The following is a 58976-nucleotide window of genomic DNA, read 5'->3' as shown; positions in this document are numbered from 1 at the left end:
TACTGGCAGCAGTGTGGCCAGCAAGTGGTTATAGTTGGAACTAGGGAAGTAATATATCATCATTTTTATCTGCCTTTTGTTTGGCCACAAAGCAAAAAAAAGTGCCTTTTAAGCAATTTCTTTAATGTTTAAAAATGTACACTTGAAATGGTTGAGCTTAAAAAAAACAAAACACAGCTGTGCTTCCTTGAATAAATTAAAACATAATAAATAATATTAACCCCAGGTGTAAACATGCAGGAGAATATGGGTTTACATACACAGGATACAAAGTACAACAGGCTTCATACTGTATAAATGCAAAACAACTATGAAGAAGATACCAGCGGGCGGTGTAAATAGGAAAACCTTTTCATTAGTAAGTACATAGAAACATATTCTGTGATATTAAACTGAATGATAGGCATCATGGACATGGGTGTTTGGGACATTATCTCATTTATTAAAGGGTCACACGTCTCTTGATTATTATCAGAAGTACTGTGACTATGCAGGTTTCAGATAAGGCTGTAAACTGGACAAACATAGGGGCAGATTTACTCGGCTGAAAATTCGCCAGCGACCGCTTTGCAGCCTTCGCTACACTTAGCCAAGCGAAAATTCGCTCAGACAACGCTAATTCACTGGAATGCAGATTGTCGTCATTGGCGCCGAATGCTGGCGACGTTTCGCTAGTGTTACTTGAGCAATTGAAAGTGAAGATGTGCTAGCGTTCATTTCTGCCTAACGCAAATTCGCTAGAGGTCTTGTGCTCAGGTTAATTTGCATAATTTAAACATTTAAAGTTAAATGGACGGATATGTTGCAGCAAATACATTACATTACACAAGTCCAGGGAACCTTAATAAAGTCAATAGAGTTGTTATAATGCCCTAAACATGAGCCCACTGTATAGTTTATGTTCTATATGTTTGGGGGAACCCGGTTACCCCCAAAAAAATGTAAGGACTTTTGCAGCCTATCACCCTGAAAAGAGGAAAAGACACCAGCGTTTTTTGGACTTAGAAGTTTTTTTCCATTAAAACATGACAAGTAGCAGAAGATCGAGGAAGATCTGTGCACTCCAATGCACTTCGCCTGGTCTGAGCTGGTGAAGGCAAGTCTGGTGAAAGAGGTAACGTTCAGTAAAATCCGCATTTCATTGAATTTGCAGAGTTACGTCCATTCGCCAGCGAATTGTTACCTGATGATAGGAGTGTGAATGACCGGTAACGTTTGTCTTTCGCTAGCGAAGTGACGCCTGAGCCCGATAGTAAATTGTCGATGTCCTTACGGGCTGTAACACCAACGAATTGACGCTAGCGTTAGCCTCTTCGTCCTCGAGTAAATCTGCCCCATAGGGTATAGCTAATTGCCCCATTACACATGGGTTTTGACTTGGCCCCTAGAGAAACCACACAGGTCGTAACATTTAGAAATACAAGGGGCATGTGGAGGTGATTAGGCAGCTTGTGGACCCAAAGCCTCAGCAATAGAGTTTTATATAAGGTTGATACTGCAAAGCAGCGCCTAATGCTTTCTCTAAAGTCTTATAAAAAATTCTGTTAGAGAGATACAACCCCCCCACCCACCGAAAAACTCTTCTGTACCATCCCCTAGCCATTTAAGAAAACCGCCCTTTGCATAAATGGTTAAACAGACAGAGCACCAATTTTTATTTAGCTTATTTATTTATAAAAAAAAACTTGATCTAATTGGATCATGAAAAAACTCGATAAAATCGAGCGAAAACTAATTCTAAGCAACATTTCAATCGGCCTTCATTTTTTTCCTTATTTGCCTTCATCTGACTCTTTCCAGCTTTCAAATGGGGGGGGGAGGGGTCACTGACCTCTAAAACAAGGCTACAAATGTATTGTTATTGCTACTTTTTATTACTCATTTATTCTATTCATATTCTAGTCTCTTATTCAAATCAATTAATGGTTGCTAGGGTACTTGGGACTGAAATGGCAAACTGGAGAGCTGCTGAATAAAAAGCTAAAAAACTCAAAACCCACAAATAATGAAAAATAAGAACCATTTACAAATTATCTCAGAATTTCACTTCAAAGGTCAACAACCCCTTTAATGATGTGGCAAAAGATGCACTCAGTAAATGAACCCCAACTGAAGTGAACTGTACAAAAAAGCAACAGAGTATAGTGACCCCATTATGCTGAAACCTTTTGGGCTGCCATAGTATCTCCTGGGTAAATATAAGATGGGTAAAACCCATCAAACCTTTTATTTGCTTTTTTTTTTCTTTCATTATCATTTGCTTTTTTTTATTAAAGGGCATGTAAATGCAAAAAAATAAAATCCCATTTTTACTTTCATTAATGAAAAAGAAACCTCCAATATTACTTTATACTTTATACTTCTTTTTTTTTAATTAATTTAATTAATTGAATTTTTTTTAATTAAAAAATGTGTAACATTTTTATAAGAAACCTGACTATGCAGTGAAATTCTCCCTTCATTTACTGCTGTGGATAGGAATTGTCAGACGGTCCCTAACTGCTGAGCAGGGAAACAATCATACTTATGAACAGCAGGGGGAGCCCCCGCCTTACTTCCCAGCCATGCAGAACTCAAGCAGCTTTGTTTATGACGATCCCTAAGCAGCCCAGACCACACTGAGCATGTGCACAGTCTTAGTCTTGCAAATATGTTTAACAAAGTTACAAAATGGTGACCCCCTGTAGCCAACTTTGAAAGCATAAATTATTTGTTTGATTAGGCTTGTGGTGCAGTAGATTCATGTTTATATTAAGTATACAAAATACAGCATTTCTAGCCTTATTCTATTTTAGACCTTTTGCCGCATAATGAAATACATTGAGCAGGGACACACTGAGTCCTGATGCACAGACAGATTTTTTTGTTAAAACCTTTTCTTTTCAATTGTGATTCACAATTATAATACATAAAACATAATGTATTCCTATTAGTGGCATCTGCAATATCCAATCATAGACTTTCATTCAAATGTACCCTCCTAGCCTTGCAAGAAAACATCCTAAATATTTATTTTCCTATATTTGTGTAAATACTTAATATTTGTTGTTATTTGAGACCAGAAGGTGGCGTTAAGAAACTATTTAAAAGTACACATGGTAATGTTTAAACATCATGAGAAAGGGAGTGGTGGTGCTTAACATCTCTTTGCTCTGCCAACCCAAATATAATAAAGACTTGGGTAGACTTGGAGGGGGGACTTCCACCCATTTGTGAAAGCCGAAGGCTTATTTGGGCGATGCTGATAGACTGAGGGAAATGCACAGTTCAACCCTGGGACAGAGAAGAAAAGTCCAGAACCAAACGGTTGCAATAGTCTGTGGTCAACATTGATATATTAATTAAACCCTTATTAAGTGGTCAAGTCAATAGCGCTTACGCAGACTTACAAACTTACATTTTAGAAGTAGATGCAAAGATGCATTAAATAAATGTATCTTCTAAAGCTCTAAATGAAAAAAGTAATATACATATACACCTGTGTTCTACAGGATGGCAGTAACAGTGGAAACTGAAAATTTCTTCAATTCTAAATACAATTCGTATTTATTGTATTAGAATGCAGAATTATAGAACAGAAGAATGTTATGTTATTACCCATAATGAACTCCTCCTTATCTGTGCTTCTTAAGACAGAATCAGAACTCTGAATACTGAACTAATTTTATCTCTTCATTGACTCCGCTTATTTCACAGTTATGCCCCTCAGGCTGCTGGGCCTAGAGTACTGCTGAGGTTACGTCAATTATAATTTTCGGATCTTGCCAAAAACAAACTCAAATTGAAGCTATTTATTGTCCGAAAATTATTTGAACTTAGGGAGATCTGTAGTTCTTTTTTTATTATAAAGCTATATGTTCATGGTTTTATCCTTGTCTCCCAGGTCCTTTATCTTTATTCAATTTAAAGAGAGTTAATGATTTCATAATTCCTTCTCCTCGGCTTTACAGATAAGGAGGAGTTCTACAGGAGACTGTTTAAGTCAATTTCTTCTCCTCTCACAATTGTTCAGAAGGAGATTGGATGAATTGTAAACTGAAATGAGTAATAAGCTGCCGTGTTGGTTCAACAAAGTAAAGAAAAATGTAATATGCTAAACACAGATGAATATTGCCCAACTAAGGGGAAATAAATGGAATACACACCCTGCTTATAAACACAGTACATGTTGCCTTTAAGGACTCTTTACTGGAATTCCAGCATAATGTGCTGTGTCAGTCATACCAAAATGCTCGTCATCATTCCTTAAGTGTAGGAGGAAATTTCTAGAGGTAGAAAAGAATGTTTAAGAGGGGGAAGTGATAAATACGTAAATCCGGGAGAGGAAGGTTGTGACCACGCCCTGACGAAACAGTTTCATCTCTACATCCAATAAAAAGTCTTTGGCTTTCTTGACCGGTCTTTGTAAATAGATGATGCCTGTGTAGGGGTTAAATTTTCTAGAGCTGAAATAGTTTTCTTCATTTCCCTTTTTGATATCCAGGACAATAGTATCGCCTGCGTACGTTGGGGACGGCCCAATGCGGAAAATCTGCGCCGGGACCACCACTCCAGCTGGAAAATTCAGCCGCAGGTAAGAGATCCGTACGGGAGTGTTTTGGCACTCTTGGTAATTGAAACATGATATTCTTTCACAAACCCTAATAAGAAAAAATGGGGTTATTGTCTGAATAGACACAATATAATGTAAGATTTATATCTCGATTTTTTTATCGAGATTTATAAAGTGTAAAGTGTTTTTTAAATTTGAGATTTATAAAGTGTAAAAACCACAAAAACCTCTAAAACAAAAACTTTTTAGGTAAAAGTTGTTGAGGTCCTAAAGAAGCCCGGCTGATCATATTGGACCTCTCTAAAAAGCTTCTCCAGGTAAAAGTTGTCTAGGTCCTATAGAATTCAGTGGGAGCCAGGCTGATCCTATTGGGCCACTCTAAAAATTCGAGATTTATAAAGTGTAAAAACCATGAAAATCTCTAATAGAAAAACTTCTCCAGGTAAAAGTTGTCGCGGTCCTATAGAAGTCAGTGGGAGCTACGCTGATCCTATTAGATCGCTCTAATAATCCTATTGGACTGCTCTAAAAATTCAAGATTTATAAAGTGAAAACCTTTACTACAAAAACTTTGCTAGGTAAAGTTGTCCAGGTCCTACAGAAGTCTGTGGGAGCTGTGCTGATCATACTGGACCGCTCTTAATTTTTTTTTTCCGCTAGAACGTGTCCGAAAAATTTATTTTTCAAGGTTTTCGAGGTATTTGTATTCTTTAGCGCATCATTTAACTTACTTTTCCGTTCATAATTTTTTATTCTGATATTGTAATTAATCTCATGACATTCGTAGCTAGGGTTTGTGCCCTAAATTGTGGATTAAAAAAACTCTAAAACCATGAAAATCCTACCCTTGATAAATAGGCCTCCTACGGTATGTTGTGACTTACGTGTTGGAAACCTTTCTGTAGTTCTCTGGGCAAGCGTAGGAGAGACATTTGTAGCTCCCTTGGACATTGTAGCACTCCTCTGACGATGAGCAGTTGTGCGTTCCTACTTCACATTCGTCAATATCTTCAGAACAAAGAAAAGGGTTAATCCTAAAATGCTGACTTTACTCTGCTATAAGTGAAAAGGTTTCAAATGCGCTGGCCAGAAATTTTTTTAAAACATCACTCTGAGACTTTCAATAAACCCCAATAACTCATAGTAAATCTCTGCAGATGGATGGGCAGAAACATAAGAGTTGTGTCAGTAATTAATGATTTAAGTACGGTAGGTGCAACTGACACCTCGTTGAAAGTAAATGTAGGTTTGACTAATGTGAGCAGTTGAACTCATTATGAATTGTCACATCTATCTGCTTTGATAAAACTAGCAATTATGCCTGACTGTCAGGAACAAGTTTATAAATAGGTAGAAGTTAAAATGCTTGGATTCCATTGGATTGTTGGATTGACTGTACCGTTTTTTATAATAAACCTGACTGTATGCAGTGAAATTCCCCCTTCGTTTTACTTGCTCTTACATCTTAGGAAACTTCAGAGGGTCCCTAACTGCTCTGCAGGGAAATGATCATACTTTCAAACAGCAGGAGGGAGCCCCACCTTACTTCGCAGAACTCAAGCAGCTTTGTTTGTTTCCCTGTAGAGCAGCCGGCGACCGTGTAGAGATTTGTATCCACAGACCCAGCGCACTCGGCAAATTCTGATTATTAATCAGTCTTGCTGTATCGGCTTCTATGGCAGAAATTATTTGACTTGTGCTGTCTTGATAATTTATGACGATCCCTAAGCTTAACCTCCCAACTGAAGCCCAGACCACACTGAGCATGTGCACAGTCTTGGTCTTGCAAAGATGTTTTACAAAGTTACAAGATGATGACCCCCTGCAGCCAACTTTAAAAACATTTGTTTAATTAGGCTTCTGTTGCAGTAAGTTTATGTTTATGTTTAGTATACAAAAAACAGCATTTATAGCTTAATAGACTTTTGCTTCCAATAATAATTGATTGTATGTTATTTGGGATCCAGTACATGGTATTGTTTTATTGTTACAGAGAAAAAGGAAATACTTTTTAAAAACATGGATTATTTGGATAAAGTAGAGTCTATGGCAGACAACCCTTTCGTAATTTGGAGCTTCCTAGTTAACAAGTTTCCAGATAACGGATACCACATCTACACAATGCCATTCAGTGGCGGAACTAGGGGAGCAGGGCCCGCACCCCCTCAGGGCCCCCCCGACAGTCCGTTCGCCGCTGAAAATGCAGCCAAATGCGGCGGTACGGAGGGGCGGGGCCCGGCTGTGCTTCACGCACCAGGGCCCGCCCCCCTCAATGAACGCTACTGATGCCATTAATAAAAAAATATTAAAGAGAACTGTAAGCAGAACCTATTTCGGGCACAATATAAATATGTGATCAAACCTGCAATACCACAATGGGCTCCTTACCTCTTAACCTCACAAGATCTACAATGGCTTTCCCTTGAACCTACTATTTTAAAATCTCTTTTAAATAAATGTATTTGTTTTCCAAGAACCATAGCAGCTCCTGAGATGAAGCCTCGTTCTGCACAAAGCCTGTTTTCTAATCTACTTCTCTATCCATACATTCATCTCTCTCATTTAGGGAGATACTTGCTTGAAGGATTGTCAATATCTATAAGGCCTTCTCCTAATGGTCACAGTACAGTGCAAGACTTCCATATCCATATAGTGCAATAAAGCTGTTGTGTGACTATTGCAGGATGAAGTTATTGTGATAACTGGGAGAACAAAGATGTCTGATGTATTCTGAACAAGGAAAATCAGACACTGACAATTGGTTTGTTGGAGGGATCTTTGAGGCAAGTGGGAGTCAAGTTAAAACAAAAAGTATATGTACAGTATATCATTGGGATATCTAGGCACAGGTATCTTCCCATGGCACTACATGGATATTAGCATCCCTTTGGTAATGGCTCTTCTCACCTTTGCATGTCCGTCCATTGGCTGTCAGGGTGTAGCCAGTATCTGGGCAGGCGCACTGGTAGCTTCCAGGGGTATTTACACAGGCAAACACACAAAGGCTTCCAAAGTTCTGGACACATTCATCAATATCTGAAAAATAGGAAAACAATATAGAGGCCTCCAGATATTTAGGAAATCATGCATTCACTGAAGTGGAGTGTTATGTTTTGTAGCCTGAAATGAGTATGGTGTAATAGTCCTTTATTAACATGTTGGGTTACTGCCCAGGTGCAAATTTGCCCAGTGTTTATAAATAAGCGATCACTGATTGTCAGGTCACTCACATAGAGTCCTCTCCAGATTTCCTTTTTATAAAAACTGGGCAGGCAGTTTTGACCCAGATGGCCCTTACGAAAACCAGACTGTCGATGTCAAAACTGAACAAGTGGCAACTCTAATGTGACCTCCTTTCCATTTGAACCCATGCAGAAGACAATGTCCTTGATTCTGCTTAAATACTTCTTGTTTTTCCATATGCACATCTATAGGTTTATTCAGTTTTGGTATAAAAAAATAATAATAATTCTGTCATGGTTGCCTCGATGATGGGTTCTCTCCCCCCACTATATCTAAAACCTACACCATTTGTGATTTAATTTATAACATCTTATAACCGCTGCACTTCACAGGACCACTATCATTCCACTCACTCCAACTCAAGGCTCATTGGAGATTTTGAAACAGCATTTGAGAAGTCAATGTCCACCACCAGCATCGAATCATCCTAGTCTAATGGAAATTCTTGAAAAACATCAATGTTACTCCTGGGCAGTTAAATCTACTTTTGTTGTTTTTTATTTCTTTATTTCAGCAGTTTTAGAATTCTGATCACTTTAGTTGCTTTTCCAAAGACTGGACCTACTATACCATCTGTCCTAATTTCTAGAAAAAAGTTAAGGAAAGTAAGCTTAGTACCTTCAAGGTTTACTGTAAAAATGTAAAAGTTCTTTAAAACCACACCAAAGAGAACACTCATGGAATTCTAATTATAAAGCTTCTCCAGTTCTTGATCATATCAGAAGGTTCTTTTGCATGCAAATGCTTGTACTTAAGTGGCTGCAAATGTTCTAATAACATTTAAACAGTTACCTTCACATGAGATTCCATCATCTGCAAGCTTATATCCCTCCTTGCAGTAACATTGATAGGAGCCATATACATTTGTGCACTCTTGGTTACATGGATTATTCTTGCACTCATTCACATCTGTGGAAGTAACAAGAGGGTTACTGTGAAGTAAACTTTGGAAAAACATATCGTGAAAAAAGTCATATTTTTAATATTTAAATCTGGAGAAAAGTGCATGGAAAGAAGAAGAAGAGCATGAGACGAATAAGAAAACATAGGGCTTGATGTATTGTGTTTACCATTATTATAGGGGTTATGTGTAAAAAGGCACCAAGTTTGCCCAGGTGCAGTAACCCAGAGCAACCAATCAGCAGGTAGAATTTACTGATTGGATGGCTTGCACATTGCATTGATTTCTATGGGCAGTGCAAAGCAGGCTAAATGACCTTCAACCAGTAGGAAAACTCATGTTCTGCAATTGTGCTTTTGCAGGCCCTTAAAAATCAACAAAGTGGAAGAACATTCGTTATTTTTTTTTTCTTGCAATCCAAGACCAATCTCCTTATCTAAGAATGTCAAAAAGGAAAGTCCAGGCTAGCGCCGGGTCAAGCCGACTAGGCGACCAGGCTGGCCACCGCGCTCCCCCTTGACTGACTGCACACGCATGTGCAGAGCGTGGGAAGGGGAAAGAGCATCAGAAGGGAGGGCAGGAGAGAGAGAGCAGAAGGGGAGGGGAGAGAGCACCAGAGGGGAGGGAGGCAGGGGAAAACAGCGAACATGGACTAGGGGTAGGCAGAAGGCAGGTACCTTCCCAGCGACCCCCTTTTGTTGCACCCTAGCAGCTGCCTCTTCTGCCTACCCCTAGGTCTGGCCCTGGCCCAGGTGCAGGACAAAAAAATGGAAGGAACCCCATGATGCGGTTACTGCTTATAAATAAGCCCTATGTATGTTATACCAAGGATGGTTTTTAAACTAATGGGAGTCCACGCATAAACGTACACACACAAAAACACACACACGTTGTTTCATTCTAAATGACATTTCTGGGGACCCATTTATCATGTTGTGTAAAACATTGGAGACAAACATGGTGATGATGACCAATGAGACCAATCAGATCTTTGCTTTTGTTTTCTAACTTGAAGGTGACTACTGAAATCTAATTGCTGATTATGGTCAACAGCACCAGTGATGTTTGTCTTTAATGTTTCACACAGCATGATAAATAGGCCTTTATGGCATACATAGGATCCCTTTTCAGCATTTTTAAGGAATGGAAACGTTAGGTGAATGTTTCAACATGTTTAGAAAGTAATCGTAAAGCTATGATTATGTTTATAAATTAATGTTTTGAATAAACTGCGAGCATAGTAAATAATGTACATCTACCCTGTCTGGTTCTCCCTGGCATTTTGTCATATTCGCAAACAAGTGTCATATGAACACTCCAGACCTTTTTTTTTTAGCAATGAGCCGTATTGAAAAAGAACTGGGGAGCAAAACACACATGCAAAAAGTTCCTGGGGTTGCCAAATAAGGCCTGTAATTGGTTATTTGGTCATCCCATATGTGGACTGGCAGCCTACAGAAGGCTCTGTTTGGCAGTACACCTGGTTTTGATGCAACTAAAACTTGCCTCCAAGCCTGGAATTAAAAAATAAGCACCTGTTTTGAGGCCACTGGGAGCAACATCCAAGGGTTTGGTGAGCAACATGTCGCTCATGAGCCACTGGTTGGGACCACTGCTCGACCATGCTGCATTTGTTCTTTGCTATACAGCTACATCTAGTATAATTCTTCGAAATAAATATTATATAAATACTTCCCAAGATATGAATAAAGAGCAAGCAACTAGCATTTATATCATAGTCCACTGACTATTGTGGTATTCAGATATATTACCAACATATCACCTGTCATATCACCGTAGTTACTTAATAATATTCAGCTCTGATTTGGCTAAGCCATCATCTTCACCCATGGAACTGTAACATTTGCTCCTTCACTAGTAACTCTATCCTTATGCATCCCTATACTATAAACTTCTTTTCTTAAAGTTTAGGAAAACACATTTTTGCAACTTCCTGATGGATTCCATTAGTCCGGTCTAAGGAGCACATATTAGCCCAGCATAAACATTTAATGAACATAGGGCACATATATATTTTGCTTCTGTTCCAGCCCACAGCTTCTTCAGGATGTTGGTCAAAAAAGCAAATACAAAAAAAGTATAAGTAAAAATAAAGATTTGCCTTTTTGCTGACAATGATGTTTTCAAGTCACTTTAACTCATTCTTGCCCAGAGTTTACTTATTTTTCAATGCTCTGACTTTTCCCCTCCTGACGAAAGACAAGAACTTTTCAGACGTCACTAAGACATCTGTTGGGATTAGGGGGAAGGTGATTCCACGCACAATACAGGAAATGGTTCTTTATGATAAGGCCAGTAAAAATGTGGAATTCACTTCCAAGGGAGCCAATGGTGTCAAATTCAGTAAAATAGCCTTTACGAAATATATTTTTGTAGGACATAAGGGAATACATAGTTACAGCCATCAGTATAATTACAGGAAAAGAGTGATCCAGAGAAAAATGTGATTCTCTCTTGTTTTTTTTTTGCTGATGATTGGAATGGAACTCTGGGTTTTTGTCTGCCCTCGTCTAGTGAAAAATGTCTAGCCATACACTGAAATATATATGCCAGATTTGACCACCCAAGTGGTGGGTGAAATTGGGCTGATCCATACTTTGGAGACTTGCGTCATTGATCATTTTTGTGTCATCTTTTCTAATCCCTTGATCATTTTTGTGTAGACCCATAAGCTGCAGACCACTACCACACCACACACCACCACAGTGCACTTGTCAATAGATGGGTTGTGTTTTCAACCTGACCTTTGAATATTTGAGGCAGCCCAGAGCATCTATTGATCAGCGAGAGCATCAGCAGCCAATGTGTGGGCAACTTCATGTACAAATCTGTGGCTTTTTTGGAATTCCCTGTATTTAAAGCTGGAGACATAGTACAAATGCCCTCTCGAACCTACCCTAAATAAAATAATTTAATTTAGCTGCTAAATAGGATAAGAAATTATATTTACCTTCGCAATGTTTTCCATCCTGACCCAACTGGAAACCAGCAAAGCAAGAACATTTATAGGAGCCAACGGTGTTCTCGCAAGTATGGTGACACAGACGTCCTGGATAAATCCAACATTCATTTATATCTGAAAAATAATCCCAAATAATAATACTGGATTTGTGTTAATCACCAACATGCATTTTTAAAAAGCCAACATATTCTGCATCGTTGTACAATAAATACATTATACAGGCAGGAATACATACATACAAAAAACACCAATAAACCTGCCCAAAAGAGCTTATAATCTAAAAACTGTCCATTGCAGAGCTCTCCGCTTTATGGGGCAAGATGGCGGTGCTCATGGCTGTGCAGTGACTACATTGTGAAGAGTTGTGATGTTATAGCGCTGTGTTTCGGCATGAACAAGTTAAATAAAAGGACTCCAGAGAACCAGGTTCAATCCCCAAATACAGGTCTTTCTTAGTAAAGCTCCTGGGTGCTCCTAAACTACTGTCTTGCCATGAGCCATTGGTTCCTGACCTCCAGCCTTGTTCCTGACCTCACTACTTGCTGCCTGACCTGATCTTTTTGCCTGGATGTGACTACAATCTCTCTTAACCACTCGGATACTGCAAATTGGACTTTTCTGCATACAGCTTTCTCCTTGATCCAGACTCAAGCCTACTAGAGCTGCTAGGCCCTGGCAAAAACATATTATTAGAGATTAGAAATGCCCTGCTTGTACTTCTGTATAGTTGCACACAGCAACACCCAGTTCATCCTGCCTTCCGTTCCGAATCAAATGCTGCAGCACCTATTGATGGAGGGGAACCCTGGACACACGTCACTCGCATGCCGAACACTTGAAAATTATGCCAAATAGACTTTAGAGCACAATTTTATGTTTATTCCCACTATTCCAGTACCATTGCAGTCGAAATATTTGTTGAAAAGTTATATAGAAATTAAGACTAAACTCAATTCATAATTTGTGATCATAATGAGTTCTGTTCTGAAAATGTATGTTTTTTTTTTTTACTTGTTCTCAAAAGGACAAAATGAGTGAGATGTCCCTTAGGCCAAAGGCAAGCCAGGTGTATTGCCTCCAGTGGAGAAATGCTTGCCATTGACTTGGATGGCAATTTTCTGTCCCTGTGTGTACAAATTGTTTTCATGCTGAAATATGTACTTGAATAGTGACAAGAGGTCGCTATTTAACTGTGTTGCGTTTCTTCAACGTCCGTTGTTGTGTATCGTTAGATTTATTTGCAATTAGAGCCGGGAAACACACTCATTCTTTCACTTAATCAGACCAAGCTTTTTACTTTCTTTCACAATAATACAAAGACTGGAGCTGACCTGAGAATGCTGATGGCTGTTTCATGAATTTAACCTACACCTTCAGGAAAGGAGCGAGACCATTTGCCATTCTGTTTATTTGCTCGCCATATGGTTGAAATTAGATTTTTTTTTTTGCAAGATCCTACAATCTTCCAAGAGCTTTAAATGAGTAATTTTAAACATATGTGGCTACAGTAAAACATTTCATATTGTCCTGAGTTAATATTGGACAAATATCTGCCTCGCGCAGCACAATCTCCTCTGATTGTCACTAAATAGCTTATTTTAGAGCTCACATTCCTTCTGAATAACCATTAAACAATAGTAAGACTTTGCAAGTCTAAGTTATAAGTAAGAGGCAGCACATTCAGTATACTATACAGCGTATATAGTGAATAATGTACCCCCTACTGGAAAATATAAGGAGGAATTCCATGCCACCAGCCTCCTGTCTTTATATGGTCATGGAACTTCTTGGTGACATAATATTCTTATATTGTACAAAAGAGGGTACGTTATTCAGTATATCAAGGCTAATTTAGCAATCCAACTGCAAGTGGGTGCACTAAGATGGAGAACACTCAAAACATACTCCTTGCACTTCCTTCAGAACCTGCCCTGTGCTCATAAAAAGCCCTATAGTGTTCCGACATCAGTACATATGACAGATTTGGCACAGGCCCATCTACAGTAATTTCATATTGATTTTTTAGTTAAGGATCTACTGAACCCAATTGAGAAGTCACTATATTAAGTGAGCAGAGGAACAAGTGAGCCTCATCCTATACCAGGAGTGTTTGATGATTGGTGGCTTTTAATACAATTAGGGGTGCATCAATGCTACTACCTAAGGCAGCAGATCCAATATCACCCCTCCCTCCAGCCATGCTTATCTCTCCTGTACTTGATTCAAAGCATTATGGGGTGAATTGCTACTGTACAGAGGGCAGTTGGTTACAGTAGAAGAGTGGAATATCTAGTTAAAAAACTAAAATTCTGGTCCTGGAGTCACCAAGGGCAGAGCCTCACCTTGCCTCATGGCAGAAGCACCCTGCAATATCATGAACATTTAAAAGGCCACGATACATAAATCATAAATATTGGCTCCACTACACTTGTTGCAAACATATAGAAAGTTAAAAGAAAAGGAAAGATGGGAATTAATCTGCACATACCAAGACAAGCCTTTCTGAACAAGTCATATCGGTATCCCATCTTGCAGTCGCAGCGGTGAGATCCCGGGAGATTGAAACAGGTTTGTTCCTGGGAGCAGTTGTGGGTACCGAGGTTACACTCGTTAATATCTGAAAGAATGTAGATGTCAGAATTATTACCAAAAATACATTTGTCAACAGAATAGATAATTACCCTTTTTTAACTTCTATTCTAATGCAAAGCCTATTGCTAAACACATAATACATCCTTTCTATGTGCTGATGTATACATAATTAGATTATTGATTAATTGTTCACAGTGATTCTCAAACATCAATAAAGACTCAGTTGCTGATATTGCCCTGGCCAGAAAACAACTCAGAGCCCAATTCCAGTTTCATCTGAACATTGGTATATCTTGCAGTTGGCATTGTGGATGCACTATGCTTAGCACTAATCCATGTTGTTCTATGTTTAAGGGAGGACTGATCAAGTTCCAAGAAACATTCGTGTTTTTGTTATGATTCCTTGCACAAGTACAAACATTTTTTGCAGTGTTTTTGAACTAGAACATTTCTCACATTTATTTCTGGTGTCAAGACAAACATTTTCTGTAGTTGTCCAACATTTCCATGGGCTTCTGTCTGATGAATTTAATAAACAACACTTTTTAAGCATGATATTTCTTATTTTATCTTTTAATCAAGTGACCCATTACTGTACTCTGGGTCAGCCAGAGGCCAGTTGGGCCTATTCAGTCCATGGCTGTGCACACAGAGACATATCCCTCAGCATTTTCTACCCCCTCCTTCTGAAGATCTTGTGACTCAAGAGATAAGATTATGACAGCACACCCTACGTCACTGGTCCCCAACCAGTAGCTTGCAAGCAACCAACCCCTGTGTCCTCAACGCAGAAGCTTATTTTTTAAATTCCTGGCTTTGAGGCAACATAAAATCCAGTTGTACTGCCAAACAGAACCTCCTGTAGGCTGACAATCAGCATAGGGGCTACCAACAGTCAATCACAGCCCTTATTTGGCACCCCCAGCGACTTTTTTCATACTTGTGTTGTTCCCCATCTCTTTTTTACATGTGCATGTGGCTCACAGGTAACAAAGGTTGGGGATCCCAGCCCTATGTTACATAAATTACACTTGCATCTGCTTGGAGATGAGATTGTTGATGATAAACTCTGTGCAGGTCTCAGGGCAGGAGGCTATCACTGCATCTGTGTGCCCAGGGCCAGATTTGTATTTCTGACGCCCCAGACCTTAAGCAGTCTGTCTGCTCCCCGTCCCCTGCCTGCCCCAAGTGCATATGTGCGCATGCGCACACACAGAAACTCCCTCGTCTGGGCGGCATGCCGCCCCTGGAATTGCACCGCCCTAGGGCCGGGCCTTTGTGGCCATGCCATAAATCCGGGCCTGAGTGTGCCATGAAATGCTGGGGGTCAGTGAAACAAAAGATAAAGGTAAAAAAGCAGCATTCTAGTAGAAGCCAGCAACAGCTAGTAGGAGAGAGGCCTGGACTGGCAATCTGTGGGTTTTGGCAAATAACAGACGGGCTGCTGTAAGATGCCATAGAGTAGACTGTCATTATATAGTGGGCCTCTGGGCAGAGGGAGCACCATTTGCTCTCCCAGCACTGGAACCCCTGTGGCCCACTATGCAGCAAGACCTAGTCCAAATTGGGCCCTGCAGTTGAAAAAAACAGCCCTGTCTCTCTACATATCTCTATTGGTTAAGTGTGAACTTTGTTTAAAACATGGCATGGGATACATAGCTGCATATGTTCAGCAGGGACTATTTCTTCATTAGTGTTGCCTGGAAGGGACCTCAGTCTGATTTCAGCCCATCGATTCTATAATTTGGATTTCCCTGGGTTGTTACATTCCCTCGGCTCATTGGAATAGGCTGCATTCCTGTGCTGAAAACAATTTAGGAAAACAAGTCTCATTTAGATTTACTTTGTATATGAGCCAAGTGGAGCAGGAAGGAGACTCAATCCATTAGTTTCAAGGCTCGGTGGAGATTACCCGAGCAGGAAAATAAATAGCCACTCACAAAATGTTCCGCAAAACCTGCAGTCATAATAAACATTCTCACCAATGCACATCGTTCCATTCTCATTTGATTGATATCCTTTGTTGCACTTTAATTGTTTTCTCTGGCAAACGAAGGAGCCCAAAGTATTCACACAAGTAAATCCTTGTTTGCAGGGAGGGGCCAGGGCCGAACATTCGTTTATATCTGAAAATGGAAAGAGAGTTGGAAAGTTGTTGAGCAATAGCCTTAGTGACAGCTATTGGATCTGTTTCCTACAATTTCATTGGGAAAAATGAGCTGAAATCCAGGAACGCCGTTACCCACAGTGTATTTGTATTACTGTATGAAACAATGCTTCATTCTTGCTGAGTCGCTGCTCCTATGAATTAATGGCATATCAACATTGAATAGACGTTACTTAACCCAGTATGAAAATGAAAACGCAATTATATGGGGTTTTTCAAAAGTGATATCAGCCCGTTCCTAAAAATTATTTCAATGTGTCAGTATCCCTTTAATGTTCTGAAACTGTTTTAGGAGATTTTAGGAATCATCCAAAAAAAACCCAGGTCCTATACCTGTTCACATTTACAAATTCAGCCACAAATGTGCTTGTTAGGAATGAGTTCTTTTTTATTAGGGTGGTGAAAGTCTACACAAAACCGTGCTAGAATTTCATGGTGTTTTGCACAGGAAAATCAGAAAAAATTCAGAAGAAATGCCAATGTCAGTACAGGTATGTGATCCGTTATCCGGAAACCCGTTATCCAGAAAGCTCCAAATGCCCATCTCCCATAGACTCCATTTTATCCAAATAATCCACATTTTTAAAAATGATTTCCCTTTTCCCTGTAATAATAAAACAGTAGCTTGTACTTGAGCCAAACGAAGATATAATTAATCCTTATTGGAAGCAAAGCCAGCCTATTGGGTTTATTTAATGTTTATGTGATTTTCTAGAAGACTTAAGGTATGAAGATCTGTAATTCGGAAACCCCCAGGTCCCAAGCATTCTGGATAACAGGTCCCAAATCTGTTTTAGAATTTTGCCTTGCTTTTTGTTGCATCAAAAAACATGCAGTTTTTACTGTATGCAAGGGAAAAATAACTGAATAAAAACGACAACAGAATGCAAATGCACATTTTTTTGCTGAAAAAAAAGTTTTGCCCCAGAAAAAATGTTATTTTAAATCAGGAGTCCCCTGCTGCCATTTATCTAGAATCTAGACAGATGTACTGTATCACTGCCTCTCCTTGAGACATGGCACATCAATATACAGATCTAAAACAAGTTGCTCCCCTGTGTAAACTACAAGCAGGACTGATCTACCAACATACCAGTACAAACTCCATCTACTGTTGTGTATCCACTCTCACATCTCCTTTCTTGGATACAAATGAATGAGCCAACAGTGTTAATACAGCGCTCCCCTGTGGCACACGTGTGTTTATTCATCACGCATTCATCAATATCTGCAAAATGAGATACAGCGCACTTACAACATATATACAAAGCAGGGTCATTTGTGTATAATGAATAGAAGAAGTTGTATATAACGGGTGCCATGTTTGCTCCAGGTCTGCAAATCAATCAGATATTTCATATACAAGCAGACCAGCAAATGCAACCTACTGACTAGTTGCAAGGGGTTATTATGCCAAGCAAACTATGCATGCGTTATTTCACAAAAGTTTTTAATAGATCATTTCCTCTTTTTTGATTTGGGGATTCATGAATCTTTCATGAAGGATTTGACCAAATCCTGAACTAAATCCAAATCCTAATTTGCATATGGTTTAATCCATCTTTAGGGTAAGGAAGGGTTAAAATGAGCCGCTGCTGTGTAATAAATATTTACGAGATTTTAAGGATTCCAATGAGGTTTGGCCAGGCACTTGGATTCTGCCAAATCTGAATACTGCTGAAAAATGCAGAATCCCAAACTGAATCCTGGATATAGAGCATCTCCTTTTATTTAACTTGTCTTAAAACCAGTTATCAGTGGCATAACTATAGAGGAAGCATACCCAGCGGTCACGGGAGGGGGGCCCAAACCGTAAGGTCTGCTTTCTCTATAGCTCAATAGAATACCCCTCTCTAGCCGCTCTCTACCTGCAGATGGGGAAGGTGGACTCAGGCAGGTGGGAGACTCCAGCATGGGGTCAGGGAGTGGGAGAGTGGGAAGGCAGGGCCAGGTAGGGATCATTGTGCGCTGGGCCTCTCCAAAGATATTTTTACGGTTGTGTCCAATGCACATTAATTACGCCACTGTCAGTTATGAATTAAGAAAAAAACAGAGGTTGCCTATTTGGAGTAACTAATGAAACAGGAAGGGGAGCAGAGGTTGCTGGTCACCATTGGTATTTCATGCAGATCCCAGATGTCCACTGATTAGGAAATCTAAGCCTTCCCCTAATCGATATGCATCAATATCATAACGTAGTGTATGAACATATATGAGTTGGAAAATATGAGCATGATGCACATGTGTCTATATGAACCTTTAATAAATTTGACAGCACCCCCAGTGCAACTTTCAGGTACTGCCTCTATTTTTTCAAAGAGACTATGGGGCAAATTCACTAAGTGCCGAAGCGCCTAACGATAGCGTGAATTCGCTAGCGTTGGGCATTTTCGTTACTTCGCAAATTCACTAACGGACGCTGGCGTAACTTCGCTAGTGTTACTTCGCACCCTTACGCCTGGTGAATTTGCGCGCGGACATAACTACGCAAATTCACTAATGCACGCATTGTTCTGAACGCTACCTTTTACGCTAGACTTCCTTCGCCACCTCAGACCAGGCGAAGCGCAATAGAGTAGATAGGGATTGCTTCAAAAAAAGTTAAAATTTTTTCTAACTCCCAAAAAACTTTGGGTGATAGGCTGAAAACGATCGAAAAATTTTTTGGGGCTCCTCTCCTTCCCCCCTACATTTCCTAACTCATGGCACCTTAACTATACAGTGGGCACATGTGTAGGGCAAAATAAAAATTTTATTTGATGTTTTGAAGGTTTCCCAGGCTTGTGTAGTGCTGCTACGAATACTTCCACCTTACGCTACCCCTGAGCGCAACTTCGGATTTTAGTGAATTTGCGCGGCGCTGGTGAAAATACGCCTGGCGAAGTGCGGTGAAGTGGACGCCAGTGCAACTATGAATCATTGTGAATGTCCCACTATATATGTTGAATAGATCCTCGCACACAATGGATGTAGTTGTTGTTTAAACATACCTGTGCATACTCCATTTACAACTGCAAACCCAGTCTCACATCTTTCCTCTTGGATACACACAAACGACCCAACAGTGTTAACACAGCGCTCTCCTTGGACACATGTGTGTGTGTTTAGAACACATTCATCAATATCTGCAATTAAAGCATGATACAAACCTGTTAATATATATAGAGACAGATACCCGAGTAACTTGGCAATAACCATCTGTAGGAACTCATTTTGGTTTAACCACACAATGTTTCATATCATGAGACTTTAGAAGTAAACACATATCACTGACCCTGCTGCATAACTGTATTTGGCTTTAAATTAAGACAAGAAATCTCTGATGAAGGCTGTCAGTGTTACGTTTGGGAGATCATAGGTCCTGACATTCCTTCAAAGCAAGGGGCACATCAGCATGGGTTTGAATGAAAATATTATCAGTCAGTTTACAGACAACAGTGCTGGAACAAGCCTCACACTCAAGAAAACTGATGCATAAATGTGACCAATGAATGCAGATACAACAGTTGAAAACTCTTTATGTTGCCTTGACTAGTGTAATACCCTGAACATACATGAATTGCAAACTAGCAGCAGGACTTACCTGCCTCGGGCAAAACCAAGAGCTCAGGTTTAGAGGGGACTTTAGCATCTGGCAGGATGAGCTGCTCGTCCCCGTTGCAGCACAAGATCATCATGTGATTGCAGGGATAGCCCAGATTGAGGTTGGATTCACATGAGCTGCCCTCCTTCCTCACCTTCAGTCCCCACGAACAGCAGTCACAGCACAGCTGCAGTGTAAAGTCATTAAAAATAACATTTAGGAGCAGGCATACAGGCTTTTAGTTCTAAGTCAGACTTATTAGGGCTCTGGTATTTAGAGCCTACAAGCAAAACAAGCATCTCTCGTGTCCTATTGCCCCTTTGCAGTGAGTTACAGAGACAGAAGGTGAGCAGAGTCTAGGGGGCAAATTCACTAAGCGCCGAAGCGCCGAACGCTAGCGTTAATTCGCTAGCGTTTGGCATTTTCGTTACTGCGCAAATTCACTAACGAACGCTGGCGTAGTTTTGCTAGTGTTACTTCGCCTGGCGAATTTTCGCTAGCGACGTAACTACACAAATTCACTAACTTGCGCAGTGTACTGAACGCTACCTTTTACGCTAGACTTCCTTCGCCACCTCAGACCTGGCGAAGCGCAATAGAGTAGATAGGGATTGTTTCAAAAAAAGTCAAAATTTTTTCTAAGTCCCAAAAAACGCTGGCGTGTTTTCTACATTATGGGTGATAGGCTGAAAAAGATTTTAGTGAATTTGCGGAGCGCTGGCGAAACTACGCCTGGCGAAGCACGGCGAAGTTGCGCCTGGCGCAACTTCGAATCTTAGTGAATTTGCCCCGTGGTGAGCAGAGCCTAAACAACATGGATGAGAATCCGCTGCCCTGCTGCTTCACATCTGCTCGGCAGACGTGGCAGATTTCAGTGCCGAAATGCAGATTACGCATTTTGTGCCGAAATTCACTGCACCTGCAGGGCAGCAGAGAAGAGGAACAGTGGGGCAGCAGATTCTTGGCTTGCGGATAAACCATGTTGAGTGGCCCTAGACTTAGGCAGAGGTTCCTAAATTATGGAGTTGGCTGCCCTTCAGGGTGCGAAAAGCAGAGAACTGAGAGGGAGCAAACTAAAGCATGTTGTTGTTCTGGCAGGTTATCAGGGCTAAAATGACGTGTTTGATAGTGAAAGGGTGGTCTCTGTCTACTTTGCTTATAAACCTGCAGCTGAGTGTGGTAAATATGCACTTAAAAGAAATATCCAATACCCATTGCAGGGCCCTTATATATGGTTGGAATTTTAGTGCATTCCACTCCACAGCAACATAATAGTTTATTGATCCAAGTCTCATGTATGGGTTTGTACCCACAGGAGTGCATCTTACCACTGAAGGGCTCTTACACTCTGGGGGAGACAGGCCAGTAGGCCCTACCCTGGGTACTTAGTGCAAGCTTGTGAGCAGTGAAACAGTATGGAAGACAACTACACTGGTTGCAGGACCTTCGTTATTAGGGCCACCTCAATGAAAGAGAGGGACTACTCAGTGCGTTGGTGCCAGAAAGGCACAGGCAACCAGAACATGATTAAAGGATGTAAGACAATACAACTGGCTGCTTATGTGATCATTATTTTCCCAGAATGCTTACTATGGAATGTGCTTTAAGACACCCTGCACATGTATATGCCAACTATGGCCTCTGGCGGCAGCGATCCATTTGGCTGACTCCCCTCAAAAATGGAAAACACCAAAAGAATGAAGGTGAAACCCAATTCTGTTGGTATTGTAACAAGTGTCTATGAATATTCTCAATTTTCCAGGTCATGGTATACAGTATCTGGTAGAATTAAGGCAAATGGACATTTAGAGTTTTTCTTGAAAACTTTAGACATCTGTGACTTTATTACCCTCCAGGGTTTAAATGCTGGGGGATTCCCTACCACTTCAGTTGAACGGAAGAAAACACTCGTATGAGTGGTGAAAAGTTTTCAAGAAAAACTCTCATGGGGTAATGTAATAAAAGGCACTAAGTTTGCCCAGGGGCAATAATCCTTAGCAACAGGGATGGTACCAGCAGGTAGCCTTTACTAGTCACCTGTTTGAATACAAGAATCTTATTAATTGTCATGGGTTACTGCTCCTGGGCAAATTTAGTGCCTTATATTACATAAGTGGGTATACGTCCAGTTGCGTTTGACTTAATTCTAATAGATACTATTGTAACAAGGTGGAAGCCTAACTTTGAGTTTTCTGCTAAACTGTGTTTCAGACAGGGTTATACCTGCGTTGGTATATAAACACACACTATGGTCTAGTGGTTATTACAGTATCTCACAGATCATTTGCTTGCTGGCCAGGCCCACAGTGATGCCAAACAACTAAAAGAAATTTATGCTAAGTAAAACCAACACTAAGGGGCTGATTCACTAAATTCGAGTGAAGGATTCGAAGTAAAAAAACTTCGAATTTCGAAGTTTTTTTTTTGGCTACTTCGACCATCGAATGGGCTACTTCGACCTTTGACTACGACTTCGAATCGAAGGATTCGAACTAAAAATCGTTCGACTATTCGACCATTCGATAGTCGAAGTACTGTCTCTTTAAAAAAAACTTCGACCCCCTAGTTCGGCAGATAAAAGCTACCGAAGTCAATGTTAGCCTATGGGGAAGGTCCCCATAGGCTTGCCTAAGTTTTTTTGATCAAAGGATATTCCTTCGATCGTTGGATTAAAATCCTTCTAATCGAACGATTCGAAGGATTTAATTGTTCGATCGAAGGAATAATCCTTTGATCGTTCGATCGAATTTTCTGCGCTAAATCCTTCGACTTCGATATTCGAAGTCGAAGGATTTCAATTCCTAGTCGAATATCGAGGGTTAATTAACCCTCGATATTCGACCCATAGTGAATCAGCCCCTAATAGTTCCTTAGGCAAAACAGACTTGCAAGTTCTTTAGAGAAGCAGCAAGTCTAGTCAAGGGCACATACGCTGCAGGTCTACCTTAAAATAAGATCTTTCACACATATCATTCTCTGCGGGCAAACATATTCCATCTTCTTTGGCTGCGATCATTCCTGCAATACAAGTATTTTCCTTGATGTAGGAAATGCAGCACTGCTTCTCTGCCAAACTGAAACACAAAATACACAACACATAAATAAGAAATATACTGAAAGTCACTTGCAGAGAGGCACGGGTGATATTGACATATTAGACCAATTGCATTTGCAAAATGTTTTATTTACCCACAATGCACTGTTCTTACATAGCCTCAGTTCCGGAACTGTGCACAATTACATGGAGCAACTAGGAGCTCCAACAGGTGTAACATACAAAGAGAGCCTGCATTTATATATAGTGAATAAAGTCCCCCCTCTTGTAAAATATAAGGATATTATAAGTTACAGAGGAGTTTCATAAGTTTTTTTGGAACTCCGAGGTAACTTATAATATCCTCATATTTTGCAACTGGATTACTTTATTTATTATAATACACAAGTTTCAATGAGTCATGTGACAGAAATGACATCAGAACTCACCGTTTATAACTGATGACATCAGAACTCACCGTTTATAAGGATATAATTTCCAAGATTCATTCATGTACTGTATATATATATATATATATATATATATATATATATATATATATATATATATATATATATATATATATATATATAAAACAAACAAGGGAAAGTTGTGCTCGCCACTATTTTTAAAACCATTAGGCGGGGGTGCAATGAGGGTGTGACCACAAAATATATATATATATATATATAAAGTCATTTTTGCTAGTTCTATGTATGCTGTATGTATTGTTCTAGAGTTGGCTCAGCTATACCCAACGCCATTTATTAGTATTAGACAGTTTATTGTACTAGAGAATACTGAAACACGAGCTTGAGGTTATACGTTTAATGGCTAGTTTAATAAGATCATGTTTTAGAGTTTCAGGACACGGAGGTCCTTCCCCTGGAGGCACTGCCAAATTATAATTAGTAGGGAACACAATATGCATGAATCATTCCTTCCCTTCTGCATCTACCGGTTGAGAGAAAAAGCAAATCATTCATAGATTTTACAGATGCTCATAGAAACACTTGTAATGTGAAAGAGTCACATATAATCTTCTTATGGTTATTAAGTCACAGGCACATTTATGATTCCTATTTTGGTGCTGTGTTATTGTAAGCAGGCAGAACATGAATTTCTTATAATTAATCATATACACTCATTCACTGAGCAGCCATGACTCACATCTAGCTCAGTTTAGGTGGGACAGTCCTTATCTGTTGATCCAGAAGGTCTGGGGTTATGGGATAGATCAAGGGCCATAAATGGACAAAATGAGCACAATTCCCTATGTTTTTACACCCAAATGCATGGTTTTACAGTGTCAGTGTGTGCCCTGCAATTTTTACCCACCGTTTAAAGCCATGAGGTATCTTTACCCTAATTCTATTTGTGTGCTATTCAGTTAATGGAATGAACAATTTTAAGGGAACTTTTAAGGGGACTTGATGGTTAGTTAAAAGCAGATGCTAAGTTCTGGTCTCCATTGTGCCAGGGGCTGTACTTTGCACCTCATTCACAGTTGTCTCTATGATTTAGGAATGCTAGGTGAAATAAAATAGATGGTAAATGCCTAGAAGCATGGTACAAATACTTCCTACATGATGGTTTTATGGCCACAAATTGTCTCCTGAATAAAGAGGAATGGCACTTCTTAACCTTTACTTTCTGCTCTGGCTTTTCAATTGGCCTTCATTTTTTTTTATTATAGTTTTTAACTTATTTGCCTTCTTCTTCTGTCTCTATCTAGTTTTCAGATGGGGTCTCCTATTCATTGATCACTCATGTTTCTGTTCAGGCCTCTCCTATTCATGTTCCAGTCTCTTACTCAAATCAATGCATGGTTGCTAGGGAGATTTGTACCCTATCAACCATATTGCTGAAACTGTAGAGCTGCTGAATAAAGAGCTAAATAACTCAATAACCATAAATAATAAAAAATGAAAACCAACTGCAAATTGTCTCAGAATATCACTCTCTACATAAAAGTTACATTGAAAGTGAAGAACTCGTTTAAGGGCAGTAAATTGAATGAGTAACTAGCAAATTAACCATGCTTGCACAAAAGAAATGGACAATTACAGATCTCTGTCTGTTTACTGTGGCTGCTTTTGCCCTATATATAATAAAAAGCCAATGGGAAGAGAGTAGCGAGGTCTCATACTTCAGCAGTTTCAATAGAGGACTGGACACATATCTTCTCTCCAGTCTTTCTACATTATTATAACTTCATGGTATATATGACATTTTGGACCTCAAGATCAAAACAGTAAGTATGATGAAGCCGTACTTAAGAAGAAACACTGGAGAGAATAGATGCACGTGATCCTACATTTGTTTGACCATTAATGCATAAGGGTAAGTATCATGAGGCTCAGGGAAGACCAACATTATTTAGTCCAGGCAAGGAATTAACAGCCTGTAAGTAGGCATCATTACAGACACTCTTTTATACATATGCCCAGTAGACCATAAGAAACTGCAGGCATTGCAGCATCCAAAAGCCATGGGACTAGATATACATAGGGCACATGGGTGTCCGCAGAAAATTTTCCAGCGGGGAGGCAAGTAAGCTAATATCATATAGCGTAGCATCCCACTGAAGATGAACCTATTCATGACAATACAGGAGATAACATTATTAGTGATGGAGGAATAAATTCGCCAGGCATCTAGAATACGCCGTACAGTTTTGTTCTTAAACAGGACATTACTGAATTAGAATTAGAGAGGGTACAGAGAAGGGCAACTAAGCTGGTAAAAGGTATGGGAAATCTTAGCTATGAGGAAAGACTGGCCAAACTGGGGATGTTCACGCTGGAGAAGAGGCGCTTAAGTGGTGATGTGATAACTATGTATAAATATATAAGGGGATCGTATAATAATCTCTCGAATGCTTTATTTACCAGTAGGTCTTTCCAGCTGACACAAGGTCACCCATTCCGATTAGAAGAAAAGAGGTTCCGCCTTAATATTCAGAAGGGAATTTTTACAGTGAGAGCTGTGAAGATGTGGAATTCTCTCCCTGAATCAGTTGTACAGGCTGATACATTAGATAGCTTTAAGAAGGGGTTGGATGGTGTTTAGCAAGTGAGGGAATACAGGGTTATGGGAGATAGCTCATAGTACAAGTTGATCCAGGGACTGGAATTTTTTCCCCCTCTGAGGCAAATTGGAGAGGCTTCAGATGGGGTTTTTGCCTTCCTCTGGATCAACTTGCAGTTAGGCATGTTAAAAAAAGTTAAAAGGTTGAACTTGATGGACGTGTGTCTTTTTTCAACCTAACTTACTATGTTATTATGAATTTGTAGCGAATTTCGCTATATGCAAATTAATTTGCGAAACTGCAGCAACAATGCGCTGGTGAAAAATCCGCATGTCAAAATTGTTGTGCACATAAAAATTGCTGTGCGTCAAAATTATTCACATGCCCATTGATTTTAATGCATTTGGACCAAATAGTCACGCAAATAAAAATTGTTGCTCTCGTCAAAATTATTTTGATGTCCATTGACTTCAAAGCATTTCGCAAATTATGCACAGATTTGCTCATCACTAAACATAATTAAGGCTTGCCTTGGGGTGGGAGTATAAAAAAACAATTAAATGTACAAACAATTTCTTGGAACTAGCTGGAGAAGTCAGGGTGGGGCAACTGCTCCCTCTTGACCCTTCTGCGGACACCCATGATAGGGAATTGGACAGAGTGGTTTTAGAAATGGGTTGATAGAATTTTCAACTTTCAGAATCTAGTCTCCTAATCAACATTGTTGGGAATTGTAGTTTTACATCCTCCGAGTAGGCGTATAACTGGACTAGGCTTTTTCATGAAGGCCCTTAGTTTCAGTGTTGTAGTATTAGGATTCCCTTGCCGGAGGGAGGTTTCAGTACAGCTCGGAATTCAGCAGAAGAAACACTTCTGATGACAGAAATATTTTTTATCCTATTTATAGCCTGCAGCTCTATTCCTACGTAGGTGTCTGGGAGGACGTTTCCATTGGCTGATGATGTATCTACCAGAAGGGTTGGAGCACTGAAGGTGTGGATAGAGGATTGGCTTTCACTGCCATTTATTTTCACTGTGGCATTTCTCCACTTGAAATAAATGTAAAATACATCTGCAACCACACACACATCTAAATGCATCGATTTGAATATCCTGATTAGAAAGTACAGGTATGGGACCTGTTATCCAAAATGCTCGGGACCTGAAGTTTTCCTGTAATTTGAATCACCATACATTAAGGGGATTATTTACTAAACCTCAAATTTATCTGGTCTGGCGTTTTTGGCCAAAAACTGGTATTTTTAGTGGAAAAAAACCTTGAATTTTTCAAGATTTATTATACGCTGATGCTGCAAAAAGCTGAATCTGAAAATCCACAATCTCAGTCCTGTTGATGTCCTGTATAAGTCAATGGGAGATGCACCTAACTCAATTTGAAAGTATTGTGGTTTCAGATTTCAGCCCGAAAATCAGAAAAATTTGGGATTTTCCGGCAAAAAGTCAGGAAAAATTGGAAGATCTGATTAATACGAGTTTTTTTTTATATAAATAACCTATTAAGTCTACTAAAAATATATTTAAACATTAGTTAAAATCCCAACAGAATTGTTTTGCCCCCAATAAGGATGAATTATATTTAAGCTGGGATCAAGTATATTTTTATTACAGGGAAAAAGGAAATCATTTAAATTAATTGATTATAATGGAATCTATGGGAGATGTCCTTCCCATAATTCACAGCTTTCTGAATAATGGGTTCCAGATAACAGATCCTATACCTGTACTCAATGATGCATCATGGAAATGCTGATGATGAGATCTGGAACTAGGACCATTGGTAGCCCTGGGCAGGGCCGGAACTAGGAGTAGGCAGAGTAGGCACGCACCTTCTGTGCCTCTCCTACCCCCTAGTGTGGGGTCCTAGCCACCAATATTTTTTATGGGGGGTCCTCACCACAAATGTTTTATTTATGGGGGGCTCTGATCACCAATGTTTTTTTAATTTTTTATTAACATGTGGGGACCCTAGTCACCAATGTTTGTTTTTTTACTGTGTGATGGGGTGGATCTGTGGGTGGGGCTTGTGCAGCCCAGGGGGCCCAGGAAATTTTGTCGTATGGGGCTATGTGATTTCTGATGGTGGCCCTGGGTACAACTGGTGTGTTTGCTTCATTATTATAGTTTATCAATTATTATAGTTTAAAGGGATACTGTCATGGGAAAAAAAATTTCCAAAATGAATCAGTTAATAGTGCTGCTCCAGCAGAATTCTGCACTGAAATCCATTTCTCAAACGAGCAAACAGTTTTTTTTATATTCAATTTTTAATTCTGACATGGGGCTAGACATATTGTCAATTTCCCAGCTGCCCCAAGTCATGTGACTTGTGCTCTTATAAACTTCAATCACTCCTTACTGCTGTACTGCAAGTTGGAGTGATATCACCCCCTCCCTTCCCCCCCAGCAGCCAAACAAAAGAACAATGGGAAGGTAACCAGATAGCAGCTCCCTAACACAAGATAACAGTTGCCTAGTAGATCTAAGAACAACACCCAGGTCCCACTGAAACACATTCAGTTACATTGAGAAGGAAAAACAGCAGCCTGCCAGAAAGCATTTCTCTCCCTATGTGCAGGCACAAGTCACATGACCAGGGGCAGCTGGGAAATTGACAAAATGTCTACTCTAGCCCCATGTCAGATTTCAAAATTGAATATAAAAAAATCTGTTTGCTCTTTTGAGAAATGGATTTCAGTGCAGAATTCTGCTGGAGTAGCACTATTAACTGATTCATTTTGAACAAAATTTTTTTTCCCATGACAGTATCCCTTTAAATAAATATGCTGCTGTGTAGCCATGGGGACAGCCATTCAAAGCTGAAAAAGGAGAAACGGTACAGGATACAAAACAGATAACAGATAAGCTCTGTAGTATACAATGGAATTCTGCAGAGTTTATCATTAATCTACTGTGTATCCTGTGCTTGAATGGCTGCCCCATGGCTACACAGCAGCTTATTTATATAAACTATAGTAGTGTTTCTGAACCAAACACATCAGATTTACTAGTGCAGGGCAACACTACATTGTATTGTTATTCCTTTAAAACACTTGAATTTTTTGGCGTTACTGTTCCTCTAAGAAAAATAAACTATATAACAGACATATATGTTACCCTGTTAACATTTTCTGCAAGCAACAAGTCAATCGATTATACACCCTGTTATTTAGGTTGCTTTTTCTGGGCTCCTTAGTAGTAACAATGCTCTACAAACAGACCCAGGGGTCCTAAAATTCATGTATATTTAGCAACACCCCCCCTCCCCACAATGGGGGTATATAGCATTAAAGGAACCCAACAGGTTAATGGATGTTGAGTTGAGAGCTCTAACTTCAGTAATACAGGGCTGATGGTTGTGGCAATAAGCATAATTAAAATAAACCATATTTAGTTGCCCTTGAAGAAATAACATTTAACGTAGACACATTCTAAATCCTTCATGCACTATGCAGCACTTTCACTGGCTGCACAAGATTCAACTCTGCACTTGCTGCTATTTTAAGGAGACCATAAAAGCTACATACCAAAGCATTCAGCTTTATGCTATGCCTCAGCTCTTTGTTCCAAGAAATTCTTGGCAAATGGAAGCTGCTTCCTTATCCAGGAGAGGTGATGTTGGCTTTCCAACAAGCTATATAAAGAAATCATATTTTGCTTTATGGCTCACGGCTATTTAGAAAGTCTCTGTTAAAAGGAAAAAAACAAAAGTATATCCTTGAGGGGCCTGTGGGTAACATTCATCGCTGATAATAAATACGTCAAATGATTCAAAGCCTAAGATTACATCTTCCGTGATTATGTAGCATTTGTATGAAGGGCCAGCGATAACATAAAAGGATGTTATTTTATTGTGTACAAAGTGGCCGTGGTGCCTGTACGTTACCCACTGAAAATTTCCATTGGATAGTAAATAAACTTACATTAAATAAATGACGGGACAAGGTAGGAAAATATTGAAAATTGCAATATGTAATATAACTTTTTTTCCCTGTTATTGCTTATGTTATATGTTTAGCAAAACCTCATAGTATTTTAACAGCTTATTCACCACCAGATCAATAAATGTCCCATTTTTTTAAATCTGCAACAAGCTGCAGTGAATGTAATAAAATGTATTCTGAGAAAAGTTGTAGTTATGTGACATAAACCCCTTCCTCAAGCAGAATTACATTTACAGTTCTCAAAATGCTGATTGGCTTTTGAATGGTATTATGATGCAACGCACACAAAATTTCTTTCTTGATTTTGGAAATGTTTATTCTCATAATGACTCTGTTTGCATTGCTATACCAGTGATTGGGTCTCCTAATGGCTGCTATTGACCCCATACTCTTCTCACTTTGGAATGGACAAGGTCGGATTAGGAATAGTCCCAAACCTGAACCCTGCTGGCGCTCCCTCAGGCCACTGATCTCCCACCCCCGACATTCTGAAGGTAGGTTTAATTTATGTGCACTGCAGTCGGGGCAGGGCGGGTGGTGGCAGCCCCTGAAGGGGGTGTTGGGGTTCAGCGGGGGCCCCTTGGGGGTGGGGGGCCCTGGGGCAGCAGCTCTGATGGGCCCTATACTCACTAGCCCGACCCTGGGCATGGAAATCAAAATATGTATGGTCTCCTAGAGTAACGGCTGCACTACAGGGTTCTGTGATTCTAAAAACTTTCCACCCACCACCCTCAGGGCCGGATTTAAATAGTGGGCACTCATAGGCCCTCTGACGTTGGTAGCCCCCTTCCCCTTCCTTTTATTCACGCAAATTTTCATCATTGGGACTGGAGCAATATGGATTGGCGCACAGGAAATTTAAAAAACAATTTTATCTCCTGCTCATCCCCATTGTTTCTGAACCAATATGGATGTGGTTGGGCAGCATGCTGCCCCCTAAAATCCTACCGCCCTAGGCCAGGGCCTTGGTGGCCTTTCCACATATCCAGCCTGACCATCCTGTGTTAGGTGCCAATGTCCTTGGAAGGACCCCTATACCAACACCAAGTAGAATTAGAGGGAAAGAAATGAGCACAGAGAGGGTCTAGGATATAGGTGTCTTTGGTGTAAGGCTCTACCAAAACCCAATAGGACTAGGTATAAAGAAATGTTCACAGAGAGGGTCTTGGTCTAGGATTTAGGTAATTTTGATCTGAGGCCTTTATCCTGATATGTATTTTAGAAGCTTTGTATGGCCCATGACCTCTAAGGGTTCTTCTGGCCACTGATCCAACAGACTTAAGGGGAATTAGCACTGTGTAATTAGAATTAAAAAATAACTAAAGCTTAACCAAAAAAGTAGGGCAGAAATATTGTACATTATGTTTTGGGCTTCTGTACTGGCCCAAGGCAACCACAGCCATTTAGCAGGGAAGATCTGTGTCTCCAAAGATGCCCCAGTAGCTCCCCATCTTCTTTTCTGCTGGTTCACTGCACATGCTCTGTGCTGCTGTCACTTACTGAGCTTAGGGACCCACTCACAAAATAGAGTACACATAGAATATAAATGTCACAAAATAAGGCTGGTTAGTAAATAACTCAGATCATTGGTACATGGTAGCTCACAAACCAGCAACATTAGCATCACAGTATAATAATCAACCTTGTAGCATCAGCTTATATGACAGGCAAACATAATTTTCTGGTTGATGATTTGCAACAACACCTAAGCTTAGCTTCTCAACAGCTGCCCAGAGCTCACTGAGCATGTACGTGTCACAGACACTCCAAACTCTATCCAAGATGAATAACTCATGTGACAACCTTGAAGACCTGGATCATTACTACTACAGAGATGCTGAACCTTTAGGCTGGTTCAGTAAGTTCAGTATATAAAATATGGCATTTCTATCCATATTTATTTTTAAGGTTTAATTCTCCTTTAAGGGTAGATTGTAATCCATTGGCATTTGCTCTGGCAATTGTCATTTACATGCCTTCTCTTTTAAATGGAGGTTTTCAAAATCCATTCCTATTGGTTTATCCAGTGTAACCTAAATCAGTGTTTTTGTACACGTAACATCAACAAAATTGGCTAAGTCTGTGCATTTTCAACTCTTGATTCGGAATGTCGTTGTGGAATGAAGTAATGGTTCGTCTATCCATATTTCTTGGGTATATATGTGGGAGCGTAGTTCTTATACAGATGCTAGCATCATCATTTCCATATGTTCTGGAATGTTACATCAGGAAAAATCACCTAATTTCTTGCAATTTGGCCTAGGGAGGAAACATAACAGCTGCAGAGGAAGTTCATAGAAGATTCTCCACAGATACTTATTGGACGGGAATGCTGTCCACAGACATATTGAACTAATAATGATAATAAACACTTCATATGCCCTTTTATCTTCTGAGCCCTTGTAATTATATTTTCATTCATTTAATACCAATTTGTTTTAAATTCTTAGATGTAATGGCTATGGAATCTAAAGTCCAACTAATGGGTGGTACTAAGTGGTTTTCCTTCTCACTATTTTGTTTGTATAAACCTCACCCCTGAAATAATCAATGGTTTGGTCAGCCTGTTTTCGGTTTAATCTGGAGACGTTCTTGAAGGCTTGACTTGCCAGATGCAAGGAATAATGGGTAAATATATGTAAGCATAGGTGAAAAAAGATTGTGTTAATAATAAAGGTGATGCTTTCTTTTTTTCAGCTTCTGTTGGGCATAATTTGATGCATCTATTGGAAACCCTAGAGGGGTTCCCCAGCATTAATAGGTACCAGGTGTCACGATCGGCATCCAGAATCCAGAACCAATGCTAGGCTCCCTGGTCTCGGCTTTTGCTTCCGCCTTTAACAGCCGCCTTTCACCTCGGGAGGAGCCCTCGGCTAATTGGATGCCGCCAGGTCTTCTAAAGAGAGGAGCCAAGCTAAGGGTTCTGGACCAACAGAGGGGCACGATCGCATAGTCTTTAGGGGCAGAAGGTCACAGTTCAAGGAGCAGACCAGGCCGGGTCAGTGCAGGCAGAATTCAGGCGAAGTCAGACAGGCAAGGGTCAAAACCAGGCTATCAATCAGTCAGACAGGCACGGGTCGGAATACGGATTTCAGAATAGTCAGGGCAGGGGTCAGGATCACAGAAGTCAGATTAGTCAGGGGTCAAAACAGGAATCAGATACAGATAACAAACAGGAATAGCACCCAGGAACTCTCAGAGATGAACCTAACAACGGGTAATGAAAATTACACAAACGGGGGAATGTAATAAAAATCGCTAACGGAAAAACTATTCGCAATGGGAAAAGTTATGCCTTTGCGCGAACAAATTTTGCTTTGTGCGAATTTAATATAGCTTTTGCGAGCCCAGAAACTGTTTAGCGACCACTTCCGACAGTGAAAGACCGTTTGCGAATTTTATAGTTTGCGCCTATACGCAGTCAATGTAATAAAACTTCTTACTGAAAAAGTCGTTATGTTTGCGCCAAAAGATTACGACACCTTCAAGCACTTCTTATGAGTGCGCAATTAAAATTCGCAATGCGCAATTAAAATTCGCAATGCAATAACAGTTTAAGGAACAATATTACATTGCGAGATGTGGATTTTTAGTCTTATTGGTGCGAATTGTTTTGCTCTTTGCGACTTTTATTACATTCCCCTGAAAGTCTCTTTAAATAGGTTTGAATTTGGCGCCATTGTGCACTATAAGCGTGGCGGGTGTCCCGCCGACCCCCACGAACCCCTAGACCACCAGGGTGAGTTGTTACACCAGGGTTCCCTAGCATTATTAGGTACAGTTGGCAGCATTTATCAGAATAAGACTGATGGATTCTCCTGGAAGTACAGGAGCGTGTTTGGATGCATGGATGTATTGTGTTATCTGCAGTTTGCTGTAATAAATTTTTAACCAGAGTGCCATCCATTTACTCTATTTTTAATGGATGTATTACATTAATATTCCTTCTCCATTGTGTCCATTTTTAAACAACTATACAATCATAAATGTCCCTTAAAGGAGAACTAAAGCTTAACTAAAGAAGTAGGGAGAAATGTTGTACATTATGGTTTGTGCTTTTGTACCAGCCCAATGCAACCACAGCCCTTTAGCAGTAAAGATCTGTGTCTCCAAAGATGCCGCATTAGTTCCCCATCTTCTTTTTTGCTGATTCACTGCACATGCTCTGTGCTGCTGTCACTTACTGAGCTTAGGGACCCACTCACAATATACAGTACACATAGAATAGAAATGTCACAATATAAGACTGATTAGTAATTAATAGGGATGCACCGAATCCAAGATTCGGATCGGGATTCGGCCAAGATTCTGCCTTTTTTAGCAGGATTCGGCCGAATACTTCTGCCACGCCGAACCGAATTCTAATTTGCATATGCAAATTTGGGGTGGGGAGGGAAATCACGTGACTTTATGTCACAAAACAATTGGAAGTAAAAACAGTTTTCCCCTTCCCACGCCTAAATTGCATATGCAAATAGGATTTTGATTCGGTTCGGTATTCGGCCGAATCTTTCGCGAAGGATTGCGGGGGTTCGGACAAATCCAAAATAGTGGATTCGGTGCATCCCTAGTAATTAATACAGATAATAACTACATGGCAGCACAGAAATGTAATAATCAGCCCTGTAGCATCAGCTTATATTATAGGGGAACCTCATTTTCTGCTTGATGATTAGTGACTAGTGATGGGCGAATTTGCGCGCGAAAAATTTGTGAAACCGCGCCGGCGTCTCGTTTTTGGCGCCGGTGTCCGTTTTTTCGGAAAATTTTTTTTGGACGCCGGCGAATTTTTGTCGCGAATTTTCGCGGGCGTTTCGCGAATTTATTCGCTGGCGGCGAAACGAGCAAATTCGCCGCGAATTCGCGCCTGGCGAATAAATTCGCCCATCACTATTAGTGACGACCCCTAAGCTTAGCTTCTCAACAGCTGCTCAGAGCCCACTGAGCATGTGAGTGTCACAGACACTTTCCAAGATGGTGACCCCCTGTGACAAGTTTGAAGTCCTGGATCATTGCTGCTATTGACAAACTTTAGGCTGGTGCAATCAGTTCAGTATATAAAATATATGGCATTTATAGCCATATTTTTTTTAGGGCTTAGTTCTTTATTAAAATGCCTCTTGTCAAACCCTTGTCTGTACAGCTCATAAAAGCTAGTGGAAATCAACCTATTTGTCTAACATATTTGTTACGCAGTTTACAAAATATTCCTGGTCATGACAACCATATCCACTGCCATCCTCATGACTCGGCTGCAACTGCATAGGTATATAACAAATATAATGAAGTTGACATTTTAACCACCTATCAACCACATGTATGGACAGTTGTGTGTGTTTATCAAAAACAATAGAAATAAGAATAATGGCAGAACAGAGAAGGAGTATAAGAGGCAGAAGTAAAAAGGCAATACGGAAGGCTGAAAGATGGGGGGAGGTAGTGGAAGAGAAGTGGTAACCATTAACGCTTTCAGCCCTGTCTGCACATTACTGTACTATGCCTTACATGACAACGTCACACAACTTTCCTACACATTTAGATCACTTTTACAAGGCACCAGGCAATGTTCATGCTGTCAATGACAGGGCTAATGGAAAAAAGTCACATAAATATGGACTCCATCTGCATTTAATTAAGGAGCCGCAGTGACTCATTTGGGAGCCTTAGCCCAGCGTATGAAAGGCAGGGATTCTTTAGCCGTGTGAGATGAGTAGAACATGAGAATAAATATAAATGGGAAATATTCTACTGACAACATAATGAGCAAAGTCTGTTCATCTTTAATTGTCACCATATATCAAGTTATAAAGGAAGGGGGAGCAGACAGAGAGGAGAGTGTTCAGTCTACAGCTGTTTAGCTAATGAATAATGTTTTCACTGATAATCATATGGCTTACCGACTTTATCACAGATATCTTTGTTTGGACGTAGCCTGCATTGCTGTGCAATTTACAAGTGGGTGTTGAAACACAAGGGTCTCTCAAGAGAGAGTGGTTGCGCTACTGGTGATGCCTGCTGGATTGTCTGCACTGTGATTGGCTGCTAAGGTCAACGGAGAAGGGGAGTCAGTGGGGGTCATTTATAAAGACTGAGCAAATTTGCACCTGGGCTGTAACCCAAGATGACCAATCAGATGATTACTTTCAGTGTTCAACTTGCAGCTGGCTGAAAAAAAACAACTTATTGGTTGCTATGGGTTGCTGACCAGGTACAAATGTGCCCAATCTTTTTAAATGACCCCCACTGTAACATCAATATTGAGTACCAGTATTGGCTTTGTATCTATCTATCTAAAATTTGGCTTTGTATCTATCTATCTAAAATAGTACTATTTTCAATACATACACCCTCACACCCTCTTTAATTTCTTCACATTTCCAGTATTCCCATTAGACCCATTGAACACTGTTCAGCTAAACTCTGTTGAAGTTAGTGTGAAATATCCTCTAGGTTTAACACTCGACTCTGATCTTCATTTCCTTTCTTCCTAATTGTATCTAATTGTTACTGTTTCTTGTGGGATAAGCCCGGAAATGGGGTTTCTTAAGGGAATAACTAATATAGAGTCCATTATAACTCTGGGGTGGTGTTTCGTTTTACACACAGTGTACTGCACCGGTAATATGTCTATACATCACGCTGGGTTCCCGCCAAACATTGTATTTAAGCTGTTTTTTGTGTCTTTTGTTTCACTTTGAAAAAGGCTGGTGTATCAGCCTAAACATTATCTGTGCCCACAATAAAGACCTGCGACTTATACATTTATAGATATACAGTATATGGAGCATGGAGGAGCACTCACCAAACAAAAACACAGCATGCCTGGGTGCAGGTAGAATGGGTACAAAATAGCAAAAAATACTGCACTCAACAGGCTCAGAGTACCTGATTTTAATAGAAAAACAAAAGAATGCATATGTATATACACACTTTGAGAAAGGCCTTGGATAGGGCTGAAATGTCAGACTGAAGTTCTGTAAATAAAGACCAATTTCATTCATATATAAATCCTGAGAGTGTGGATTCTTTTGGAGGTATTATACATACATATATATATATATATATATATATATATATATATATATATATATATATATATATATATATATATATATATATACACAAATGCAACATTTCAAACAATCATTTCTACAGCCACCCTATATTTGAAAGTCACCCCAAATGTATAAAGTACAGTAACACATTGACAAATAGACATATACAAAGTCACATTCCGGAACTTATTTATGAGCCTGCTGGTTGTGAGCTTCCCCTATAATTGCCATCCTTGTGAATGCTGCTAACAACCCCTGAACTTCTGTAAAGCAGTAATTAGCACATGTAACAGGCTAGTAAAAACCACATGCTTATAACAAGCGCCCATTAAACATGTCCACTGGGAGGTATGAAGGGCCACAAGCAGAGTCCTAGACTAAACAGTCTTTGGGCACACACTGCAGACTTAAGGGAAAACCATCTCTGCACCTTCTTGTTTCTTAGAAAGTATACAGCTCAGTTTAATCTAAAATCCTGGAGTCCTGGAAATATCCTGACACCCACTTCAAAATACAGTAAATATCCTTCTAACCAGTGTTTACTAGAATATTATACACAGTTATAATAACAATCAGCTGTTGTATTTAACCAGTGAGTAACAGCACAGACATGTATACAGTGAAACCTCAATTGTATATACCCAGTTTTCCCACAGTTTACCCTCATCTTTTTGTGGCCGCATCAATATATAATGCATTTCCCTGATTTTACATAATTTGTTTTCTGGTCCCCTAAAAAACATAAAGTAGGGGGCTTCTATTGTATGGGGCTGATTTATCAAAGTTTGAATTTGAAATTTTTCTACAGTTCAAGGTTTTTTGAGCTAAAACTCAAAAATTTGAATTAGAGTTTAGAAAATCAGAATTTTAGAGATTTATTCAGCTCAAAAAACTGAAAAACAACTGGAGTTTAAGAATTCCTCATGTAAAAGTTGCCAGGTTCACATAGAATCCAGTGGGAGTTGTCCTAGGCAAAATGTAAAAGGATTTTTAATTTGGGTTTTTTTCTAACTTTTTTAAGTTTGTAGACTCATAAAATGATAAGCGGAATGTGAATTTTATGCATTCACTTTTGCATTTTCAGATTTTTTAATAAATGAGGAACTATTTCAGTTTTGTAATACTTCGAGTTTATTGGAATTAGATAAAGATTGAAAAAAATTGAACAAATTTAGAATTTTGATAGATAGGCTTCATGGTGATCAATTATATATATATATATATATATATATATATATATATATATATATATATATATATATATATATATATATATATATATCTATATATCTCCAAGATGTATGTCCCAAGACTCAAATAAAGTTAATCATTTTTGAATTTATTAAATATCACATTAAAATGGTATTTACTGACCCCACATGGCCCACCTTACGCATTTCATACCATCCGGTACTTAGTCATGGTGATAAAGTCTAATATGTAAGTTGCTGTATCTAATACTGCATCGAAACATGTGATAAGGATTGTGTAATGGTCAAAGTGTATTTAAGTGAACATTATGCTGGTATTATAGGACGCAGAAACATAAATAAATGTGTCTGACTTCCTAAAAAAGGCCCAGGTGCCAACTGCTGTGCTCAAGGATACAAGCCCTATGGTATAAGGTTTCCAAAACTGGCAATCATTTTCCAAGGCAAGGTTAGTCATAATAAGGTTATATGGGGACAGCTGGATATTGTCTGCATTCCCAGGATTTTGCACTTACCATGTTATCTTTCCATGCCAGTGCAAGCAAAGGGTGCCATATTTTGCTGAGGTTTGTATTTCTCCATCCCAAAATAAACAAAAGAAATCAACATTCACACACAGTGGCTGAAACAGATCTCAGGACTGAACTGAATATAATGGGGTTGAATTATTATTAGGTTGTGTATATGCCAATGAGAAACTTTCCTTGAACTCTACCTAAGTACCAGCTATGTTTCTCCTTTTAATTTATCAATGTATGAAAATGATTAAAGAACAATTTATTAATTCTTGTGTAGCGCTATAGTAAACTGCTTTATGTGAAGACAATTTCAGCTACTTTCCTTTGTGGGCTGGGGCCACAGATGAGCTCTCTTTCTCAGGGGTAAGCCCTCGCAGCGGGGTGGAGGCAGGGTGTAGTGTAACTGTAACTGTGTGCAATGCACAAGAGATTGGGCGCCAGTAGTTTTATTTGCTTAAACAATAAACGGAGTTTATTAACCAAAACCAGAGTTCGCCATGGAGCATGAAACATAGAGTAAAACAGAGATCAATCAAGGTAACACAATATACTCACTGTATGAATATAGAACAACTCTCTGAGGAGTAAGGAGTACATGTAAAGAACGATGCAGCTTGTTGGAAGGTATTTCCCCAATCTTCAGGATTACCTTAAATGGAACTCAGAAACTCTTACTTCCCTGAGCTTAACACTTAGGCCCTACTATGGGGTCAGTAATACCCGGGATCTTAATCCCTCTAATCTCCTCGGTGGAGCTTTGAGCTGCTCAACTAAATACCCTATCTATCACTCCTAGAGTGATCTATTAAAGGGTATAACTATCACTTCACTAAACTCAGGATGAGTTCCACCACTCCTAACCTCTGTGGCCTAACAGAGGAAAGGTTCAGCAGCAATGGCCTCTACCTCATGGCTTTCAAGCCCTTTTATATTATACCACAGTGCCTCTAGCATCCACAGTGTGAACTGCAGGGTTGACATAAGCACAAGGTCCCCATAAGGACCCACTGAGGTGTCCATATTACTAGGGATGTGCCTGTCTGTAATGGGTAAGGGTGTCTAAGATTTTCACATCCCTACACTTGCAACTGCAGTTCTATGGATTTGTTGAACACTTACCCGTAGATACAACTTCTGTGCTGAGACTGAAAGAGTCATTTACTTCTGCCCCTACTTCAAGCGCATAATTAAAAAGGGGCACAAAATAATTGGACAGTATTAATAGTCACAAAATCCTGTGCTTTAGTGCTTATTTACATGACAGGGACATTGCTGCTCTCAATGTTACACTGGGTTTAAAAGAAAAAAAGTAATTTTGCTGACTTTTAAATTTTCCTGATAGTTTTATCAGAGCACTGTTTTCTTTTGTTCATAATTCTGTACATTAATATTGTAATATTTTTGTGGATACCCATATTTGTATTCTATACACTTGTTATCTACAAGTGCAAATTCGTGTTGTTCACTGTTTTAGAAATGGGCTGAGGTTGATATGGCTGGGAATCCTTTAGGATACACCAGTATGAGTGCAATAATTCTTACTTCTCTGCTAGGGGGTAAAGTCAAATTGACATTGTAATAGCATAGCCACCCGAAGATTAAACTCAATCATCATCATGATCATCATTTTAGCATTCAAAACACATTGGTGGAAATAAGGGGAGCAATGTTACATAGTTAACTACGGGCAAACTATTGCATTATGGTGGGTATACCAGCTGACGGGACGAGGACCGTATCAACCATCTGATGCTGTCCTTCACCATGGGAAAATCAAACCTGCCCAATCGACATCTCTCTGATTTTTGGCCAGATATTGGTGTGGGAGGTCTGTAGGAAGACACCATACTCTGGCAGATAAGCTGCCGAATCGTTCTAAAGGACATCATTCTACAGAGGGTCAGTTTGGGCATATTGTATAATAAATGGGCCTTGTGGAGGACTATTTATTTTAAGGTCAAAACTCACTATCTCTAAAGCCACAAATGTCATGAAATTTAGGGGGTTATTTACTAAACCTCAAATTTATCCGGTCAGGTTTTTTGGTGCAAAAACTCAAAATTTTAGTGGAGAAAAAATCCCGAATCCGAAAGTCTGCCATCTCAGACCTGTCGAGGTCCTGTATAAAAATACAAAGAAGGAAGGCAGTCCTTTAAGTTTAATTGTTACCTCGTGGAGAATCAGGGGTGTGAATTACTTTTAACAACTATTCAAAAATGAAAAAAAGATAGTAAAAGCCCCCGCACTCTCAAATAATTTAAATTAATTATATAAATTATATCGTGAACCAATCAATTGATAAATATATAAAGTGCTTGTGCTAATAAAGAGAACTTGCTTGATTAATTAAAACCTTCTGATAGGTTTAAATAGATATTAAACAATTGGCAAAACAACAAGTTCAGAAAAGCATGGAGTTGCTTTTTCTGTATACTAAAAATAGCCAGTGCCAACTTGTTAAATTATGTACTGAGTCTATAAGTAATAAATTCAAAATTCCAATAAGTTATAAAGTGCAAGTGCTCAAATGTTTACAGTCACCGACTGGGTGTGGTTCGAAATAAATAATTTATGCAAGAGTGCGAGGTCCTGTATAAGTCAATGGGAGAGGCAACTATCCCAAATTTGAAGATATTGTGGTTTGAGCTGGGTTTGGAAAAAAGTCTGAAAAACTTTTCGTGTTTTCACTTAGTTTTATCGGGTTTCTTCCCGATCCGATTAATTTGAGTTTTTTACTGAATAAATAAGGTCAAATTGGGCATGGGAGTTTGGCTTTTTTTAAATAAAATAATGAGATAAATTTGGAGTTTAATAATTAACCCCCTTATTGAAAAATCTGAATTAAAAAAGTATGAATCAATGATAACGCTGAATGGAAAAAATATGAATACCTTTAAAAAATTTGTTTTTCAGACAATTCCTAGTGGAAAAAAAAAATCCAAAAACTGCTAAAAGTCCAAATTGATTTAAAACAGTCCAATAGGATAGGACCTCGACAACTTTCACCTGGCAAGTTTTTTGCATTAGAAGTTTTTATGTTTTTTTACGCTAAATAAATCTTTTTAGAGCTTTTTTAAAAAATTGGAAAACCACACATTTTTTAGAGATCTGTGAAAAGAACCAAAATTCGATTGTTAGTAAATGGGCCACTTAGTGCTTGTACTAAATGAGCCCTACTGTGTGCTTTTATTGATAAAAATTGATTAGTATAGCCACAGGCCTCCAACTCATCAGTAATGATAAATCCTGTGTAAACATTAAGACAATTCATTTCCAAATATTGTTGGCAGAATTCAGTTGCAATAACAAGAGACAGATGGAGTAGGTGCTAGCCATTAGCAGAATGAGATCAACATTATGTCATGTCTTACTCATATTTCTCAGTTATTGCAATGTAAGTTTAGAGAGAATATGGTCTGGGGCACAGTAATATTGAAGTTGGCAGCTGATGTAACAAGTATGGGTCAGGAACGTAAGTAACTGAGAAATAGAGGAACATGAGAAAACAGCAAAGAGGGACACAGAAGTCCCCATTATAATATTTAATTCTTCAGAGTCTCCTTTCCTCCATATGGGTCCAGATATTAATTTCAGAAGCTGCAAGTCAGTAAAATGCTATCGTTTTAAATTAAACTGCAGATCATTAAACTCCAATCCATTTACTGTATGTATGAGACTTCCGCATAGTTTACTCTATATTGTAAACTCCTTTAAACCCCCACTGGCATGGGATCTCAGCTTTTCTCCCTGATCATGCTCAGTTTATGTGCTGAGATGCAAACGGAGACACAATAAAGTCAGATGCCAAGGAATTTCCATTACTTTTTTGGTTAATCTGATTTCCTTCTGTTTAAAATAGTGTATAACAGAGTATAATGAAATGCATAAACCCAAACAGAGCAAGCAAAGTCCAAAAGGATCCCTTGCTTCAGTGTTGGACCTGTTATTCAGAATGCTCGGAACCTGGTGTTTTCTGGATAATGGATCTTTCCATAATTTGGATCTTCATACCTTAAGTCAGGGGTCCCCAAACTTTCAATCAACTGAGTTGGAGAGCAACACAAGCATGAAAAAAGTTCCTGGGGGTGCCAAAATAAGGGCTGTGATTGGCTATTTGGTAGCCCCTGTGTGGACTGACAGCTCTACTTGAAAGTTATGCAACCAAAACTTGCCTCGAAGCCAGGAATTCAAAAATAAGCACATGCTTTGAGGCCGCTGGGAGTAACATCCACGGGGTCAGTGAACAACATGTTACTCATGAGCCACTGGTTGGGGATCACTGCCTTAAGTCTACTAGAAAATCATGTAAACATTAAATAAACCCATTAGGCTGGTTTTGCTTCCAATAAGGATTAATTATATCTTAGTTGGGATCAAGAACACACTATTGTTTTATCATTACAGAGAAAAAGGGAATCCTTTTTAAAAGTTTGAATTATTTGATTATAATGGAGTTTATGGGAGATGTTTATTCCGTAATTCGGAACTTTCTGGACAATGGGCGTCCGGATAACAGATCCCATACCTGTATGAGCAATTGTTGTTGTTGTTTTTTTTTAATTGTGTTTATTTATAGTAAGAAAAAAAACTCTAAAACTACATAAATTTAAAATTTTGATAAGTATGCTCCATAGACACAAGTCCCACTAACCACTCTCCTTCTACTGTCACTGTGTCTTTTCTTCGCCTTCTCTGCTTACTTCTTCACTCCAGTTCCGTCTTTTATGCCTACTTCCCCTTCTATATATATATATATATATATATATCTATCTATCTATTTCCTTTTCCAATGTTCCTGTTCTCAGCATCAGGGGCGTAACTATAGAGGAAGCAGACCCTGCGGTTGCAGGGGGGCCCAGGAGTGTAGGGGGCCCAGTGAGACCCTAATTAATTAGCAATTTTAATATATCTTGGTAAAATAGGCCAACTTATAAATATTTTGGGGCCCTAAATTGAATTTGCTATGGGGCCCAGTAACAACTAGTTACGCCACTGCTCAGCATTAACTTCTACATATTTTTATTTATTATTTTATTTTTCCACATCTTTTTATCCCTTTATTGTTTTTCTCTTTACATACATCCATCCATATGTCAGTTACAGGCTACATGGTTGTGTTTTGTTGCTATTGTTGTTCCAAGTAACTGACATTAATAACACTTCCTGAAATGTTAACCAATATAGAAGCTCCAGATTTTTGGCACTATTTTTGGACATCAGAAAAGATTCTGAGAATAGTAACAAATTACTAATGAATGAGGGAATTTGGCATGAAGGCTGCACAGACTAATGTCCTGGGAAATAATGAAACATTTCATACACAAAAAGCTGGAGGGATCAACTTTTTCTGTCTTGGACTAATTATTGCATCATACATGATTTTTTTAAAAAAATATTTATTTCTGAAAACAATGTAAACCGTGATCTTTGGTTCAAAAAAACAGCTTCTAAAATGAATAAACTTTTACCTTGACAAAGTTACAGACAGGTTTGTACATTTACAGGTCTCATATGCAAGTGCTAGAGCACTAAATGAGGCAAAATATCATGCCCGTTCATGAACACTGGCAGTACTAAAGCACAGGTTCTTATGTTAGATTCTAGGGAACAAGGAACTGTCCCTGTGGGCACTAATGATGGGTCATGGTGTAAAGTGCAAAAATGTTGCAGCCTGTGCCTGCTTTTTGCCCTTTCCTCCCTCTCTGCTGTTCATAAATGACCTATATAATGTTAAAAAGCTCTATCTTTGAATAAAGACAATAAAATGGACCTTTGGCTTTGATGGTCCAGTCTTGTGCCAGCTGCTTTAATTATAAAGTAACGGCTTCTACAACCTCCCCTAAGCAGAAGGTCTGGGGCATTGCACCTGGACCCCGCTACTTTGGTCAGTTTATCCCAGCAAGTGCTATTGGATTACCTTATTTTTTTAATAATTATGCAGTCAGATGGAGTTTAGCTGCTTTAAAGGAGAAGGAAAGGTTAAAACTAAGTAAGCCTTATCAGAAAGGTCCATATAAATATACCAGTAAACCCCAAAAGTAGCGCTGCTCTGAGTCCCCTGTCAAAAGAAACACTGCATTTCTTTCCTTCTATTGTGTACACATGGGCTTCTGTATCAGACTTCCTGTTTTCAGCTTAAACCTCCTTGCCCTGGGCAAGAGCATGCTCAGTTTGCTCCTCTTCCCCTGCCCCCCTCCCTTCTCTACTGTAATCTGAGCCCAGAGCAGGGAGAGACTCAGGCAGGAAGTGATGTCACACCATGTTAATACTGCAGCTCCTATTCTAAACAAACAGAGAGTTTCTAGAGCTTTTTACTCAGGTATGGTAAAACATTCTACAGAATAAATATAACATTCTAGCTTGCACTATTGCAGCTTATCTATTGGCAATAAAATACCTCCGTAGCTTTCCTTCTCCTTTAAGTTCTACATACCTGCACTCCTCAGAAGCACTCAACGGCATATTTTCGCATTCTCCGTGATCAATGGACCATTGTTGGCCAGCGGCACAGCACGTTTCGACAAGGTCTTTTGTGGATCCTAAAAATGATACAAGCTAATCACTGAATATCCTTAAGCAATACAGCATAATACAGGTATGGAATCTATCTAGGAAGCTCCAAATTACAGAAAGGCAGCCGGCCATAGACTCTGTTTTATCCAAATAATCCAATTATTTTTAAGTGATTTTCATTTTCTCTGTAATAACAAATCAATACCTTGTACATGATCCCAGCTACGATTTAATAAATCCTTATTGGAGGCAAATCCAACCTATTGGTTTATTTAGGGGCAGATTTATCAAGGGTTGAATTTAGAGTTCATGGGAGTTTGTAAAAACTCTCATAAACTCACATGAACTCGAAATTCAAATAAAAAATGACCAATCAAACTTTTTCAACTCGGGTTAATGGGATTGACCCGCAAACTCGAATTGAATTCGAATCAAATTTAATTTGATTTTCAGCAATCAACTCCAAATTGATCCCAGGACATCCCCCATAGGCTAAAAAAGCAATACGGCAGGTTTAGGCTGGCGAATAGTCAAATTTGAATTCTTAAAGGGCCAGTACATGATACATTTCGAAAAACTCGAATCGAATTTTAACTATTCCCTTGTCGAATTCGAAATTTGAATTTTCACTTTGACCCTTGATAAATCTGCCCCTTAATGTTTACATTATTTTCTAGTAGACTTAAGGCATGAAGATCCAAATTACAGAAAGATCCATTATCTGGATCCCCAGATCCCAAGCATTCTGGATACCAGGTACATACTTGTAAATATCATAATAGCTAAACAAAGCAAGTCTTTTGGAGCTTTTAGTCCAATATATCGTATAATAATCCCAAGGTTATGCACACGTGGCTCAGCCTTTGGTTGAGTTGTGGAACATGAGAATAAGGGTCAGGGTACATAGGCAGATTCGGGGAGATCGGGGAGAATCTCCTCTTCTTTGGGGCGACCAATCTCCCCAAACTGCCTCCCTTGCCTTCCCGCCGGCTAAAATAAAAATCGTCGGCCGGATTGCAATCGGATCGATTTGTTTTCTGAAGTCGCCCGAAGTTTCCTCTTGAGGCATTTTAATAAGGATTTTCATTTCACTAGCCCTTAAGAAGAGGTGATTAGTCGCCGGGTTACTAGACTCCAAAAATCTGCATATGTGCCCTGACCCTAAGATTATTGAGGTGATTGTTTACACAGAGGCTGAATAGTTGAATCACCATAGAAGTGGTGCCATATCCTGCTACCTTCAAGGTTCCGCAGTTTGAATTTCAATACATCGGCAGTCATTGAAGAGCACCTGTGGCTGACCTAATGAATTTGCCATCAGGACACATCATTTTCGATACACCACGATCACAAGATTATCTACAGGGGTGTAACTACAGAGGAAGCAGACCCTGTGACTGTAGAGGGGCACAGGGGTATAGGGGACCCCATGAGGTCATAATTAATGAGCAATTTCAACAGATGTTTCTAAAAATATGGTTTTGTTGGGGGCCCTAAAATTGATTTGCTGTGGGGCCCAGTAACATCCAGTTACACCACTGATTATCAAAATGCTCCCCCCAATCTCCTATACATAACCAGATGGTCAAGCAGTATCGTCACAACCAAAGATGCCCAACCAAATCCAGGCATATGTGTCTAGCTTAATCCTAATTTGACATCCATTTTCTCATTGAAATTTAAACTATCAAAACTCTCTACTGGAGATGGTATTTGCATGTCAGAGATTCAGTACAATAATTAAAGTTTTTTTTTCAATATCTACGGGGAGGATATTATTAGAATACAATATTACTGGTATTATAGCAGAGTTAAAAACATTGTAAGAAAAACAAATACTGTAGAAAAAATAATCAAGGGGTTAGTGGGCAGCCACTATGGGTTTCAAGCATTAGATAAAATTAGTTGATCACAAACACATATTGCCTCTGTAAATCCAAATTATATTGGGTTCCACTGTCTCTGCTTTTGTGTCTAATTATTTATAGTCTGATTTGGCCCATGAATCATATGCTGAAAGGCAATGTAAGGAAAAGAATGCTATATTTTACCAAAGCTGAATATAATCATAAAAGAATGCAACAAGTAACTGATCCAAGATTTTTTTTGATGGTTCATGCTTAAATAAATCAAGCATAAACCCAGACTAAAAAGGTCAAATGCTTTAAATTGTACCACAAGGCAAAGCTGCAAGAATTTCCCTTCATTTCCTACATTTATAACAAAACAAAAACCACACGTTCAGACCTGTAAATCAGTACATCTAAATATATGGTCTGGCAGCAAACCTTGATAAGTAATACATTTCTGTGCATACTAGAGATGAAATGGAACATTGGAAGCAGGGCCATATTAATTGGCGGTGGCAGCCAGTACAAAGCAAACTTTTTTAGGATCCCTTTAATAAGAAGTTACTCTTGCCATTGCACCCTGCTATACCTGTTATCCCACAACCACTGTCCACAGCCAAGCCTGCTTTTTATTACATTGCTATAGGATGAATTTTAATTTGCTATACCTACTATACTTGCTATTCCACAGTCACATTCCCTTCCCAGAGACTATTATCCCAACTGTTACTATAGGCACCATCTCTCCCTACTATACCTGCTATCCCACAGTCACACTCCCTTTCCAGAGACTATTATCCCCACTGTTACTATAGACACCATCTCTCCCTACTATACCTGCTATACCACAGTCACAGTCCCTTCCCAGAGACTATTATACCACTGTTACTATAGGCACCATCTCTCCCTACTATACCTGCTATCCCACAGTCACACTCCCTTCCCATAGACTATTATCCACTGTTACTATAGACACCATCTCTCCCTACTATACCTGCTATACCACAGTCACAGTCCCTTCCCAGAGACTATTATTCCCACTGTTACTATAGGCATCATTTCTACCTACTATACCTGCTACTCCCTTCTCAGATGCTTTTATCCCCATTGCTATGGCTGGCATCATTTTTTCCTTATACAATAGGATACAATATGATTGTGATTGTGTATGCTATTTACAGATAAATTACTATGCAAGCCAACAGAATTTTTAGAAAGTAAGTGAAATAGGATGTTTACTAAGCATACTGATGCTTTCATCCTACATGAATAAAAATTCCAGTGAAGGAAATAAATCCGTGGTACAGTAAGAGACAATGATCACAAAAACTTATTGGCACACTTCATATAATGTTTGATTGCTCTGACATGCATCCTCTCTTGCTGGCCCCTCCACATCAAAAATTCTGGAATGCTTTTGAACTAGAAATGTTTAATAACAGTCTCAGCATGAATTTTAGTACCATTTTTTAAATATATTTTGCCTGTTAAAGAACAGATGTATAGAAGGAGAAACTGTACTGAAAGCAAAAGATGTGGGCTCAATACAGGGACAATTCCACAATATTAGTAAAACCAACTAACTGCTTTGAATGGTGGTATGGAAATACAGATGGAAAGATGTAAAACTCAATAGAAACCTGATGTCAAGAATTACCACAGGTAGTTACCACTTCTACCTCCAAGGCTATACTGTATAACAAATTGGGATGTCTTAATACTGGCAGTTCCTGTCTGTAAGTGTGAGTTGTATGTAAGTTGGGTTTATGTAACTCAAGGACTGTCTGTAATCAGAGAGGTCATGTTCTTGTAAAGATGGATGGCAGGTTCCCAAGCTTAAACTCCCCAAACAGGATGTAAGAGTAATTAGACTGAATACCATTGATGATACCACCATAGCCCAAGAGAAATTTTTGTACTACATGATTGTAAATAGAAAGCAGAAGGAAATTTTGGAAGGCTACCCAGTTTCCTGAAATTTCCATTTTTATGAAATACACTATAGGCTCAAACCCAACCACTAGATTTTAGAGTGATGCCAGTGCAGTTGCTGTTCAGATCCCAACTACAGATTGATTTCACCCTTATTAAGGCTCTTCAGAGTTGTGCAGCGTCTTCTGATGGCATGAAGAGGTGGAAGAGGCGGTTGCACATGAAAAACATGTGAGTGAGGAGACCCTCTCCTCATTTGTATAAAAAACAGAAGGAACCCTGATGAGGAAACATTTTTCATTGTATTGGAATGCTCTACAGACTAAAACTCTTCCACTGGCAGGATCACTACTGATCAGACCAGACCACAGACCAGTTTCATCCTTAGAACTTCAATAATATTTGCTTTCTCTGAGACAGACAACTTTGCTGATTTATGCCATTCAAACCATTTCAGACAGATACCATAGATGAGTCAACAATAATTCTTGTAAGGCTTGACATAAAACAATTAGGTAGTTACCATATGTCCAATTCAGATTATAATTATACATATCAAGTAAATCCAGATGTGAACTGAGAACATTTATCCAAGTCTGCATGAATTTTATTTCTCCCACATATGAAATGCCTGGTATCCATCTGCCTTTGGCCCTCTGCCATTTGGAGGAGTGAGAAAAGATATTTAAAGAGGAAGTGTAGATGACAGAAGAGGCGTGGATAAAGAACGTGTAATCAGAGACAATGGATGCATGGAGCCATTTTTAATGCAGAACGCAGTGTGCAAAAAAGGTTGCAGTAATTTTATTTGCAGTTTGCACCCAGCATACTGCATTACTAATTGGCTTTACCTGAGGCTACCCCATGAATAGAGTGCAGCCCACTAACAAACAGGTGACGGTTGGGGGAAGGCATGTTGAAGAAACCCTCCTGTCCCCTACACACACACAAGTTATGTAGTACTCTATGGCAGGCAGTAAGGATTTTCAATCTGATGTGAAGACCAGAGGGCAGCATTCCCTTGGTAATAGCACTTGCATCCGAGGGATCCATAACTGACTCCTAAAGATTGCATTTCAGCCAACTGGCTGTATGTAACAACTGGTAAACAAAAGTAATTTTATATAGCTGCACATTTTGATTATGGCCCTCTGAAACTCTTTGAGGTAAGTAGCCCAATTAAGTACCCAAGCACAACCTCTTAATGGTACAGATCTGGGAAAGATCATTTGTTTCTTCTAATAAACATGATTTCCCTAATAATGTTAAAGGACCCATTATAGACTTGATATTATGTATACATAAACCAAAAAACATATGGACATATCAAGCTGCTGTTGAGTTAAAATCCCCAGTATTTCATTCTGGGACTTTTTCTGGGAATTTTTGAATTAAAGAATGTTTATACAAAATGTGTCCAGTTAAATCATTTTTAAATCATGTTCATTTTTACCAGAACCATTGGGTTTTGCTGCACCAATATTGCTTCTGCAACCATGAACATATTTTTACATGTGTTGTTTTTCCACCTATGGAACATATTATTTTTTTTACCAAGCATATCTAGCTAAAATATGAACCCCATCCCACATGGCTTTTGTTGCATGAGAAGGCTCATTATTTTCATTACCATATCTCATTCAGTTCCTGACAACTGCCAGTTGTGTGTCCCACCAAAATACAGATTATTAATATTTTATTGTTTTAATAACATATTTGCCATTCCACAAAGCAGAGCCAAAGTATTTATGTGACATTCTATAAATGTACGAGTGCATCAGATGGGAAGTGATAAGAGGTACTTTAAATTTAGGAGTACTTATAATCCCGATGATTTATGAAAGCAATTTTGAAAATTATTTTTTCTTGGATTGTCATTGGGCCATGCAAAACTTGTAAAGGAACTGTCTGGAATGCTCAAAGAGCGGTGCCAAAATATACACTTTGGAATGAACAATAAAACCTTTACTTACAAGCTAAGGATTAACGTGTGTGAGACTCACGGGAAGAAACCTGGAATTTGGAAAACCAGGAATGAAAGTGTAAGAGAGCAAAGTGATTCAGCGGAGCAAAAATATTTATACAGAGGAAAAAAAGCATAAATGAAAAATAATATTTCACCTGAATATATAAAGGTTAAAAGAGGCTGTACACCTAAAAATTCACATTTAAAGTGAAAATTTATAAAAATTCAAAAAGCTTTTTTCTCTCATGAGTGTGAAAATAAAAAGTTTTTTCTAGCATTTATTGCTTTGCATTAATTTCTCACCTTTATTGTTTCTCTAAATCAATCAATCAAAAGAACCTACACAAAATTAGAAAATTAAGTTTTCTCAGTAAAACATCAACCCCATAAGAGGAAGTAGAGTCAGGGCCTTGGAATTCATTGTTAAAACCTAAAGGAGAAGCTCAACAAAGAAACTTTGTTTGGTCTCATTTACAAAAATGGAGCAAGGTACAAAGTGCAAAAAGCCAGTTTTTGCTGTTTACACTTTAAGGGGGTTATTTACTAAAATCCAAATTTATCTCATTTTTTAAATTACAAAAGTCCGTCCAAATCTTCCTGAATCTTAGCCTGTGTCATCACCCCAAAGGGGTGTTACAAAGTTACACAGTAATGTTTACTTCAGCTTTACAAAAATAAAGGAGGCGCCAACTCACTGCACCATGCAACTGGTCCATGTGCATCACCCCAAATGTATAACTATATGAAAATCCACACCAGTACACAAAGAAAATGGTTGAAAAAGTTTATACCATATTTCTTAATGCGTACAGGCTGGTGTTTAATGAAATGCAACAGGCTCGCAACAAATATAAAATAAACTATTTTCGCACTGGCAATTTCCAGCTTGGTGGACATTTTAGGGACGTAGCAGATGATAAAGAGATTAGATATGTGTATATGTGCAGAAATGTACTGTTCTGTTCTTTTCACCCATCTTTACAGAACCCTGCCCCCAAATCTGTAATTCTCTTAACCACTTGAGGCTGTTTAGTATTAAATTCAGATTGAATTTGTTTATATTTAACACTGGCAGAATCTACTGGAAAGGAACACTCTCATAACACTTCTGGATGTCAACAGCTTTGAGTGCTGCTCTTAGCATCATGCATTCCATTGAGAACTTCCTTGCTACTTTTCCAAAATAAACTTATCTCAGCATACAGTTGTTCAGGCGAGCACTTTTAGGATACAGATGGTTTAAGGACAGCAAATAATGGAATGTTGACCATATAGGGTTATAATGGAAGTGGAAATTGTTTGCCTCAAACTGCCACAGATATGAAGCCTGGTGAAAATTCATCTTAGATTTTCTGTAACTACTTCATAGAAGCAAAAGCTCTATAAGTAAATATCCAATGTGTTGGATCCATAAGGCATAATTCATACAAATGTCTTGGCTGCATAACACCGAGCCCTCCATGGAACAGGGCAGCAGCATAGAAATGATTAATAGTCAGAGGAAACAGCAGGTAGAATTCATTGGTCATTGGTTCCAAAGAACTGGGGATTTGATAGTTTTTTAAATTACCCACTCTGCACCCTTCAGTAAATTTGCATATGTGTATGCGTTAAGGAGAAGGCAGCGGGGGCGACAAGCTGCAGCAGACCTAGGGGCACCCAATATGTGAATCGAGCCCTGTTTGTGGGATAAGGATTTTATGACAAGCAGAAAAAAATATTCAATTTTGTAAGTTCCTAATATTTAAAATAATAATAACAATACCGGTAAGATAATTGGAAACCTATAGGACAAAACCCTCAAACATTGAACAATGTGACTTACCGTCATGCAATCTTGAGATATTAAAAATGTGAGATGGATCATATCTTTCTTCTATATAGAGAGGCAGGGTAGTGGGAGACTGGGTTGTCATTTGTTGACTATTTTCTTTCTGCTGTGGTGTGGGATGAACAGTAGGAATAAAGTTTAACTGGGTGCTAGTTTCTTCTCTCTTCTCTTCAGGAGATGCATGTCTACTCATTGGTGACATTGTGTATGGTGTTGGAGTAGATTGAAAGGCTGTTTTTAAGTCACCTCTGCTACTTGTACTGCTTTCAGTAGGCAAAACATTGCTCAACTTGACTGAATCTTTCAGAATTTCTTCTGGCTCAATATGTGGACGCAATGTGTTTTGCTGTGCTGTTGTTTTTTCCAAGCGGCTCTCATTATAATTAGATGTTGTCGTTAAGGCTACTGTGGTAGTGGGCTCTGTTCTGTAGGCTTTAACTGTGGAAGTTGCATTTAATTCTTTGGGTACAGATGGATGAATTGTTTGGTAACTTGAGGTTGTAAACTCAACCTCATTAAATGGATAAAGAGTTGATGAGTTTAAAGAGTCACCCAAGCCATCATCATAATCCAAAAGTGAATGATCCTGCAATGCATTTCTTTTGTAATTATTGTTCTTCTCTGCAGCTGCTGGGCTGGCCAACTCAGTAGCATCATGTTCTTGACTGTATGGATAATCGTACTGTCTTTCTGGATCACTGTCAGGTGTATCCATAAGTGGAGTAGTGCTGTCTAATTCCAGGTCACAGTCTGGAATCTCATAACACATTATCTCACCACCTGTATTGGGGCAATGGCAAAACTTACACAAAGACATGTGGAAAGTGTTTCCGGCATCATACTTCTCTTCCCCATGGATACATCCTATTCTTCCGCATTGTACACATCCGTCTGCTGGCTGAAGGATGTCAATGCAGTTTGGTGGCAGTTCTGGGCATGGAATAAAGTTGCAGCTAATTCTTCCTCCTCCAGCCGGACAGGAACATTCGGTACTTCCAAAGTCAACAAAGTACGATTCTCCTTCAGGCACTTTGCCATCTTTAAATCCAACATTAACACAATCATAATATTGATACCCTTCACACATGCAGCCAAACTGGACACATGTGGGGCAACAGGCGTCTCCCTCGATTGCCTCTTCAATGCAGTTTATTGTGGGTTCACACTCCACATCTGTGCAGTCTTTACCAGCCAGAGATGTCTGTGAGCCAAGCAGCAGCAGGACTACAATGCATAAGAAACTGGTGGAGATGATTCTGCAGATATCAGAGGCCATTGTTAAACCAAAAGCCCCAAAACATCTGGTACAATGAATGAATAGTGGTGTAAAATAGTTGGTTTTATTGATGTTTCTCAATAAACACCTAGAGAAAAGGATAACATTTATTAGACACAAGTCAAGAAACAGTTTAATGCTGATATGCATAATTGTTGGCTGCCTTTTTTTGCTTAATCTCTAACTTAGGGGTTTATTTATTAAAGGCCAGGTTTTGTTTTCCGAGGGAAGTTTCACTAAAGAAATTTTTTCGGGAAAAAAACCCCCAAAGCTGCTAAAAGCCCGAATCTGAAAATACTCCATGTAGAAGTCAATGGCAAAGGTCCCTTGAACCATTTGAGGATATTTTTTGCCTTCATGATTTTCAGGTTTTTTTACTGTGGTTTTCACTCGAAAACTCGATGAATTCGAGGTATTCAAGTTTTTTTCACCGATAACTCTATCAAGTTCTTAAGTTTTCCCCCCCGATTGCATTCATGGTTTTTATATTCAGGTTTTTTCATAAATAAGCAAACATTCGAGTTGTGTTTATTCAAGGTAGAGAAAACTTCATAAACTCAACCTTTGATAAATAACCCCCTGAATGTGTTAAGTTGCAGAAAATTTACTTTTACTATATAGCAGATGGTGGAATTCCAAATTGTTTTGGAGTTGGTCTTCACACTTTTGCTACTAGATTTTAACTTGTGTGTAGATCACATGATTAAAGTAAGTGCATAATATTCTTTATATAATAAAAATTCAGTCTGCAATAACCTTCTTAATATGTCAGCCAATTGTGGCTACTTGATTGATTACAACTCAAAACTGACTGGCTTCCATTATATAGGAACCCGAAGGCCTCTGTCTAGAGCAGGAGCTATTGCAAATGTGCCAGGTGTGTAAGTAGGGTTGTCATCATTAACCTTGGCACAAAATGACAAGAGATGGAAAAATTTAATTGGGATCAGAGCAGTGATATATGGGGGTGGGGTCATGACATTTGGGAACATGTTTGTGCCTTGTGGTGGAAGGACCGTGATATCAGAAGTAATTATTGGCCAGATTATTGTTCTGGTTTCACAAGGCTGAAACCCAAACAAACAGTTGTGAGCCGAACATTCCTAAGAAATAATGAACTGTTTGGGTCAAAATAGAACAGGTGACACCCTATGGGTAAGACAGGGAGCAGTAAACAATCACAGCATGGGCAATTGGGCACTCCAAAGGATTCCACAGAGGGTCATGAAAATATAAAAGTTAAAATCTTTATTCAAAGTTGCATTAAAAAATCAACAACTCCATCCACCCTATGTGTTTCGTGTCCCAGGGACTTGTGCACCCAGACCACATTTTCCACTTGATCAGTGCCGCTACAATCCTTATTTTCATGACATATTCTAAGGTAATATTATACATCAATTGGGAGTCAACATCTGATTTCCATTTAGTTAAGCCCAAGGGACTCGCCCCAGTTCTCAGGCGATAACATATAAGAGATTCCTTTATCCAAAGATAACTGTCCCAAGGCAGAGGTGAGGTGGGCCTGGTGGGGTTTGTTTGTAACTGAATTTTAATGCTAATTTAAATAAAATAACATTTTTTATGGAAAAAAAGCCTTTGGAAAGTTATCTTTGGATAAAGGAATCTCTTATATATTCTAAGGTAATACAACTATGTGACCCAGGAACTGGTTTAGATTCATTTGTGCACAATACATTTTTCTTTGCCATTGAGTGATAACATTTTAATGTATTACAGAAGTCAAAGTGACCTACCTTAAAAAGCATGAAAACTCATGGCAACTTTTGCATTCTGTACCAAATCTTTTGTTCACTGATCTAAGATTTCGTGTTATATATTTGTATGTAACTAGTCTAGAGTTGTAATTTACTCATCCAATGGGTTGAAAGTCATTCATTAGAATGACTACATAGTTCTTCTGAGGACCAGCCTAATGATGATCACACATGGGCTGTTCACAACTTTCTTGTAATCCACACACCTAGTCTAACTGTACAGATCCATTTATATGCAAAATGGTACTGATATACCATATAACTGATAGAATTGTGTCACTATCACAAGTATAGGAGACTGTCTGATTCCTTTGTCAGACTTCCCTCTTACCATCTCCAGCCCAGGGTTCATTAATGGTGGTGGCACACGTGGCTATTCGAGGAGATTAGTCTTCTTCGGTGACTTATCTCCCCGAAGTTGCTTTGTTTTTCCGAAGTCCCCCGAAGTTGCCTCATGAGGAAACGTCGGGCAACTTCGGAAAACCGAGTGCCACCCGAGTGCCACCCCGCTGGCGATTCACATTCTAACTGGCGGTAAGGCATTACGGGGAGATTAGTTGCCCGAAGAAGAGGAGATTTGTCGCTGGGCGACTAATCTCCCTGAATAGCCATGTATCCCACCACCCTAAAAGTCAAACTCATGTGATTTAAGGTTCGACTTAAGGTTCGTGAAGTGTCAGAGTGTCTAGCTCCAAGAGATGGGAGATTTTTTTTAAATGATCTGTGATCCTCAATTATTTGTGACAGTGACATCAATTATAGTAATGTGTCAGTATCACTTTAAAGTCTTTATCGCAAATACTTGTCTGTGGATATGCTGGGACATGGCCTGTCATCAACATCTTTCTTATCTTTAACCTTAGCAAAGCATAACTTTTCCCAGTTAACTGGATTTCCCCTTGCCTTATCCTCCCTCTAGAGGTTTACATCACTCTTGCACAAAATTACATTAAAAAATGTTTTTCTTTATTACAAATCCATTAAAAGCTGTACTGACCCCTTATAATTAAGCCTAATGCGTTTCATGCTTACCCTTAATTTTTTCATAGGGAGTGCCTATGATGAAGTGCTTCATCTAAAAGCGAATTCATATGGAAGTCAATAGGAGTTGAATTGGCACAATATAAAGATAATATTCATTTTGGATTCAAAATCTGGCAGAATGTTATGCAATAGTTTTTTTTTAAATGCATGGTTTTTAATAAGTAGGCACACTTGAGGAAACATATGAAGAAAACCCCAAAAATTCGCTAAGAATAAATATATATATATATAACATAAATGGAGGGGGCTACACTATCAATAGCAGCAAGACTGAAAATATTTTACTAGTGGAATGAAACTTGGAGACAGTAATAAAAGTCCCAAGTGGATTAATATTTTTCAAAATCAAGAAAGAAATCAGCATTTTGCATTGCAATATTGTTTACAAGCAAATTTTAATATTCTTTTTTCAGTGGCAGATTAGCGACATACTGAAAATATTCATATTTTATTACATTTATTGCATTCTGCCTACCATGCTTTTTTAAAAATACATTAAATTGTGTTATATTTGACTTAAAGACTCTCACCAAGTCCATAAAACCAAAACCTTTAAGCCATATTATTCTCAAACATTAAAATGCAGATATCATGTGACTTCCTTAAATTCCATATTCTTTTATATATTGTTTTTTGACTCTCCAAACCTCTTTGAAAGTTTATAAAAACCCTGCCTTGCCACTCAGTATTGAGTTGAAACACAATAACATCCACGGGCACCAGTTAAACAGCCTGCCGTTTACAAGATGAGTGAGAAGCTTGCACTAAAGCTTTACTGCACTGTAAAATTCAGCGGAAAACTCAATTTAATTAAGAAAGCACATTTACAACGCATCTCATTACGTGCAAAACATTAATACGTTTTCCATTAGGAAAAAACTTTTTTTAAACAAAATGTTGACTGACCTGCAAATTCGGAGTAAAGCAACTTCTTCTGAAAGTCTTGTGAGCTGCTGAGACACAGAATCCGTCTCCAGAAGAAGAGAAAAAAAAAAAAGAATGTGTTGTATGTAATATGAGGAGAACAGTACCATATGTGTATGATAAAGTCAATTTACTTTTGCCCCCTAGGAACTTAAGGAAAATAGCCCTGAATTTCAGGCATTTTCAGAACACTTAGGGATGGAATATTTATTCAGCAAAGAGATATCTCCAGATTGTAACAGTAAACAGAATAATTGTTTTGCAAAGAAGAAAGATCTTTTTTTTATATTTTTCTGTGTGTGAGCAGCTATTATGCTACAAATTGACTGACCCCTTGTTTGTACAAATGTTTTTAACTTTGTTTTATCTGTGTTATCTTTATTTTTATCTCTCATATGATTTATATATATATATATAGTACTGCTAATTAATTCCTTATATGTATCATTTGGCTTTGATGCATCTTGCCCTTTCCTTTGCCTCTCAGTATAGTATACCTTTTGTTGTCAGTTGCTTCTGCTTCTGTTCCTGCTTGTTGCTTCTTCGTCTCCAGCTAAACTCATTCCTGGTTCTTCTGCCTTGCTTTTTGCCTTGTACCTTTCCCACCTCTACTGCTCTTCCTCCCAAACTGTGGGTGGCCCTCTTGACAGTGCTAAGAGCAGGAGCTACAAGGGACAATCTGTACTCCAAATGGATTACAATGTAAGCAATTTGTGAAAATGATCCTTAAAGAAGTACCAAATCCCCTACCCCCTACCCTACATAGTCCCCCCCTCTCTGCTTCCCCACAGCCTAGCTGTAAACTCTGATAATTGCCCCTAATCGCTTACTAACCTCTCTTTGCAGATTCAGAGCAGCGGAGCTCACGGGCACCATCTTCAAGCTTTTCGGTAATCTTCGGGTCTTCTTCTGTTGCTTCGCAAATTTCCATCACTTTTGGCACATGCACAGTTGAAAAACCATATGACTGCGCATGCGCCGATACTCCGCTATCTTCCTGAAGATTACCCCAGATTACGACTAGACGCGG

General features: G+C 39.0%; 1 protein-coding gene across 2 annotated transcripts; it reads right to left on the bottom strand.

The window, feature by feature from the left end:
- Positions 1–4064: 4064 nt before the first annotated feature.
- fbln2.L (fibulin 2 L homeolog) lies at positions 4065–58650 on the bottom strand. Of its 2 annotated transcripts, XM_041590786.1 has the most exons (15): positions 58444–58648; positions 57929–57993; positions 52919–54288; positions 45266–45371; positions 22966–23095; positions 20022–20208; positions 19429–19563; positions 17532–17666; positions 16254–16397; positions 14168–14296; positions 11668–11793; positions 8588–8704; positions 7460–7588; positions 5437–5560; positions 4065–4640 (listed from the first exon to the last, which is right to left on the bottom strand). In XM_041590786.1, the coding sequence occupies exons 3-15, from the start codon at positions 54198–54200 to the stop codon at positions 4286–4288; spliced, it is 3099 nt and encodes a 1032-aa protein (XP_041446720.1). In that variant the 5' UTR covers positions 54201–54288; positions 57929–57993; positions 58444–58648; the 3' UTR covers positions 4065–4285. The 2 variants fall into 2 exon arrangements, with proteins under 2 accessions (XP_041446720.1, XP_041446721.1); XM_041590787.1 differs by lacking the exon at positions 17532–17666 and having other exon boundaries at positions 58444–58650.
- Positions 58651–58976: the final 326 nt, after the last annotated feature.

The sequence above is a fragment of the Xenopus laevis genome, chromosome 4L, assembly GCF_017654675.1.
Source record: "Xenopus laevis strain J_2021 chromosome 4L, Xenopus_laevis_v10.1, whole genome shotgun sequence".
Taxonomy (NCBI): Eukaryota; Metazoa; Chordata; class Amphibia; order Anura; family Pipidae; genus Xenopus; species Xenopus laevis.
This window is presented reverse-complemented; position numbering and strand designations above follow the sequence as displayed.

Coding starts and splice junctions, on each gene's coding strand:
- fbln2.L (XM_041590786.1), bottom strand. CDS start 54,200: ATGGCCTCTGATATCTGCAGAATCATCTCCACCAGTTTCTTATGCATT. Junction 23,096..45,265: donor AGTGCTTCTGAGGAGTGCAG/GTATGTAGAACT, acceptor TTTGTGTTTCAG/TTTGGCAGAGAAGCAGTGCT. Junction 17,667..19,428: donor TGTAAATGGAGTATGCACAG/GTATGTTTAAAC, acceptor CTCATTTTGCAG/ATATTGATGAATGCGTGATG.